The sequence below is a fragment of the Bos grunniens genome, chromosome 11, assembly GCF_055505025.1.
Source record: "Bos grunniens cultivar Pamir isolate PY7600 chromosome 11, Bosgru_T2T1.0, whole genome shotgun sequence".
NCBI classification, from domain to species: Eukaryota; Metazoa; Chordata; class Mammalia; order Artiodactyla; family Bovidae; genus Bos; species Bos grunniens.
Window position 1 is genome coordinate 7,733,412 of NC_141175.1, and position 62,435 is coordinate 7,795,846.

General features: G+C 55.1%; 2 protein-coding genes and 1 long non-coding RNA gene across 14 annotated transcripts; 1 reads left to right on the plus strand and 2 right to left on the minus strand.

Moving 5' to 3' along the window:
• Positions 1 to 1,057: 1,057 nt before the first annotated feature.
• NTMT1 (N-terminal Xaa-Pro-Lys N-methyltransferase 1) lies at positions 1,058 to 13,261 on the minus strand. 10 transcript variants are annotated; one of them, XM_086324566.1, is made up of 5 exons: positions 13,117 to 13,261; positions 3,481 to 3,645; positions 3,199 to 3,348; positions 2,172 to 2,424; positions 1,058 to 1,447 (listed from the first exon to the last, which is right to left on the minus strand). In XM_086324566.1, the coding sequence occupies exons 4-5, from the start codon at positions 2,320 to 2,322 to the stop codon at positions 1,191 to 1,193; spliced, it is 408 nt and encodes a 135-aa protein (XP_086180692.1). In that variant the 5' UTR covers positions 2,323 to 2,424; positions 3,199 to 3,348; positions 3,481 to 3,645; positions 13,117 to 13,261; the 3' UTR covers positions 1,058 to 1,190. The 10 variants fall into 10 exon arrangements, with proteins under 10 accessions (XP_086180692.1, XP_086180687.1, XP_086180691.1 ...); XM_086324561.1 differs by having other exon boundaries at positions 3,135 to 3,348; XM_086324565.1 differs by lacking the exon at positions 13,117 to 13,261 and adding an exon at positions 8,582 to 8,730.
• Positions 12,497 to 19,534, plus strand: C11H9orf50 (chromosome 11 C9orf50 homolog). Of its 3 annotated transcripts, none has more exons than XR_015136189.1 (7): positions 12,497 to 13,279; positions 13,530 to 13,623; positions 13,726 to 13,839; positions 16,649 to 16,809; positions 18,510 to 18,675; positions 18,829 to 18,949; positions 19,302 to 19,534. XR_015136189.1 is itself a non-coding variant. In XM_086324554.1 (7 exons), exons 1-7 carry the CDS (start codon positions 12,701 to 12,703, stop codon positions 19,404 to 19,406), a joined length of 1,317 nt encoding a protein of 438 aa, XP_086180680.1. In that variant the 5' UTR covers positions 12,497 to 12,700; the 3' UTR covers positions 19,407 to 19,534. The 3 variants fall into 3 exon arrangements, 2 of the variants coding, with proteins under 2 accessions (XP_086180680.1, XP_086180681.1); XM_086324554.1 differs by having other exon boundaries at positions 12,497 to 13,220; positions 18,829 to 18,985; XM_086324555.1 differs by having other exon boundaries at positions 12,497 to 13,220.
• A 4,908-nt stretch (positions 19,535 to 24,442) lies between these two features.
• On the minus strand, positions 24,443 to 26,324 carry LOC147362423 (uncharacterized). Its single transcript, XR_015136190.1, has 2 exons — positions 26,208 to 26,324; positions 24,443 to 25,099 (listed from the first exon to the last, which is right to left on the minus strand). It is a non-coding gene; the product is annotated as an uncharacterized LOC147362423 (long non-coding RNA).
• Between the last annotated feature and the right edge of the window lie 36,111 nt (positions 26,325 to 62,435).

Sequence of the window (62,435 nt, forward strand, 5' to 3'; positions counted from 1 at the left end):
AACGTGGACACGCCCCCATCCCCCACCAGCACCAGGAACGTGGACACGCCCCCATCCCCCACCAGGAACGTGGACACGCCCCCATCCCCCACCAGGAACGTGGACATACCCCATCCCCCACGAGCACCAGGAACGTGGACATGCCCCCATCTCACAACAGCACCAGGAACGTGGACATGCCCCTGGCCCCCACCAGCACCAGGAACGTGGACATGCCCCCGGCCCCCAAGAGCACCAGGAATGTGGACATGCCCCCATCCCTGAGCACCAGGAACGTGGACATACCCCAGCCCCTACGAGCACCAGGAACGTGGACATGCCCCAGCCCCCACGAGCACCAGGAACGTGGACATGCCCCAGCCCCCACGAGCACCAGGAACGTGGACATGCCCCATCCCCCACCAGCACCAGGAACGTGGACATGCCCCATCCCCCACCAGCACCAGGAACGTGGACATGCCCCATCCCTGAGCACCAGGAACGTGGACATGCCCCATTCCCACCAGCACCAGGAACGTGGACATACCCCATCCCTGAGCACCAGGACCGTGGACATGCCCCATCCCCCACCAGTACCAGGAACGTGGACATGCCCCTAGCCCCCAATAGCACCAGGAACATGGACATGCCCCCAGCCCCTACGAGCGCCAGGAACGTAGACATGCCCCATCCCCCACCAGCACCAGGAACGTGGACACCCCCCCATCTCCCAACAGCACCAGGAACATGGACGTGCCCCCATCCCCACAATTCAGCAGGTGCCGCATGGGCTCTGGCAGCCAGGAGGTCTGGAACTGCAGGCCCCACAGCCCCAGCTCCCCTCCTACCCCGAGGCACAGTCCTCAGCAACTTCATTAAGGGTCATTCTGTTCCTCCTGAGGCAGCCAGGCCTGTGACTGGAGGGCCAGCCAGTGTCCTGGAGGTGAGGGACTCTCGCTTCTGATAGGAGCACAGGGGCCCCGGGGTCGCCCAGTCCCCACCTCGCTGCAGCCTCAGCGCCCCATCCAGCAGCACCCCTCCAGACCGGGTCTCTTATGCCTTTTTGAAAAACAGCCTGTTTGGCAGTAGACGGCAGACAGGTATATTTAGTGACCCCGCTCAACACTCCCGAACCATCAACGTGGCGCTTCTGGGCCTTGCCCGGCCGCCAGTCCCCGGCCCCACACCGGGCCCTCGCTCCGCCGGCCCGCTCATCTCAGGGCAAGGCTGTAGACGTGGTAGATCTCGTCTGGGAGGTTCTCCTGCCGCTCCTGGGCCAGGAGGCTGAGGCCTGCGCTGCGGACGATCCTGTGCACCACGTCCAGGGCGCGGCACACGCTGCTGTCCACGTCGTCCAGGATGACGCCCTCCTGGGCCATGTTGTCCTTGATGACAATAATGCCATTGGGGCGCAGGCCCCGCTTGCAGCGCCGCAGGAACTCGGCCAGATGCTGATCGGTCAGGTGGCCTGGGGGAAGCAGAGGCTGTCACCGGGGAGAGGCAGGCCCCGCTGGGCCCCTGCCTGGCCTTCGGCACCACTACTACCTTCCTGAGTGCTGACCGTGCTGAACACACAGGGCGCGCTGGCTCTCAACAGCCCTGAGGGGGTTCACCAAACCCCACTTTGAGCGGAAATGGGCTCAGAAGCCACCTGCCCCACACCTGCCCTCCACCCTCCCCTCCTAACCTTTGCCAGCGGCGTGCACCCAGCCGAGTTCCTCACCTACATCACAACCCCAAACAGAACTCAGGGCTGGACCCCGTGGGTTCCTGGCAGGCCTGGGCCACCGAGCTTGCAGTGGGGAGGCCTGCTGCCAGGTGGGCAACCCGAGAAGAGCACCCCGATTGTGCCATCAGGCTAAGTGGGTGCAGGCCAGGACAGCAGGGCAGGGCTCGCTCCCCACAGACAGCACAGCGGGCGGCTGAGGCTTCCACTTCTCCTAAAAACCCCTTCCTTAGAAAAACTCATTTCCACATTCTTTGAATGCAATTAAAACTTGAAAATTAAATATTTTTTTCAGCAAAGAACTGCCCCCAAATGGGTCACAGCAGATACTGAGTTGAAACAAAATGTGGAAACAAATGAGCCTTTGAGGTGGAGCCCCGGGGAGGGAGGAGTTGAGGAGCCTCTGGCCCCCCACCCGCAGGAGCAGAGATGGGCAGGAAGGTGCAGAGAGGCGCGGCAGGCTCACCTATCACCCACTGGATCCAGATCACATCGTAGGACTGTGGCTCGGGGCTGAAGTCCTGCAGGCCGCAGCAGAAGAAGTTCCTCACTCTCTTGCCCTCCTCGCCCAGGTAGGTCTTAGCCTTGACCAGGAAGTCCTCTGTTACATCCACCATGTCCACCACTCCAAAGAGAGGCAAGAGCAGCCGCTTGGTGATCCTCCCAATGCCGGCTCCGCAGTCCAGGGCGTATGAGGTCCCCGTCTTGTTCGGGCCTTCCTGAAGCAGCAGAGAAGACAGACTGAAGAGAAGGGTTAGAAGCCAGAGGGACCCCTCTGCAAAGGGCCTTTCCTTGTGAGCCCCCAGAACTACTCAGATCAGCACAGGCTGGTGGCTGGCGTGGGTGGCGCCGGCGGTGGGCGTGAGCACAGCACAGCCGTTTTCTGGGTCACATGTTCCTGAGATGAAAGCCAACCTCCACTTAAAGGTGTTAACTTGACTAGATGCACTCATCTCCTCTCGCTCACAAGGGCCGTGGAGAGAAGCAGTGAAAGAAGGAAGAGGGCACTCGGTGAGCACACCTGGGAGGCTGGCACACGGGTGGAGCAGGGGGAAACAGCAGCCACGGTGTGTGCCGAGGGAGAGGCAGGGAGGCGGGCCTGGGGAGGCTCTGGCCCTAGCGCTGCCAGCCTGGCACAGAGGCGGTGGCAGGACAAGAAAGTGGGAGTCTGTGTTCAGCAGACCAGCCAACACCCACAGCCCAGATATTTGCAAACATGGCAAGAGAGCAAAGGTTTCCGCCTCTGGAAAAATGGAACAGTCTGCGAGAAAGCTGCTCTGTTCCGGCACCAGGAGGCCCCAGCATGACAGCCGGCTCCTGGCTGGGGACCTTGCGGCAAAGCCTATGAGCTGGCCCGCCCCACCCGCTCGTCAAGGCCTGGGTGGTGGACGTGGGCTCTCCTCCTGGAGAGCACACCAGACCTGCCTACCCTCAGAAACCTCTGCAGGAACTTCCGGGAGCTGTTGATGTCGATGCTGGAGATGTGGCCATACCCCCCGAGCATGCCGTCCACGGTGGCAGGGACCTCCTTCCAGTACGTCTTGGCCTTGGAGTAGAACTGCTTCTCGTCCTCGATCACCTCGCTCGTCATGCTGTCAGCAGCCGCGTCTCTGCCCAGGCACCAAACTCAGCACTGGTGGTTCCTGAGAAGGAAAGGGAAGTGGGTGAAGCAGCCAGGTTTCGGGCCCCAGTCTCCTGGCATGGCTGCTCCTGGTCACACGATCCTGTCTGATGCCGAGGAGTGGCTGCCCCCTCCAACCCCCGCCCGCTCCTACCCCTCGGAGGGCAGTGCCTCCTGACAAGAGCCGTATTCAAGTCATTTCACAAAGCTATCTTCATGTCAGAGCAGGAGACCCGGCGTCCTGGCTTCTCCATCTTTCCTTTCCCGACAGGACACCTGACCTGGCGGCTTCTGACCCCACGGTAGACAGGATCCCGATCTACAGTTAAAGAAGAGCAAAGCACGGAACTGAAGCCTCCTCTCTGGGACCCCGAGGACCCCGCCTCCCAGCTTCGGTCATGAGCACGTGGACAGGCTCGCCACGGGGTGCAGTGCTGCGAACAGGGAGAGAGGCAGGCGGACACACACCACCGTGCATGAGGGCCACAGAGGGGCACAGGGGCGGGCAGACGACGGGCGCCAGGAGACGTGACACAGCAGCCGACACCAGGGAGGAGGACACATTCGCACAGCGACTGGGAAGACGCGAGGGCGAGGGGCTCCTCCAAGGGGAAGCTCGGGGTCCTCTAGGTCACGGCTGCCAACTCAGCCTTCACCCCGAAGGGCAGCGAGCTGCAACTACTCCGGGTTAAGCAGGAAGTGGCCTGAGACGTGAGATTCCAGAAGGCGGTGCTGGCAGCTGAGTGGACTCCCGGGTGAGAGGACCAGCAGATGGCCAGGCCCCCAGAGCAGAACAGAGGCCCACAGCGCCCCACACCCGCCAGCTGGGCTGCGCCACACGGGGCAGGGAGGGTCACCTCTCCCCATGGACAACACTGGTCTACAGATGCTCTCCGTGCACAGGGCTGGTCCAGATATAGCCCGCTCCCCGAATGGAACCAGTGCAAACACAAGGCAGAAACGAGGCCTCTCACTGAGACAGAAAGTGCTATGGGAACTCGAGGGATGAAGAAGTCCCTTCCGAGTGGCAGGCGGGGCAGCAGCTGAGAGAAGGCAAGCCCTGAGCCGGGCCCTGAGAACAAGGAACACTCTGGATGGTGACAGGGGCAGAGCAGAGACGGCGTGGCGTGCATGCCACACAGAGGGCTGGCCCGGCTGGCTGCCATGTGTCACCAACGGGGAAGCGATCGGGTGAGTTTCTGAAGGGTGAGGGTGTGCGGGGACCCATCCTGGGGACGGAGCAGGGGCAGCGTGGGAAGGCGGGGCCAGGTCAGGGTCCCTACCCTAGGCCAGGAGGCCCGTGCACCTGCCAGGCCCTAGCCCCCCCGCGTGGGCAGCTCATTGTCACCTCAGCGTCGCAGCTTGAGTGCCATCTCCCCCCAGAGGCCTGCCCTGACCCGCCGAGGTGCCTTCCTCCCATGTCCTTACCCACGCCCCACGGCTGCTGCCTTCAGAGCGTGTGTTTCCTTCTGAAATGAGCTGTTGACTGACCATCTGGCCTGCGAGGGCACACGGGTCACTCGGTGCAGGGGTGGCAGCACCCCCCGACCCCGTCCTACAGGAAAGCTGTGCGCCTCTGAGCTCCGGGGGCTTCACTCTGCCCCCTTTACAGAACTCCACGGGGCTGAAGTTAAGCCCACCCCACCCAGCCGGTACAGTCCTGCAAAAGAGCTGAGAACCCCCTAAGACCAAGGAATGCCTCAAGGGAAGTAATGGGAAAGTGCCCTGCGGACAGCACGGGCCTTCAGGACGCAGCCTGGAGACTAGGAGGAGAGAAGGGAGACAAAACATGAGGCGTGCTGAAGATCTTTCACTCCCGTGTCTGTCGCCAGCCTCCAACCCAACACCTGTATTCTGATCTTGTCCCAGAAGGAACCTTCCAGAAGCAGCAGGCGTGCCCCGCGCAAACAACTCAGAGACACGGCTCCTCGATGCAGTTCCACTTCTGCCATGGCCAGCCCCTTCCAGAGACCCCACCAGCGAGTGCGGTCACCAGGGAGGGCCCGGCCTGGCAGGTGGGAGCTGCTGGGCAGGGGGCCACCTCCTCCACGGATCCAGGCTTTCTCACACGCTGGCCTTCCGAGGAACAGAGGAGGGCCGAGAGATCTACTAGCACAACCAGGTTGGCCAAAGTCCCACCCTCGGAGGCCCCTTCTGCTCCTGGAGGCCCCTGCTCCAGTCCTTCCACGGGCTCCTGAGTCAGCTCTCAGACAGATCCCCCGCTTCCTGGGCAGGCGCAGGGCCTGGGACCGCGGTGACTTTGGCTCCAGTTACTGTACCCACCCAAGAGCCCTCTGGGGTAACAGGCTAGGGGGGCCTGGGTTCCAAATACTGTCCACCCACCCCAATCATGGCAGTGTCCCACACCCGTGTCCCAACCCCTGAAGCTACTACCCTCCCGCCCAATCAGAACGAGGACGTCGCATGCTGCTTTTGAGAATGGGCTCTTGTCCCCCCAACCCTGAGGGACACGCACAGCGAAAGGATGCAGAGACCCCCCAGTCCCCAAGCACACTAGCTGCGGCAGTGGCTCCCTGGCAACTGACGGGGGGGCCGCCAGCTTGAACATCACCATGTAACTTGACTGGGTTTGGGGGTGGCTTACGTGGGTGGGGTCGGCAAGGCCAAGTGGGCTCCCCGGCCCTGGCAACAGGGGCCACGGCAACTCTGTCACAGCGTCCCACCGGGCCCTGACCGCCACCCAGGAAGAACCGCGCCAAAGCCAGCTCTTCCACACCACACAGCTTGCTCCCCCGAAGACAAACTGCAGGTGGTTCGACCCTGTCCCCCTCAGATACACTTCTGGTTCTGTGCTTGTCTCTCTCTCCCCACAGGACTGGGAACTGCCTGAGAAAGCAGTGGCGACATCCTGGAATGTATCATTGTATTTCTCTTGCATTCCACACAGCTCATAGGTATTCAACAAAATTCCCTGCCGATCAAATGAACAGAATAATTGTGGGCCAGACGCCCCCGGGGTGCTCTCTCTCCCTCTGCCTGTTGTTTGCCCTTCCTCCCAGCAGACAAGGCTCCTGGGCGCAGGGACAGTGCCTCACACACCATTAGCCTCAGACCTGATACAAGGGGGCAATTTACTAACTGGTTGCTCAAGAATCAAAGAAGGACCTTTGTGCGGCTACAGCCATTCTGTACTTTTCAGAAAATCCTACAAAGATGTAACCGTTCCAATCTGATAACACTGAAGCCCTTTACTGACAGTATAATTTTTTGCTTTACCAAAAGCCGTACAACATGATTCCTTTAAATGTCAAGGTCCCCTGAATAATCTCATTGACAAGAATTCCACTTACAGGCAGAGTCTGGGAATAAGCCAGGGAGGCACATCCAGCCTGGGAAATGGCAAGGGTGACTTTGACATTTATTCTAACAGCTTAGACTCATTAGTAAACATGACTTCTGGGGCCCTGTCTACACTGTACCTCCTGGCATCCAGACTGGGGTGGACAGGAGGTCCCTAGGAGTCAGTGGGGACAGCAGTGTTATTGATCAAACTCCAAGAAGTCCTCCTACACTCAGTCCAGATCATAGGAAGGAGCCACGTGGCTGCAGGGATGCGAAGGGGCCTGGACACAGTCTGGTTTCGTGAGTGCTCTAAATGAGCTCGGAGGAGAAAAGAGACCCTTTGCTCATTATGGAACTTCTGCTTCTCAGAGTGGAATGTGTCTGGGCATCCTTCATGGTCATCTCCCCACCCCAAGGTGTTTAGGGCGACCCTGGGCAGCCGCCCCAGCAACTACTCTTCTTCCAGGATCCATGACAGAGAATGGTGTCTGAACTGTCCTTGCCTGTAAGTGGAATTCTTGTAAATGAGATTATTCAGGGGACCTTGACATTTAAAGGAATCATGTCGTAACGGAGGGAACAAGGAAGAAGCAAGGAAGAGGGGAGGGGATTAAACTCTGATGGTGAATGAACCAGGTCCGAACACTGGCTCTCCTCTCACTGGCTGTGTAAGCTCAGATAAGACACAACCTCAGTTAAGTAGGTGTCTTTATCTATAAAACGGGAACAATATTGACTTTACAGGAGGGCTGTGATGATTAAATGTGGATATAAAAGTGAAAAGTGATCCAGACACTGCTGGGCACATATTAATCTTAAAAAAAAAAAAAAAAAAAACCCTCTGTCCAATGAGATGCTCATCAATTCTCTCTGCTAAATGTGAAGATCTAATGAGAAAATGTGCTGAAAGGCCCTATAAACCGTGGCGTGTTGGTCACACCTAAGGGATTATCACTGCTACTTCAGGGTGGTCAATCCAGTCACTCAAATGACTCTGCCAATGGCAGCAGAGGGGAGCGAGCCTCCAGCCACGCAGGCACAGAAACCCCCAAGGTTTTGGTGACTCCAGGGCTTCTGGTCGCCACCAAAGCATGCCACATGTATTTACTTCCAACCCTCCCATAGTCTCTGGTACACACAGAAAAACCATTCACTAAAATGGAGCAATGCACACACACAGGAAACCAGGAACAGAACAAGGACAGAATCCAGACTTCTGACCCCGCTCAAGGTCCCCTTTCTCCCAGGGGCTCAGGCCATCTCACTGAGCAGACTCTACATCCAGACCATGTGCAGTACAACCCGGCCCCACCGGCAGGGCCTCTGACACCAGTTGTTTCTAACCCTTGTCTTACAGACGCACCAGATCCAGAGAGAGGTCGCAGCTGACTGGGCAGCAGAGCCTGGGCCTTCAGATTTATGGCAGCCTCTCTGCCAACAGGCTGACCTTGGCTCCAAGGGCTCGGGGGGCCGGCGGGCTGTCCTTTGAAATAGCACCTCTGTTGAGCCGTCACTGGGGTCGGGTCCAAGGTGAAATATGAGAGCGGCGCCTGGGTAACGAGCACGATACCCTGTGCCCGACTGTGATCCGAGCGCTCTTCCTGAATCCTCACACCCACCCTCCTTTGAGGGTGCGCGCCTTACCCGTCTGGCAGAGGGGAAACTGAGGCTCAGACAGGGAAAGGAACTTGAGGCGGCGGGGTTCGGCGTGGGGGCAGTGCCCTGATCAGGCTTGCGGGGTCTCAGCCTTCCTCCACCCCGGGACCCCGGGGGCCCAGGGCCGGCCGGCGGACCTTCCGCGAGCGCGCACGTGGGGCCGAGCCCGCTCGCGCTCGGGTCACGTGAAGAGCCGGGGAGGCTTCAGGGGACCCAGGCGGTTGGGGTCCGGGGCCTCCCCTCTCCCGGCGGCCGCTGTCTCCGCCCCCCACCCCGCTCCGCCTCGCGCTACTCACCCCGGGTGGGGGCTCCCGGGACGCGGGAGAAGAGGACGGGGAAGCGGAAAAGAGGGGCGGCAGGGCCGAAGACCCCCCCACCTGCCCACGACCAGCTCCGTCCAACCTTGGCTGGAAGCGACACCTCGCGGCGCGCGCCGCTTTTGCCCACTTACGTCACTTCCGCGCTTCTGGGGGCGAGGCTGCGTCGGGCTCCGCCCCGCGCGCGGCTTGTCTCCGCCCCCCCGCCCCCTTGACCCCTTGGGCTTCTGCCCTAACTCGAGAACTTCACTGCCTTTAAAGAGCCAAAACGCAGAGCTTATCCCGCCTCCGGCTTTTGCACCAGCTCATTTGGAGGAGGCTTGAAAAAAGCGTTTTGTGGGTCTTCCACTGGGTTACAAAAAAAAGAGGCGGGGGAGAGAGCCTTATTCTTGCCTTGACTCTACCCATAACAATTAACATCCTTAAAATATACAGATCCAAAAAAAAAAACAAGTAAAGGAAAAAATACTCTTGACAGTGCCAAGGGGTTGCCACTCCAAATAAGCAGAACAAGGCCATGAAGTTTCCATTTCGAAAAGGTTGCCCTCTCCTAGGTTCCTCCCATACACAAATTCTGAATTGGTCCCTGGAGCAGTCGAGATGAACAAGTGAGTTTGCAGGTAGAAGACCTTGGGAACCTCTCCAAGCCTCAGTCTCTTCTTCCGCCAGATGCACAGAATAATTACTCATTTCTCAATGCTCGGAGGGTTACACCTGTGAGATATTGTGAGTTGAGACTTCAGCCCAGTGTTTGGAGCCGGCTGTCAGTAAATAGAAACTGATTCATAATATTCGTCAAGGTATTCATGTATAGCATAATATTCACAATATTTATCATAAATTCTTTTTTCCTAGACTGACACCCTGGCTTAGATTTACAGTGCCTCCTGGACACTGCACACAGGAGGAGCTTACAGTGTGTTTGCTGTAATGAAGTGAAAGCTATGGTGGGGCAGTGGGGTGCCCTGAAAAGCCCCACCTTTTTTTAAAAAATATTTATTTGGCTGAGCTGGATCTTAGTTGCAGCATGTGGGCTCTTAGTTGTTGCATTTGGGATCTAGTTCCCTGACAAGGGATTGAACCTGGGCCCCCTGCATTGGGAGTACAGAGTTTTAGCCACTGGACCACCAGCGAGGTCCCCCGACCTGCTATTGAGTCCCCAGATCTGTCCATATTATGTAGCATCCTCCCTTCAGTTCAGTTCAGTTCAGTCGCTCAGTCATGTCCGACTCCCTAGGGCACAGCAGTTTAGACTTGGTTCCCTGGCCTTGGACCCCTCTCCCAAGCTTCATTTTCCACACCTCTACGGCAGGAGGATAGCTCTTGGGCAGCCTCAATCAGGAAGTTTCTATAATCTTTGTGAGTGTGGCTCCGAGTCTAGATCTTTGCGGGGGGTTGCCTAAAAATCCACCTCTACCTTTTTTTTTTTTTTTTTTTCCTTTCCTGTCCATGGAAGACAAAGTCCCTTCCCTGCATCTGGACTCCAAGACTTTTCCAGGTCTGGCTGGGCCACTGAATTCCAAAGCCTCTTGCATCACTGAATTCCCAGGCCTTGCACGTAATAGATACTCAATAAATGTGTTCAGCATATATGGGCTGGAGGCTTTCTTAGAAATCATCTAGGTAGTCTGGTGTTCCTCATTCATTTTCTAAAAATTCACATACCCTTAAAATAAACAGAAAAAATTTCTCACCCTCCTCACTCAATATTCTAACTTCCTAAGGAAGGATGTTCTTCCATCCCTGGTTGAGGAGCCTCTGCAGAAATACATTACATTGGGATTTCCCTGGTGGCCCAGGGGTTAGGAATCTGCCTTGCAGTGCAGGGGACATGGGTTCAATCCCTGGTGGGGGAACTAAGATCCCACATGCTGAGGAGAAAAATGAGTCTGCATGCCCCAGCTGGAGGGTTCGTAGGTCACAACAAGTCACAACAAAATATCGTACATCTCAACGAGAGATCTCGCTTGAGGCAATGGAGAGCCCGCATGCTACAACCAAGGCCTAACACAGCCAAATAAATAACTAATTTCAAAAAAAAAGAAAAGAAATCCATTATATTGTCTGGGATGCCTCCTCCAGGCAGACATCTTGTAATGTGAATTCAAAGTCATCTTTTTCTCCATTTTCAAATTGTAAAATCCTATCAGGCCAGCGAAATCACTGCCCAAACTACCCTTGTTCCTCACTCTAGTTTTACAGTACAAGCTTCCTCCCTGCCCTCTCCCAACTGAGAGTCACAGATGGAGCCCAGCTGTCCATTTTATCATGGGCCCTGAGAAAGGAGAGACTTAACCAGCCTCACACAGCATGCAGAAGCAGAGCACAGGCTCAAAGCTGGTTCTCACAGCTTGCAGGCCCACCGCATTCTTACTGCCCAGACTTCCGAGTTCTAACTCCAGAGTCACCCCAGCCCAAACCTGACCCACCTGAGCCTCCCAGGCCCAGAGAGGGTAACTGAACCCCCCAGCCCTTCATCCCTGCCTTGGGCCTGGTTGCCTTGGCAGGGAGTCCCACACCCCTTTATGACTGCAGCCTTGACATCCTGAGCATGACAGCCCAGCCCTCTGCCCCACACCCAGCCTACTTGGCCCTGAGTGCCAGGCGGGTCACAATTACTCTGGAAAGGCATGGAGGCGGCAGGGAGGGGCCAGCAGAGGGACCAGGCCGGGAAGATGGGCTCTCCCAAAGACCAGCCCACCTGTTAGGGGCCTCTAAACTCAGGGGGCCGTCTCTGGCCCCACTCCCCAAAGCCCCACTAGGGTGAGTGTGACACTAGCAGCTGGTCAGTGCACGTGTGCGTGGGCGCACACTCAGTCACGTTTGACTCTTTGCGACCCCATGGACTGCAGCCTGCCAGGCTCCTCTGTCCATGGGATTCTCCTGGCAAGAATACTGGAGTGGGTTGCCATTTCCTCCTCCAGGGGATCTTCCCAATCCAGGGATTGAACCTGGGTCTCCTGCTTGGCAGGCAGATTCTTTACCATGGTGCCACCTGGGAAGCCGGTTCAGAGCTGACAGCAATCTGGGGAGTGGGGTGTGGTAGGGAGGAAGCAGGCTCAGATCCCAGTGTCAGAAGCTGGGGCGGGTGGTATGTGTGTGTTTGTGGCGGGGGTTGTTGGTGGGTGGGGGGTGGGTCTGGGGCTCTGTCTCCAAAGGGGAAGTTTGTTAAAAATAAGTGTCTTGACCTGCCCCCAGTGAATCGGAATCTGGGGCATCTGTATTTTCAAGAAGCTCCCACCCAAGGGACTCGGGCTCCAGCAGGAATGGGCAACTGCAGGGCAAGCCACCCCTGTAAGCTGGTTCCAGCTTTCCCGATTTCTACCTGAGAGCTAGTAACAGCAGAGCAAGTTGAACACTCCAGGTGTTAAGTGCTTTCCACATGGTGCGGTTTCATTCTCACAAAAGAGCAGGCCCTGGGTTATCCCCATTCTATAGATAAGGGCATTGAGAGCAATTAACTGGCTCCCGCAAGGGTACAGCTAATAAGTAAGGGCAGTGAAAGTCGCTCAGTACTGTCCGACTCCTTACGGATGCCATGGACTGTAGAGCCCGCCAGGCTCCTCTGTCCACGGACTTCTCCAGGCAGGAATACTGGAGTGGGTAGCCATTCCCTTCTCCAGGGGATCTTCCCAACCGAGGAATGGAACCGAGGTCTCCCCCATTGCAGGGGGATTCTTGACTGTCTGAGCCACCAGGGAAGCCCCAATAAGTAATGGAGCTGAGAGTAAATCCTAAATAATAATTTTAAAATAATAATAGCAGTTAGGCTTTGTTAAGCACGTACAACGTGCCTGGCATTATTCTAAGCCATTTACATCCGCTGGCTCATTTAAACGTCACAGCAACTTGAGAATGTGAGTGCTCTCACCGTCACCGTTTTTTCTGGTGAGGAAACAGGATCGGGGCACTCTAGCCTGAAGCCACTTTTACTGTCTGGCGGGCCAGTGGTGGAACCCCCCGAACCACACTGCCGCGCTCTGGGCGCTATGGCCTGGCGGGGGTGGCTGGTCTACGCCCTCCTGTCCACTTCCCACGGCACCCGCCCTCCGCCCCTCACTGGCGTGAGGATGCCCTGAGCTGAGCGCAGGGCCAGACATGCCCCGGCGTCGCCCCAGCTTCTGGGCCCAGCAGGTGGCGCCCGAGGGACTCCCCGGCGGTGGCGATCGCCGGCGCAGAGACCCGCTGCTGCCCAGGCTGCTGCGGCCCGAGCTCCGAGCAGCCTCGGACGCGGGGGTCTTCGGGGTCTCGAGGGCCTCTGAGAGCGGCGCCGAGCGGTGGCAGGCCCCCCAGTGTGAGTCCTTGCACTCCGATCCCGGGCTGGGCTTCAGGCGCTCCCGGTCCCGCCTGCCGGTCCTGCCCACCGTGGCCCAGCGGCCGGCGAGGAGCCGGACAGGGCTGAGGTCGCTGCTGCTGCCGCCCCTGCTCTTGGCCGGCGAGCCCCCCGAATCGGCGCCCGCATGCCCCGAGCTCGGACAGCGCAAGGACCCTCGCAGGGGCTCGGCCAAGGAGACCTCCGATTCCTTGGGCTCCCTCCTAGGAGAAGTTCTCCCGGGCCGGTTCCGGCAGTTCCTGCGACAGTTCAGGGCTGACTCTGCGGAACGGCTTCTCCCACCGAGTGAGGCCCCTGTGGCTCCCCCCCAGGGGGCGGGGCAAGGCGGGGCTGCGTCATTTCCGGTAGTGAGGGTGGTCGGAGTGGGGGTGGTTGGGTGGGGGGGTCACACCACCTGGCATAGAAGGATGCTTGTATTAGTGAAGTAGGGCTGGCAGAATCCTGACAACCACTGCTTCAGGGCGGCCCTGCCATTGTACAGATGAATAAACTGAGGCCCAAGGCCATGCAACCAGGAAGACTCTAATAAAGACTGTCCCCAAGCGAAGGCTCATAACTCTTTCTACTTCATCCTGCCCCCCACCCCCACCCCAGCACCCTCAGCATCTCAACATCAAAGGCATTCTGCGTCAGAGTTCAACGGAAGTCCTCCTCGGTGTTCCAGCTCCCACTTCCTCCCAGAGCTTGGGTAAGCGTCAGTGACCTCTTCGTGGGGACAGGGTTGTCATCAACGCTCTGACCATGGAGGACCCTGATCACTCATATGAGGTGTGGCCTGTTTGTTTTCAAGGGGCCAATCATCCTACCTCAAGAATAGCCTTAAGAAGATTTTGCTTCATCAGATACCTGCCCTGGGGCCCTTGAGTAGAGATTACCCGCAGTTCACCACGGTCAAGGCCAATCAGTGAGTTGTGGGAGGATGGGGGCAGGGGGGTGGGGAGAAAGAACATTTCTTTCCTTCCTCTGTCTTTCCAGAATTTATCCATCTGTCCACCTGTTTATCCATCTATATGTCCATCCATGAATCAAGTCTTCTCCCAACCTGTTTAAGGGTCATCCATCAACATCTATGAATCCATCCACCCATTCATTAATCAGGTCTTTTACACACATTCATAATTCACTGATGAATCCATTCATATAATCATTCTCCTATTCACCCATCCACCATTGCATACATCTGTGAACCAGGTCTTTCACAATCTATTCACGAATCTCTCCACCCATCCATCCACTCATGAATCAGGTCTCCTGTTGATTCATTAATCCATCTCTCCAGCCAGCCAGCCAGCCAGCTACTCACAAACTCCCACAATTCTATCCACCTATCCATGAAGTCAATGATTGATCATCTACCAATCCTTCCATCCACTTGTAAATCCAGGATACTATCCATCACTAATCTAATCATGAAGCCAGTCTATATACCCACCTGCATAATCATTCATCCACCCATGTATCCATACATCTACTTATCCTCCTAAGATCCAAACCTTATATTAAGACCTTTGTGGGAGTTCCCTGGCAGTCCAGTGGTTAGGACTCAATGCTTTCACTTCTGTGGCCTGGATTCTACCCCTGGTTGGGGAACTAAGGTCCTCCAAGCCAAGTGGTGTGCCAAATAAAAAAGACCTTTTCACTATTTCATCCATCAGTCCATCCACCCACCCACCCACCAACCCATTCTTTCACCCACCTGCCATTCATTCATCCATCTCTTCCTCTAACTTTGATTCACTTTTACTATATGTCAATGGAGAAAGTGAAGTCGCTCAGTCGTGTCTCTTTGCAACCCTGTGGACTGTAGCCCACCAGGTTCCTCCGTCCATGGGATTCTCCAGGCAAGAATACTGGAGTGGGTTGCCATTTCCTTCTCCAGGGGATTTTCCCAACCCAGGGATTGAAGCCAGGTCTCCTGCATTGCAGGCAGATGCTTTAACCTCTGAGCCACCAGGGAAGACCCAGGGAAGAAGCCACCAGGGAAGAAGTCAATGGAAAAGGAAATGGCAACCCACTCCAGTATTCTTGCCTGGAAAATTCCATGGACAGAGGAGCCTGGTGGGCTACAGGCCGTGGGGTCACAGAGAGCCGGCCATGACTGAGTGTCTGAGCACAGCACATATGTCAAATATTGGAGGGAATAAAATAAGGATGGAAGTAGGAAGAGCCCGGGCACTAGCACTTAGCTGGACCTGGATGCAGTAGCTCTAAGGGAGGGAGAAAATAATGCAGAAGTAGTTCCCCCTGCTTAACCGTGGATGAAAGGTGAAGAGCATCGTCCTTGAGTTTAAAGACCGGGACAGTACATACACCAGACACGCCATTCCTTCTCATCCTGGGCCCATGGCAGACATTGCTAATTGAGCACAGCACTTTCCCCCACTGAGCCTCAGAACCCTTCTTGACTCAGTGCTCTAGGAAGACACCGCCTATGAATACGCACCACCGTTGCGTAACTAGGTCCCAGTGCATGTAGCCGACTCTGTCTTGGTCATCTCCTGGCTCCCGGACTCTTTAAGGGACTCATGAAAAGTGTCCTCTCTGTGTCCACATGGACATAAAGATGTGGTCAGATAAATGGAGACAGGTATAGCCATAGGCATGTACTTAAGATCGAACATGGCATTTCTGAATAACAGAGCCATTGATGGATCAAGCACACCATCCTGCAGCCTTGCTCTGGTGGCTGAAATGAATAACAATAAATGTAATAATCACAGATCCCCTTTACTGAGCCCAGGCCCCTGGCCAGGCTCCAAACTAGATGCCTCACATTTTATCTGATACTCAACAAACTCTTAGCGCACTTCTAGGGGGGATGTTAGTGTAAAGAAGCTGCCTATCAATGCAGTTAGACAAAAAAGATGTGTTTGATCCCTGGGTCAGGAAGATCCCCTGGAGAAGGGCACAACAACCCACTCCAGTATTCTTGCCTGGAGAATCCCATGGACAGAGGAGCCTGGCGGACTATAGTTCATAGGGTCGCAAAAGAGTCTGACATGACTGAAGAGACTTAGCACATACTCATGCAAACTCTTATAAGGATGTTGTTATCCTGCCCACAACACATAGTACATAATTTAAAGGGGAAATCTGCTGGTGGTCTGCCCAGTGTCACAGGACTGGGATGGTTCATAGTTGAAATTGATGACTATGAGGAACAGTTCTCAGAGATGTTTACCCTTGGCCCTGCAGACCCTGGGGGTGTGGGGGGTGCTTTGCAGTCTCTTTCACGTCTTCCCGGCCCTGTACTGTGGGCATGATGATCCCATTTTACAGACAAAGAAACTGAGGCTCCAAGAGTTAGAATTGAAACCCAGGGACCGCCCAACTCCTGAGTTCATATCCTTCTTCTCTCTGCTAAATTGCTTGATATACAAGATTGCCTGCTCTTGAACCAGGATTCATAGCCCAGTCCCACCCCTAACCAGCTGTGCGATCTTGGGCAAATTGGGGGGAAAAAATCAAAAAACCTCTGTGCCTCAGTTTCCTCATCAGTAAAATGGGACTAATAATCGTGTTTCACAGGGTTGTGTGGGTTTGGTGGGCTGATGCCTGTTACGTGCTTGATCCATTGCTTTGGGGGGTAGGAAGTGCTCAGGAGGGACCTGCTCTGATGGTCAGGATCCCACAGAGAGCTCTGGTGGACGTGTGTGTTGCCGGGGTGGCATGCCGGGGAGGCTGGTGGCTGAGCCTCTCATCTCTCTCACCAGGCCCCAGGCTACACAGGCCCCCAAGCTCAAGGCTGTGCTCACCCACAACTCCTCTGGGGAAGGCTCAGGGCACCGCAGGCGATGTTGCCCTTTCCGAGTGCGATTCGCTGACGAGACGCTGAGGGACACAGCACTCCGTTACTGGGAACGCAGCTGTGCTGGTGAGCAGACAGGAGGGGGAGCTCCAGGACTCCAGAAAGTTCCAGCCTGAACCCTGGCCAGCAGAGGCTGGGCCCTGGTACTGCAAAGGCCAAGAGGCCACTGACCCTGCAGAGGAGGCCCCTAAACTGGCCTTTCCAGAAGCTCTTAGGGTGACCTTCAAGGACGGTGTAGAGGGTCTGAGGTTCAGCAGAGGTGGCTCAAGGCAGATGGTGCCAGGGAGCAGCTGGGCCCAGAGAGCAGGGTCTGCCCAGGCCTGGCCACCACGCAAGGATTGCTCACTGCCAAGGCTTCCCACACACTGTATCCCCTGCCCACCCTGGACCCGCACCCACAGCCCGCACACCCCGCACCTGGCCTCCAGGGGCTGGAGAAGGTGGGAATTGAAATGCCCAAAGCGTTTCCCAGATCCATGAAGGCAGACCTCAGGGGCCTGGCTGGGGAGGTGTCCAGAAAGTTCTAGAAGATCACACCTCTGTGAGAGGCTGGCACTGCCTGGTCCAGCAAGGAAGCTCGGAACCAACCATCAGTCCCAGTTTCCCCGGGGAGAAGTGTGCTCTCGGCTCTTTGGGTGATGGATGTGGTCATATCGGTGGTGGCAGTTTCCACTGTTTTCTGAAGTGGGTGTCACAAGAGGCAAGCAGGAAGAATACACATCCTCGCTCTAGTATGAACCCTTCCCAAGGCCCCCTTTCCCCATCTGCCCGGCCCTTTCTCTTCTCAGGATCCAGCAATCCAACAGCCTCATCTATTTATTAAGCATCAACTGTGTGCACTTTCAGAGAACAGCTGCTCTAAAGCCTTGCTGGGGATTTTTATTTTTCAGTTGCTTAGTAATGTCCGACTCTTTGTGACCCCATGGACTACAGCACACCAGGCTTCCCTGGTCTTCACCAACTCCCAGAGCTTGTTCAAATTTATGTCCATTGAGTCGATGATGCCATCCAACCACCTCATCCTCTGTCGCCCCCTTCTCCTCCTGCCCTCACTGGGGGTAAAGTCCTCAAAATCCAGGACCTTGGCCGATTCAGGAGGAGCCTGACCCAGCCCCCTCAGGATCACAGGAAGTTGGAGGTGGAAGCTGAAATTTTGCCCAGTTTTGTTTGATGGGGGAAGCCAAGGCTCCAAGAGCAGATGACAAGCAGCTGAGAAGTCAGAGTCCACCCCAGCCACTGCTGGGAATCCCAGGAAAAGGAGGGGACGGGGGCTGGAGAAAGTTTCTTGGGAATGGCAGCTGGCTGGCACGGGAGACACTTCCTGGGAAGTTGCTGGGCACAGGGGCTGTGGCCATCCCCTCGGGGCACCAGAGCGGGGATTTCAGGCTTCCTGACCAGCCAGAGGGGCAGCTGTTGGGCAGGAAAGACTCCAGCCCTGTAGGATTCTCAGAATCATTGCTTGGATTCCCTGGTGGGGCCACTGGGCTTCCCATAGTGGGAAAAGGGGAACCTGTTTGGGGCTGGAGCTGGAGTGGGTGTGTGGGGAGAGGGTGGGGGGCAGTGCCGAGCTTGGATAAGAAAGGCAGAAACAGTCATGCAGGATAGTTTTAAAACCAGAGCCTTCTCTGGAGGCAGCCAGAAGGCGCTGGGGAGCCTTGGGTTGCCATGGAGACAGGGCTCTGCCTGTCACAGGGAAGAGGGGGGAGGGTGGGGTACAGGTGGCCCCGCCCGGGGAAGAGATCTCACCCATGCCCTCTCTCCTTCAGCCCGGCAGGGCATCTTCGAGAACAGGACAGCCAAGCCCCGGTCAACAGCATCGGATCGGGTGTTCGGGAGTGTCGGGAGATGGCTGGAGAGCTTGCCCAAAGCCTTGTACCCGAGGGCCAAGGAGGAGACCGCGGCCAGCCCCTTCAGCTGGGACTTCCCTGGCCTGTGAGGCTTTGTGGAAGGGGGCGGGATTCACGCGCCTCCTCCCCCTGTAAACCACCCTGTCCAGCGGTGGTCTGGGCCCTAGAGGGTCCTGCCAGCCATGCATGGACCTGGGACTCGGGGTCCACGCAGCTCATGGGCGCCTGTCCCCCTCAGGTCCACCCTGGAGCCGAATGGCCACCTCCCTGAGGACACTTCCATGAGCAGCAGCCTGCCCTTCATCCCCAGGGCCACCGCCCAGAGGCAGCGGGGGGACCTCAAAGCCTTCCTGGAGCAGGTGGGCAAATCGTCCTGTTCCTGGAGCCAGAAGCTGGTGAGCACTTGCCGGTGGCCAGCCGCGTGGAGCGCCCTGCCTGGTGGGAGGGTGCCCAGTGGGGTGGCTTGGTCTCTGGGTAAAACCTCTGTATGTGCTTGCCTAAGGGCTGGGCTTTCAGGCTGGACCGCCTGGGGTCAGATTCCAGCTCCTACCCTGCTATAGGTGGAGGCTTTTTTATGTCAGTTTCTGCATCTGTACAGTGGGGCCCACCACGGTATCTGCCCCCTCGAGGTGCAGTGTAGAACTCCCTGGGCCCAGGAAACCCCATCTCCTGCCCAGAGGCCCCTGAAAGTGGCCCTCCTTCTTGCTCTAGGAGTCCTTCCTGCCCAGCTTGGTGCTGCACACGATCCTGAAAAGAGGCCGCCCTAAGGGGTACCAGCTCCTCCTGCCTTCAGCATCGCATCGCACCCAGAGGTGAATGGTCACTGGTGTCCAAGCCCAGCCATGGACATGGGTGAGGGGTGAAGAGAGGCCTTCCCTAACCCACAAATAAAAGCACATCCCAGGTGGCTGGTATCTGCTGCCGGGTCTCACCCTGCAAACCTCTCCAGGTGCCTGGTTGCTAGTCTTTGGGGGTCCTGGACCAGGGGGTATGGAAGGGGTAGGGTCACAGAAGATGAGGAAGTGAGGCATCTTTAGGGGTCAGGCTTGTTCCAAGCGAACCATTCTGGGAGGTGGGAGACCCTGCCATACACCTCAAACCTAGGACCAAGCCTCTGTCAACCTAGATCAGCCCACACCTGAACAACCGCCTGCTCTGAACCACCAGCCCCCCAGCATCCATCTTTGACTGGAACCAAAGGCTGCTTGTTGTTGGAAGAGGACCCTCTTCCAACAACACAAGAGACGACTCTACACATGAACATCACCAGATGGTCAACACCGAAATCAGACTGATTATATTCTTTGCAGTCGAAGATAGAGAAGCTCTATATAGTCAGCAAAAACAAGACGAAAAGCTGACTGTGGCTCAGATCGTGAACTCCTTATTGCAAAATTCAGACCTAAATTGAAGAAAGTAAGGAAAACCACTAGACCATTCAGATATAACCTAAATCAAATCCCTTACAATTATGCAGTGAAAGTGACAAGTAGATTCAAGGGATGAGATCGGATAGACAGATGATCTGAAGAACCGTGGATGGCGGTTTGTGACATTGCACAGGAGACTGTGATCAAAACCATGCCCAAGAAAAGGAAATGCAAAAAGGCAAAATGGTTGTCTGAGGCGACCTTACAAATAGCTGAGGAAAGAAGAGAAGCGAAAGACAAAGGAGAAATGGAAGGATATTCCCATCTGAATGCAGCGTTCCAAAGAACAGCAAGGAGAGGTAAGAAAGCCTTCCTAAGTGATCAATGCAAAGAAATAGAGGAAAACAATAGAATGGGAAAGACTAGAGATCTCTTCAAGAAAATTAGAGTACCAAGGCAACATTTCATGCAAAGATGGGCTCGATAAAGGACAGAAATGATATGGACCTAACTGAAGCAGAAGATATTAAGAAGAGGTAGCAAGAATACACAGAAGAACTATACAAAAAAGATCTTCACCACCCAGATGACCACAATGGTGTGATCACTCACCTAGAGCCAGATATCCTGGAATGCTAAGTCAAGTGGCCTTAGGAAGCATCACTATGAACAAGGCTAGTGGAAGTGATGGAATTTCAGTTGAGCTATTTCAAATCCTAAAGGATGAGGCTGTTAAATTGCTGCACTCAATATGCCAGCAAACTTGGAAAACTCAGCAGTGGCCACAGGACTGGAAAAGGTCAGGTTTCATTTCAATCCCAAAGAAAGGCAATGCCAAAGAATGCTCATACTACCGCACAATTGCACTCATCCCACATGCTAGAAAAGTAATGCTCAAAATTCTCCAAGATAGGCTTCAAAAGTACATTAACCAAGAACTTTTAGATGTTCAAGTTGGATTTAGAAAAGGCAGAGGAACCAGTGATCAAATTGCCAACATCCATTGAATCATAGAAAAAGCAAGAGAATTCCAGAAAAACGTGTTTCATCGACTACACTAAAGCCTTTGACTGTGTGAATCACAACAAACTGTGGAAAATTCTTAAAGAGATGGGAATACCAGACCTCCTTACCTGCCACCTGGGAAATCTGTATGCAGGTCAAGAAGCAATAGTTAAAACTGTTCAAAACTGGGAAGGGAGTATGTGAAAGCTGTATATTGTCACCCTGCTTATGTAACTTATATGCAGAGTTCAGTTCAGTTCAGTCGCTCAGTCGTGTCCGACTCTTTGCGACCCCATGAATCGCAGCACGCCAGGCCTCCCTGTCCATCACCAACTCCCGGAGTTCACTCAGACTCACGTCCATCGAGTCAGTGATGCCATCCAGCCATCTCATCCTCTGTCATCCCCTTCTCCTCCTGCCCCCAATCCCTCCCAGCATCAGAGTCTTTTCCAATGAGTCAACTCTTCCCATGAGGTGGCCAAAGTACTGGAGTTTCAGCTTTAGCATCATTCCTTCCAAAGAAATCCCAGGGCTGATCTCCTTCAGAATGGACTGCTTGGATCTCCTTGCAGTCCAAGGGACTCTCAAGAGTCTTCTCCAACACCACAGTTCAAAAGCATCAATTCTTCGGCACTCAGCTTTCTTCACAGTCCAACTCTCACATCCATACATGACCACTGGAAAAACCATAGCCTTGACTAGACGGACCTTTGTTGGCAAAGTAATGTCTCTGCTTTTCAATATGCTATCTAGATTGGTCATAACTTTTCTTCCAAGGAGTAAGCGTCTTTTAATTTCATGGCTGCAGTCACCATCTGCCGTGATTTTGGAGCCCCCCAAAATAAAGTCTGACACTGTTTCCACTGTTTCCCCATCTATTTCCCATGAAGTGATGGGACCAGATGCCATGATCTTAGTTTTCTGAATGTTGAGTTTTAAGCCAACTTTTTCACTCTCCTCTTTCACCTTCATCAAGAGGCTTTTTAGTTCCTCTTCACTTTCTGCCATAAGGGTGGTGTCATCTGCATATCTGAGGTGATTGATATTTCTCCCGGCAATCTTGATTCCAGCTTGTGCTTCTTCCAGCCCAGCGTTTCTCATGATGTACTCTGCATATAAGTTAAATAAGCAGGGTGACAATATACAGCCTTGACGTACTCCTTTTCCTATTTGGAACCAGTCTGTTGTTCCATGTCCAGTTCTAACTGTTGCTTCCTGACCTGCATACAAATTTCTCAAGAGGCAGGTCAGGTGGGCTGGTGTTCCCATCTCTTGAAGAATTGTCCACAGTTTATTGTGATCCACACAGTCAAAGGCTTTGGCATAGTCAATAAAGCAGAAATAGATGTTTTTCTGGAACTCTCTTGCTTTTCTGATGATCCAGCGGATGTTGGCAATTTGGTCTCTGGTTCCTCTGCCTTTTCTAAAACCAGCTTGAACATCTGGAAGTTCACGGTTCACATATTGTTGAAGCCTGGCTTGGAGAATTTTGAGCATTACTTTACTAGCATGTGAGATGAGTGCAATTGTGCGGTAGTTTGAGCATTCTTTGGCATTGCCTTTCTTTGGGATTGGAATGAAAACTGACCTTTTCCAGTCCTGTGGCCACTGCTGAGTTTTCCAAATGTGCTGGCATATTGAGTGCAGCACTTTCACAGCATCATCTTTCAGGATTTGAAATAGCTCAACTGGAATTCCATCACCTCCACTAGCTTTGTTCATAGTGATGCTTTCTAAGGCCCACTTGACTTCACATTCCAGGATGTCTGGCTGGATCACACTAGGTCAGTGATCACACCATCGTGATTATCTGGGTCATGAAGATCTTTTTTGTACAGTTCTTCTGTATATTTTTGCCACCTCTTCTTAATATCTTCTGCTTCTGTTAGGTCCATACCATTTCTGTCCTTTATCCAGCCCATCTTTGCATGAAATGTTCCCTTGGTATCTCTAATTTTCTTAAATGCCAGGCTGGATGAAGCACAAGCTGGAATCAAAGATTGCCGGGAGAAATATCAATAACAGATATATATGCAGATGACACTACCCTTATGGCAGAAAGTGAAGTGAACTTGCTCAGTTGTGTCTGACTCTTTGCGACCCCATGGACTGTAGTCCACCAGGCTCCTCAGTCCATGGAATTTTCCAGGCCAGAATACTGGAGTGGGTTGCCATTTCCTTCTCCAGCTTCGGGATAAGGGGCTTGCTAAGCGTTGCTGACAGAAAGTGAAGAGGAACTAAAGAGCCTCTTGATGAAAGTGAAGGAGGAGAGTGAAAAAATTGCCTTAAAACTCAACATTCAAAAAAACTAACATCACGGCATCCAGTCCTATCATTTCATGACAAATAGATGGGAAAATAATGGAAACAGGAGAGATTTTATTTTCTTGGGTTTCAAAATCACTGCAGATGGTGACTGCAGCCATGAAGTTAAAAGACGCTTGCTCCTTGGAAGAAAAGCTATGACAAACCTAGACGCATATTAAAAAGCAGAGACATTACTTTACTGACAAAGGTCTGTATAGTCAAAGCTGTGGTTTTTCCAGTAGTCAGTTGGATCATAAAGAAAGCTGAGTGCCAAAGAATAAACTGTGGTGTTGGAGAAGACTCTTGAGAGTCCCTTGGACTGCAAGGAGATAAAACCAGTCAATCTTAAAGGAAATCAGTCTTGAATATTCATTAGAAGGACTGATGCTGAAGCTCCAATACTTTGGCCACCTGAGGCGAAGAACTGACTCATTGGAAAAGACCCTGATGCTGGGAAAGATTGAAGGCTGGAGAAGGGAACCACAGAGGATGAGATGGTTGGATGAAATGGTTCATCAACCACTTGATGGACGTGAGTTTGAGCAAGCTCGGAGAGGCGGTGATGAACAGGGAAGCCCAGTGGTCTGCAGTCCGTGGGGTCGCCGAGTTGGAGAGGACTGAGAGGCTGAACGGAGGGGCTGCTTGTGGGACTCCCTGGTAGGGTAAGGGCGTCCAGACTGTGGAGGAAGGGAGCGTTCCCCAGGCCAGGTTTTCACCATCTGGTCCCTGGAGGGCAAGCATCTGGGTGGGCAGGGGCCAGATGTTTCTCTCCTAGTTGGGGCGGGGGGTGGTCCCGGGAGTGGGGGAGTGTTTGGAGTCACGTCAGGAGGTGGTGAAAGACAAGGGGGCAGGAACCGCCTGGAGCCCTCCTGACGCTGCGCTGACCCAGCAGCTCCACCTCCTTCTGCCTATGTGCCGGGCTTGGCCCTGCCACACACCTGCGTGCCTGCCACTGGGCAGAGTTCAGCCCCCTCCCCTTCCTGAAGCCGCTGTGGCTCCAATCCCTCACCAAGGCCAGCGTCGAGGTCTCTTTCGCCACCTCCTGGCCACGGAGGAAAGAGCCACGGAACCCACACTCAGCGGGTGCACTGCTGAGGGGGAAGGGATGGGATTTGGGCTGGACGGGCTGCAGGGTTCGTGGGACCAGGACAGGTTGTGGATGGAGGAGGGTGCTGTTTTCTTTCTTTTTTAATTTTTTTTTTAAATTGAAGGATAATTGCTTTACAGAATTTTGCTGTTTTTCTGTCAAACCTCAACATGAATCAGCCATAGGTATACATATATCCCCTCCCTTTTGAACCTCCCTCCCACCTCCCTCCCCATCCTACCCTTCTAGGTTGACACAGAGCCCCTGTTTGAGTTTCCAGAGCCAGACAGCAAACTCCCCCTTGGCTGTCTATTTTACATATGGTAATAGAAGTTGAGGGCGCTGTTTTGAACGACGGCTTTGCCTCCACAAAGGGGTCAGTTCAGTTCAGTTCAGTCGCTCAGTCATGTCTGACTCTTTGCAACCCCATGGACTGCAGCACGCCAGGCCTCCCTGTCCACCACCAACTCCCGGAGTTTACTTAGACTCATGTCCATTGAGTCGGTGATGCCATCCAACCATCTCATCCTCTGTTGTCCCCTTCTCCTCCTGCCTTCAATCTTTCCCAGCATCAGGGTCTTTGCCAATGAGTCAGTTCTTCGCATCAGGTGGCCAAAGTATTGGAGTTTCAGCTTCAGCATCAGTCCTTCCAAGGAACATCCAGGACTGATTTCCTTTAGAATGGACTGGCTGGATCTTCTTGCAGACCAAGGGACTCTCAAGTCACGGATCTACAAACCCTGTAGGGGATGGGACCGGAGGGGGATTGCAATCCTTGGAACGACTTAATTTCTCCCATCCCCACTCTCTGACTTGCACGCCCTCCCACTCCACCAGCAGTAGTTCTGTTTCCTGGAGAGCCTGCGAGTCCAAAAGGAGGCTTGCTTCTAGTACACCTCCTCCTCTTGGCCTTTGCGCAGGCCAAGCTCACCGGCTCCGAGCCTCAGTGTGTACCCCCCGCAGAGTCGCCGCGGACCACCGCCCCACCCCAAGGAGGCCACCGGCTGCAGCGCCGCGCCGCGCCCACGCGGGGGCAGTGTTGGCCTGGCTTTGGCGCCGCCCGGCGCGGCCTAAACTTCGCAAGCTCTCGCTCCAGGGTCGGAAACTTTTCCCCTCGCGCGGCGCTGGCGCCTGGCGTCCTGCCCCCTGCGCTAGCTCTCCGCGCCGGACCGCGGACGGGGACCCCGGGGGACGCTCCCAACCCCCTCCCCCAACCGACTCTTTCTCGGTTTTTGTCGTTAAAGCAAAAAATCTGCTTAAGCTTGCAACAGCGGGATCAGCCGGGAGCACTAGAGATGGAGTCCAGCGTGCAGAGCACGGGGGCGGGAGTCGGGGTGTCGGGGCCCCCGAGAGCGGGCGGCGGGGACCCAGCGGGCGGCCACGCGGGGTCCCGCAGCCCGGCTTGTAGGGGACCCCTCCGCTCCTCGCCCTCATCCCACCACGCCCTGCCTCGCATCCCTTCCGCTCGCATCGTCCCCCTCCCCCGGGGCCCCCACCCCAGCCCTCCATTTCTTCCTTCCCTCTCCGCGTTCTCGTCCTCTCTCCTGTCTCCCTCCTCGACAGACACGGATTCTGTGTCAAGAGGACCTTGAGTGGCCCCGAGCCTCCCCTCTCGCCACTCCCAGCAGAAACGCAGGGACACACGGGGACAGCCGCGGACAGGCGCCTGCGCGCGCGCGTGCGCGTGCACACATGCACATAAGCACACGCATCTCACACACACAGACACATCATACACACAGGCACCACATCCCAAGACCCACACCACACAGTTAGAAACCCCACATAACAGAGAACACCCACATACCCTCCCATGGTCGGGGATCTGCCCGCGACCGCACCCCCCACCTTCTGGGTGCACTTGTTGCCCGGGAGGCCGCAGATGCAGCCCCCACCGCAGTCCTCTGCAGACCTTTCCAGCATGCCCCTGCCCCTCTGCACACAGAGCTTGGACATGGCGCGACTAAGAAGGGGGACGGAGGGAGGGACTTGCTTCAGGGAGGGGAGCGACCCCTCCCCAGGGTCCCCAGCGGGGTCCTTCTCGCTGGTACATTTCCACTCAGGGCTGGCACGTGGCCAGTCCCTCCTGGGCTCCAGGGAGCCGCATGGCTGGAAGGCCCTGGGAAGCAGCTGTGGCTGGAGCTGGCCGCCCCTCCAGCTCTTGCTCCCCACTACCGCAGACCCCCTGAATCTCCGGAGGGTGGGGCGAGGCAGGTGGACCACCCTCCGCCCCATGCACTGGTCTCTTCCAGTTCCTGTCTGCCCTCCTCAGTCTGAGCCATAGTAGCACCCACCCCCTTCCACCCCCTGCCCTGGACCGCCTGCCTGGGCTGTGGGCAGACCTGTGCCAAACCAGGGCTGGCAGCTGGAGCTGCGGCTAGTTTGGAGGGTGGTGGGGAGGGAGGAAACGTTCCCAACGCAGCGCAGAAGGAAGTGATGGGAGAAGCAGGAAAAGCGCCCCTCCCTTCTCCCGGGGTCCCCCCTCACTGGGCCTCTCCACCCCCTGGAGGGCATCTCCTTAGCTCCTTAGCAAATAAGGAAACTGAGGGCCAGGGAAGTTACCGGGTCTTGTCCAGGCCGTGCCTACCACTGGAATTGGAGCCAGGTCCGGTGTGCCCCAGACCAGACCCCCCTCCCCCCACCCCCACCCTCCCCCACACCCTTCCCCCACCCCCACCCTAGACTGTCTCTCACAACCATTCCTTGTTGGGAAACCAAAACCCAGAGAGGCTCATCGCTTTCTCAAGGTCACTTTGTTTTTAAGTGTTGTAGTCAGGATTCAAATTCAGCAGGAAGAGAGGCCAACATGGGATCCTGGGCCTTCTTCTCCCAGGGGCAAGCAGGGTGGTCTGGAGCCCCTTCCTGCCCCAGGGTCTGTCCTCCAGCTCTGGGGCCCCGGGGAGGCATGGAGAACCCGGGGAAGCCCAGGGCGGGAGAGATGTATTGGAAGGTGGCGTTTGGGGAGGCTGTGGAGACTGGCTAGTGATAGGGCTGGAGCAAAGGGTCCTGAGAGCCGGAGTCTCAAGAATTCCCTGGAAGGCGGGGCTGGGCCCACGGGGAGGGGGGACGGGAGTGCTGACTCCAGGCAGGGTCAGAGAGGCGCCGCTGGGAGGCTGGGTGTCAGTGTGGAGCCACGGAGATGCAGAACCCGAGACAGCCGGGGCCCCAGGGATATGAGCTGTCCCAGGGGCTCTTTCCCTTTCATCTGCAGGCAGTTCGTTGAGCGCCTACTGTGTGCCACACTCATGTTGGGCCCCGAGCACACAGTGGGCACCACATGTGCAGCCCTGCTGTCCGGAGGCTACAGTCTGCTGGGGACATGGACTCAAGTGGACGATTGCAGGACAGAGTGACAGATGCGGGGAGGCCCGGGGCTTTGGGGGCACAGGAGGAACCTAACCCACTGTTTAGGGCACCGGGAGGACACCTGGGCCTTGTGACGACAGGGAGGTAGAGGAGTGGTCAGACCCAGACGGAGGACTGGGGGAGGGGCAGGGAGGCAACTGCTGTGGGCCCTGCATCAAGGCTGGTGGGGCTCTTCTTAGCACAGGCTAGCGGGGGCCAGGGCGGGGCAAGGGGCCCAGGAGGGCTGTTGATGAGGCAGGGGGAAAGCCAGATTTCCCCAGCCGAGATAGACACACCCTCCCCGCCCCCCCACCCCGGCAATGTGCCAGTCGCTGCCCACTGCTCATTCCAACTGCTTTTGTCTCTGCCATTTATCCTAGCCCACCATGTCCTCCCATCCCCTGGTATTCCTGTCTTTTGGGGTCCTGTTGTCATTCCCTCCCAAATATGCCCCAACTGACAGATGGTCTGCAGCTTCCAGGGGCTCCTGCCGAAGGCCATCGAACCCTTCCACGGAGACAATGCATGACACCACCTCCAAGCCGCCCCCCAAGCCTCAACCTTCCCCTGTAAACAGCCTCAGGAAAAGGGGTGATGCTGATAATGGTCACTGTGCCATTTGGGCTCATCAGAGCCAGCTTTGGATGCTGGGTGGGGTCCGAGCCAGAAGCAGAGACTGGACGCATCAGATGGGGTTCTGGAACCCTCTTCAATAGTGGAACTGGGACCCAAAGAGCCAGGGGCAGCTCATCTGCCGTCTCCCATCATGAGGCCTTGGGGACCCTTAATGACTCGCCCACCAGGGTTTCCTGGGCTTATTGCCTGCACCTGGCAGTCCTGGGGACTGCGGTGATGCCCGCGAGTTCCCAGGGAGCCCCCATCTGGCTCTGGGCTGGCTTCCAGTTCCCCCAGCTGCAGGGCCCGGCAAACCTTGAAGAACCCTCTTCCAGGAACCTGCTGGCCCAGGCAGCTCGGAGCCCCTGGAGCATGTTCTCCAGGGGACAGTGCCTCCCACAGCCATTCCACAGTGTTAACCAGGGTGACCAGGAATCCACGTGAGTGAAACAGACCTGGGCCCTGCCCTCATGGAGCTCAGAGGCCACTGGGGACCCCAGAGGCATAGTGACAAAGCTACTGAGCAGGTCCTTGTACAGACATTGATCCAAAGACTGCCATGCTTCGAGCTTCCTGATCCGTGAAGGAGGGTGCCGCTCTCTGAAGTAGGCAGGCCCTTAGCTCCGTATCTGTGTATGTTCGTTGCTCAGTCGTGTCCCACTCTTTGCAACCCCATGGACTGCAGCCCACCAGGCTCCTCTGTCCATGGGATTCTCCAGGCAAGAATACTGGAGTGGGTTGCCATTCTCTTCTCCAGAGGATCTTCCTGACCCAGGGGATCGAACGTGGGTCTCCTGCATTGCAGGTGGATTCTTTACCGTCTGAGCCACAGGGAAGCACCCATAGCTCCATATTAAAGATGAAAACACCAGGGTACAGAGAGGTTAGGCCACTTTCCCAGTCACGCAGCTGCGTCCAGATAAGAGGTCCGTGAGAAGTGCTGTGATGAGGGATATACAGGAGGGTGTGCAGGGAAGCCCGGGGCAGCCACCGCCTCGAAGTAGAGGTTTCCCTTCCAGAAAAACTGGCCCCAGCTTTCTTCTGGCCCAAAGGGGAAGGCCCAGGAGGGCAGGGCTGCAGCCAGTGTAAACAGGCTGCCCTATTGATGGTAAACTCTGCCCACACCTCAGTTCTGTTCTTTGTCCTGAATTCACTCACAGAACACATTTATTGAGCATCTACTGTGTGCAGGCTCTGGAAACAAGACAGAGGCACTTCGGCCTCAGGGAGTTCACACCTTAGGCAGCAGACACAGACGGGGGCTGGGCTCGCGGGCGAGTGACTCCTGCACTCACTCAGGACCCTTTCCTGAAAGGGCCCTCGGCTGGGTTTAACGCCAACATCTGGAGATGCGTAATCAATTTTGAGCAAGGAGCCCTAGGTTTTCATGTTGCCCTGAGCCCTTGCAAACTGTGAACTAGTCCTGGACACAGACATTAAGGAGGGCTGGCCGGAGGGTCCACAAGCTTTCTTGGAAGAGGCAGTCATAGATTGGCCTTGGTGTGGGCTTTGTCCTGACCCCAAATCCCATCCTGGGCCCCCAGATCACTCAAGGCAGCTCCCTGGGGACTGGGTCAGTCAGCATAAGGCAGGGGGTCAGGACCAGCAAAGCTCCCAAGGGACTTTAAAAACACCCCTGCGTATCTGTATCGACTCAGTGATAATGCATGCCCAGCATCGGTAGGCATAAGCTGGAGCGGAAGAGAAGAAAGCCCCGCCTAGCCATCCCCCACCCAGCCCTGGTCCCTCCCACTGGGTAACACTGTTTCCTGGACACCCTCCAGAGTTATTTGCACCGTACAAGGAAGTGCGTACATTCGTGTATTTTTGTATTGTCACACTGATTTTTTTTTTTGGTGTGGTGTCGATTTTATTAATATATACGTTCTGTATTGCACACACTTTCTGCTGTTAGTGTTCCCACTTGACAGTCTAACTAGGAACTCAGAGAAAGCTCTTTCAAGGTCATTGAATTGGAGAGATGGAGAAACTGGGACCCAGAGTGTCACGGCAAGCGTGGGGTGTTCTGGTGGCCCAGGCACTGCTCCTGGCCATGGCACCGTGATGCCCACGGTCCCTCCACGTGCTCATATTCGCCCAGGCGTCACTGACAGCCAGCCCCTCTCCTGTCCTAATTTCAAGGACTGCCATGGAGGGAGCCAAAGCTCTATTCTGTGAAGGAGTTGCTGCGATGATCCGAATTTCTACATGGGGCTCAGAGAGGTGCGGCCACCATCTTGGGGTCACACAGCTGAACAAAGGCTGAGACCTGCAAAGCGGCAGTGCCTCCCATGAGCAGGATCACGTTTCCCCAGGTGGCGGGGCGCTGCCCCTTGCCATATACTCACAACCTCCCCTATGCCAGATGGGAAGGCCTCGACTTCAGCAGGTGAGAATTGGGCAAAGGACCCTGCCAGTCTGACAAAGCCGCCAGGAGGGAGCTGGCGGGAGTCCCAGGGAGGCCTGGAGGGCGGGGCTGGGCCAGGTGGCCTGCTGGGGTGGGTGGGGCAGGTGTGGGTGTCTGCCCCCCAGGCCCCAGCTGCATGGAGGCTCCTGGCACGCACCCTTGGCGGCCTGTCGCCCGAGAGAGCTGGCATCAGCTGGTTGAATGTGCCTGGGGCTGCGATTCAGCATTTGGGTTCGAAGCCTTATTTTTATTGTGTTTTGTTTATTCGAAGCTCGCCTTTGAAATCTGTTTTCATGCCTCCCATCCCAGAGAAGGGAACCTGTTTGGGGACAACGCGCAGCAGTTTTCTCAGCCTTTAAAATAATTCCTCCTGAGTTGAGGGCTCGGTGTCCCTGGGCACATAAGGCCCCCGAAGCATGTGCACCATTGGTGGGTCTGCAGGACAGCTGGACACCCACCTGCCCGGCCAAGCCGCCCCAGGCAACAGGCAGCCCCACAAGTTGGGGGCCCTCCAAGCACTAGGGTGTCGTTGACGCTGGCGAAAGGAGGCGCCACTTTGTGGGGGTGCTCATGAGACCTTCTGATGAAAGCTAAGGACGTTATCTGTCCAAAAAAATGTACCCACACACAAAGCTCTGTACTCACTTCTGGGAGCTTCCAGGATCTTCTTTGGCCCATCTGCAGACCCCTTCCTCCAGTTTAGAGCCTGTTCCTAGAGGAATCTCACCCTCAGCCTTTTTGGAATAATAGGGAACAACAATCAGTAGTAGCTAAAATTCAGCAGTTACCGTTTCGGGGGTTGTACCGCGGGGTTCCGCTGATGAACTCACATATGCCCCAGGATTGAAGGTCATTCACCAAAGATCTGACAGCTAGTAAAGGGCTCAGCCTGGATCTAAGCCTCACCAGTCCAACCAGTCTGTCCTCTCAGCCTAACATATACACGTGCACAAGCGTGCACACACGAATGCACGGTGCCTGGCCCCTCAGGACACCTGTGGATTACGCGAGCCCGAGTGGAGAGCCCCAGGTCGCACCCGGGCCTGGGGATCTGACCAGGGTTGGTAGCTGGGGGCCAGTCCTTGTGAAGATCAGAGGAGATCCACCCAGAGATTTCTTTGGCTCGAGGCCAGCGTTGGGGGGCTCCACCATCCAGGGAGCTGATAGTATTGTGAGGGAAGGGGCCAAAGTGGGAGTCCCCCAGTGCAGACACCCCTGAGGGCTGCCATCCCAGCACAGACAGGCGCCTCCCTTCCCTATCCTCTTCTCTCCTTCCCTTCCATCCTCCCTGCATCCCTTCTCTCTGCTCTTCTCCTTCCCTCCCGCTTCTCCTCCCACCCACCCCCCCACCTCCACAAACAAGGCAAGACCGTGTACCGCTCTGCTCTGGACACAGCCCATTTCTGAGAAGCCGGACCCCGTCTGCAGGAGCCACGCAGTTTGCAAGCTGGCTGAGCCCAAAGACCGGGTCAGGCCGCCCACTCCCCATCCCCGGCCTCTAGCTGCCCCGCCCTCCTCGCCCCCAGGGCAGGCAGGACAGGCCTGGGGTCTCCGTGGGCCTTCCAGGCTGGGATTTCCAGCGACTGTGGAGTTAAGACCCTAATACTATTTCCCAACAGCTTGTGGTGGTTTAATAGAATTGAGGGTAAATCTAACTTGCAAATTTTCCCTTTTGATCTCCCTTCTTTTTTCTCTTAGTAGCTCAACAGAACTGGGTTTAGAACAGGGCTGCAGACAGCTCCCTTCTCAATCCTGCTCCCAGCCAGCATTCTCCTGAGGAGGTCTGAAGTCCTGGGGTGCCACGGAGGTGGCTATCAGCCTCCTATCCCCGACCCCACATGGCACTGACCTGGCCCAGGCAGGCTTCTCCAAGCCCCAACCAAGGTCCTGCCCTTCAGCCTCCCCGCTGGCTTCTCCCCTCCTCTGCAGCAAGCAGGCTTTCTTCATGCCCTCAGGGCCTTTGCACTTGCTTTCTCCTCTGCCTGAAACGCTATTCCCACTAGCTTCACTGACTCCTATGTAACATCAGGTCTCAGCGTGGAAGTCTCCTCCTCAGGGAAGCCCTCCTGGATCAGCCTGAAACCACGGTAACATTGCTGGGACACAGAGGACCACTCTCAGCAGACCCCGAGCTCTAGGAGCCCAGGGACTGAACATGTTCCTGCCCAGACCCTGCCCCTCAGGAGCCCCCCAAGGGGCTCCCCGCTGTGTCCTGCACCTCAGTCTCCCTGCCTATAAGATGAGGGGGTGGGTCACACTCTTGCACTTGCCGTGTGATGATTCTCTGCGGCTCCCTGTGGGTTTCTGGCAAGGATCACACTCATTTCACGGTATTTGACTTCCTTGATTATCTGATTTTCCAGGGAGGAATTTTAAATCTCCGGGCTGGGGTGGCATCTGCCTGATCCCCGGGCACCCATCCCATCCCACCAGCCCGAGTACACCTGACATCCTGGGGAGGCCCACGCAAACTGCCCTCTTGGCAGACGAGGTCCCGCACTGAGAAACCCTGCCAGGCTCTGTGACCGTGTCGTTTGGCCCGTGGGGTCAGGGAAGGCGGTGGTGACAGCCCCACGCCCTGGGGCCAATGCTATCAAGTCAGGCACCGTGGCTCAGGAGCCAGACAGGCTGGGTTCAAATTGTGACTCAGTCAGTTTTTGTGAGACTAAGGCCCACCTTTCACTTCTCTATGCCTCAGTCTCTCACTATATAACGGGCATAAAAACAGAACTTCCCAGCTGGGGTTCTTGGATTGACCAAGATGGTTCCCTGCCTGGGCTCTGGGATTAAAGGGCTCTTCTCTTCTCATCCCAGAGGCAGCAGCTAAGCTTCAAGTCTCTGGAGAAAAACAAACAGGACTTCCCTGGTGAGCCAGCAGTTGAGAGTCCACCGGCCAGACCTGGAGACACAGGTTCGGTCCCAGGTTGGGGAAGATCCCACATGCCGTTGGCGGCTAGGCCCTCCTGCCATGGCTGCTGCTGCTAAGTTGCTTCAGTCGTGTCTGACTCTGTGCGATCCCATAGACGGCAGCCCATCAGGCTCCACCGTCCCTGGGATTTTCCAGGCAAGAACACTGGAGTGGGTTGCCATTTCCTTCTCCAGTGCATGAAAGTGAAAAAGGGAAAAGTGAAAGTGAAGTCGCTCAGTCCTGTCCAACTCTTAGCGACCCCATGGACTGCAGCCTACCAGGCTCCTCCGTCCCTAGCTACTGAGCCCCAACTCTGGAACCCAAGTTCTGCAGTAAGAGAAGCCACGGCCTTGAGAAGCCCATGAACCAAGCTGGAGAAGGGGCCCCAGCCTGCCGCAACCCGAGCAAGCCGGAACAGCGACGACCCAGTGCAGCCAGACAACAACATAAAGTCTCCGCTACTTAGCTGGCTGTGTGAGCTCCTAGTGCCAAGGTTTTCCCATCTGTAAATTGGGGGTGCTAGATACAGCCGTCTCTTAGGATGGCTGCCCGCCAAGGTGAGCCCCAGCTTCCTGCTCTGGATCTCAGTAAACCAAACACTAGGGAATCTTCCCAGAATCTTACGAGTGCCAGGGCTTCCTGGGCAGGGAGGAGGGCTGCTGCGGAAGCCGAGGCACAGAGGAGGGCAGCGACAGGCCCGAGGTCACACAGTCCGGCCAGGATGGAGGCTCTATGTCCGCCGGGCCCCAAGGCGCAGCCTCCCGGGCACCCCGCCCCCCCGCAGCCCCCGCCTTCCCCGGGCGTCAGGCCCTGTAGGGACACGCCCCGCAGGGGCTGCAGGGCCTCCCGGTGGTCTGCGCCTGCCCGAGCCGGGGGATGAAAGGGGAATCCGCCCAAACCTGCCTCCCTCCCGGCTCGCCCGCCCCTCCCGCAACCGGATCAGGCCCGGGCGGCAGGCTTTGATGTCGGCGGAGGAGCTGCGGCCCCTCTGCCGGGCGGCTTGGAGCCTCAGGGAGGCCGACTTGAAAGGGCAGCCGCGGGTGCAGCCTTCCTGGGATCGCCCGGCGGAGTGGAGGAGGCGGGGGAGGGGGTGCGGAGGGGCCAAGCCCCTCCCAGGGGAGCGAGGAAGCGGCTTGTCGTCGGCATTCAAGGCCCTGCAGGCGGGTGCCCAGGCTGCGCCACCGGTTGCGACGGCCCCACTCAGCGCCCCCGGGCCGGACCGTGACTCTGGCTCCCAGGTGTCGCCGGATCTCAGGCCCTAGCAGATGCTGTTCCTCCTGCCTCAAACGCCCTTCCCAGCTTTTCCTCCCAGGCCTCACTGTCAGGCCTAGGGTTGGCGCTCTATCTCTTCTTCTGGACCTTCCCAGAACCGCTCCGCCCTCCTGCCTGGTGCCTTCCTCCTGGTCCGCTGCCACCGCAGGTGGGGCAAGGGGCATCCCCCACCCAGGGCAGCACACGCTCTGATAACCCCCCACCCTAGGCCTCTGGCTGTGAGCTTCAGGACCAGCATCCTTTCATTCCCCACGCCCCCCACTCCCCACCACCACATTGCCCCCTGCCCGGGTCCCCCCACCTGCTTGATCAGCCATAGGAACGTGCTTGGGAAACAGGGAGAAGGACTCTTTCAATAACAGCAGCCATAATAATAAGCTTAGGGGCAGCCAGTCTGGTGCAAGGGTGGAGGGTTGGGGCGCCCAGAGGATTCCAGTCTCCTCGAGCACACCTCAGGTTCCTGATACACCTTGTCTTCCCATTTCGAAGCTGGTTGGCCTTTCTCCCCAGTTCCAGGCCGGGCCTTGCCCTCATTCACTACACAGGAGCTCAGCCATATCCGACTCTTTGAGACCCCATGGAAGCAGCATGCCAGGCCTCCCTGTCCTTCACCGTCTCCCCCAGTTTACTCAAACCCATGTTATTGAGTTGGTAAATGCCATCCAACCATCTCATCCTCTGTCACCCACTTCTCCTCCTGCCCTCAGTATTTCCCAGCTTCAGGGTCTTTTCAAATGAGCCGGCACTTCCCATCGGGTGGCCAAAGTATTGGAGCTTCAGCTTCAGCACGGGTCCTTCCAGTGACTATTCAGGGTTGATTTCCTTTAGGATGGACTGGTTCGATCTCCTTGCTGTCCAAGGCACTCTCAACCACTGACAGCGACCAAAAGCTCCAGCCTGCTGACTCCCTGCCCAGAGTCCCATGATGTTCTGCAGCTGCCTCCCAGACCCGAGGCCTCTGCCCACGCAGAGGACTCCCTCAGCCTCTCCCAGCCTCCCAGAGAGACAGGCTGGGGATAGAGTTTTAGTTCCAAGTTGCAGATGGGGACATGGAGGCCCACCGAGGGGTCTGGGTCCCAGAGCTGGGGGGATGGAGCTGACAGTGCTAGGCCTCAGGGAAGAGAGGGAGCCCCTTGCTCAGGCTAGATTCAAACGTAGGACTCCGAGGCCGTCAGGCACCATCCTTTTTTTTTTTTTTTTTGTAGGGGGGTGGATTCTCACATACTAACACAGGAACAAATTGGCCACAAGCCTCAAGACAGGCTTCAGTGTTAGTCTCAGGAGCTGACGCTTAGATGCACGCACGGCACCATGGAACTGGCTGTATGTGCACACAGATCCCAGGGCGGCTCGAAAGGGCCCTCCAGGGCTTCCCCAGGAGGGGGAGAAGGAGGGTTGGTTAGGGGGGCTGTAGGCGTGGATGTGCGGCCTGGGTGGGCCACAGCAGATGTGAGCTTCAGCCTCCACTCTCCTCCAGCTCCAGCTTTCTGCCTCCCCAGGGGATGGGGTCTTCTGCCTGCAGCTCCCTCCCACCCCTCCAGCTGCTCCCACCCCAATCCCGGGGTCCTCTTGCTGCTGGGTTAGGCCGACAGAGGGAAGAAGGGAGAGAGAATGGAATAGCTCACCCCAGGGGCAGGAGACCTGACTCCTGCCTGGGCCAAGGCTCTCAGCCAGTTTTCTCACCTTTACTGGAGGTTTGGACTAATTCTCCTACTTCCTTACCTTAATAAATGTCTGCTGAGCGCTTACTCTGTGCCAACCCTGTGCTGAGTGCTGTGGATGCCTCTGTGGACAGGAAAGAGTCATCATTTAGTTGGTGGTGGGGAGCAGACATGAACAGATAGACCCATAAAGACAGGCTATGATGGTGGAACTACAGACAGTTTCGAGAAAGGGTTCTAAGACAGATATCAGGGAAGGCTTCCTGGAGGAAGTGGCATGGATGAATTGAAAACAAAGGCCGGGGCAGTGGAGAGTGAGTGGTGGGAAGGGCAGAGGGTGAAGTAGGTGGCCTGGATTGTGTGAGTGGCAGAGAGAGGAAGGACTCACTAGAGGAGGGAAGGGCAGAGGGTGGGGGCACCAAGGAGTCTGGGCAGGGCCCTGGTTGAGTGGGGCCTTGCCACACCTGGGAACCCAGAGGATCCAGCCCAAAAAAGGACTGGAGATCCCTCAGTGTGGGTTCCCCACTTGGGCAGGCTCAGGACCTGAGCTATGGCCTCCGGGACGGAACCTGGCCTGAGGCAGGGGGACTCGGCAAGGCCAGCTCTTGGGCAGGACGGCGGTGTTGCCCCTGGGAAAAGAAGAAGGGGCAGAGACAGTTGTGATGGAGGGTTCCAGAAAACCAAGGGGGAGGGAGGAAGGCGACAAGACGGCAACCTCCGGCCTCCTTCAAAAACTGAGACTGAATCCGTGTGAAAAGAAGATCTTCCTAGAGCAGTGCATTAGCTGGGATGCCCCGACCCAAACTTCTGGGTCCTGGGATTGGTGGGGCGGGGGGAAATCCTGATCCTGGGGAAGCAGGCAGGAGAGCCTGAGGGGGTGGGGGCGGTGGTAGGCTTTTGCCTGGCCCTGCAGGAACCCAGGGATGTTGTCTCACCAGCATTTTCCAGCATCTCCCTTGGGTGGTGGCTGCTTCCCCACAGAGTATCTCTGCCAAGGAGCTCTTCCTGGGGACATTTTCCTACTCAGTCCATCTGGGTTTGGTGCAGAGAGAGGAGGCCCTGGAAAGGTCCAGCCTCAGCCTTGAGGTTCCATCCCTCAAGGAGAGAGGCCCAGAGAACCAGACAGACTCGTTCTTCCCCCACCCAACCCCACCTGGACACCAGCCACCCACCCACTGGGTCCCTGCCGATTCTCCTGCCCCACCCCCCACCCCTCCTGCAGAATTCCTGGCTGTACTCCTGGCCCTGCTTCTTCAAGAATTCAAGGTCTCCATCCTTTTCCCTTGGGGCAGGGGAGAAGGGGCAGGGGCAGGTGGTGACTTTTTCTGTGCCATGGGCCACCACGGCATTGGGTGACACCGCCACACCCTGTCTTGTTTGTAAGTGTAGAACAAAATACATAAGATTACACTGGAAGCCAATTAATTTGAAATGCAGATATCAAGATATTTTTTAAAACCACATTTGTGATGAAACAATAAATATGCTACTTTATTAACCATTAACAAGATCTAGCAGCAGATCTAAAATGCAGAAGGGACGAATGAGATTTTGAGAAATCTGCATCAACTTTGATGCGGTCTGAAGATATTAAGGATTCCTACTGGAAACAAAGCCGCAGGTACTGCTGAATACAGGGCATGTTGGGTAAGTTCCTCACTGAAGGAAATGCTAAATTGTATAGTTAAAGGGCAGTGGAAATGAAGACGTAATTTTTTTTTCCCACCCAAGTTCATGATAGTCACCCTGAATTCTAAACATGCTGCACCCCAGCTTAAGGTTTCTTATTGTGCTCCAGTTGAAGGAGGCAGGAGGAGAAGGGGATGACAGAGGATGAGATGGTTGGATGGCATCACCAACTGGATGGACATGAGTTTGAGCAAGCTCCGGGAGTTGGTGATGGACAGGGAAGCCTGGCATACTGCAGTCCATAGGGTCGCAAAGAGTCAGATAGGACTGATTGACTGATCTGAACTGAACTCTGCTCCAATAATTGGGGTATGGACAGTATACCACCAATACCACCCTCCCACCAAGTAGGGAGGGGCCAAGTAGCTAAGGGGAGGAGTCCTAGACGCCAGGGAGAATCACTCGACCCCAGTAACCAATGAAATGTGGAAACAGGGGGAGAGGGAGGAGCCAGCTTACTTCCTGGTTTCTCCAGCCTCGGATCCAGGGTACTAGGGTTCCTGATAGAAGAGGGTGGTCAGAAAGAGGAGAGAGTGAGCAGCTCAGCTGGAAGTGGATCCAGCGGGAAAGAGAGAGTGTGTGTTGTCAGCTCTTGCTTGGTTATGCTGTGGTAACAAACAGCCTCCATTTCTCCAGGGTCTCATAACCACAACGCTTTTCTTGCTCACCTGCAGCTCCGCTGTGTATCACCTTCTCCAGGATCCAGGTGGAGACATTGCTGTTTTCACAGTAAACCAGGGCCCCTCGAAGGCCCATGTCTGGCTGGTTTGCAAGTTTGAGCTGCTCTTTTTTTTTTTTTTTTTTTGCCACACTGCAAGATATGCAGGATCTTAGTTCTCCCACCAGGGATGGAACTTGCTCCCCCTGCAGTGGGAGCATGCAGTCTTAACCACTGGACCATCAGGGAAGTACCTGAACTATTCTTAATACTCAGTATTCACTCAAGCAGTTGCCCTGAATCCTTACACAACCCAGGAGGAGGGCTCCAAGATGAGCCACCCCTGGGGCTCGGAGAGGGAGCAAGACTCCCCATGGGTGGCCCAGCAGGGATATAGCAGAGTAAGGACTCCTTGCTCCAAGTTCCCTGGAATGTTCTTGGTTCCAGGTCTTGAAGCCCCTCCCCGCTCTTTGCCTCCTGGAACCTGGTGAGGCCTAGCTAATTGGCTGCTGGCACTGTTCCCCAAAGCAGGAGATATCAGTCAGGCCCAGGGGAATTCGTACAGGACTTGTGGGTCCTCACCAACTCAGACTGCAACTCCTCCTTAGCCAGCTGTCTCTGGCAAGGGAGAGGTGGGGCTCTGGTTTGAAGCCAGAGAGCCTGAGACCTCAGGAGCATCTTGACTCCTTCCCAAGAAGCCTGGATGGGGCTCCCTGTCTTCTAGGCAGCGGTGAGAAGCCTCATACCTATCCTGGGCCCTGTGTGGGGGCTGGGGGAGGAAGGATGTGGGAGAAGCCCTGCTGAGCACCCCCAAAGGTTTATAGTTAGACTGGGAGAGGTGGGCCCGTTGTCATCATAAGCGAGGCAAGAAGGCAGAATCAGGAAGATATTGGAAGGTGCTGTGCTGCTGGCTTTTAAAATTTTTATTTTATTAATTTGGCCGTACTGGGTCTTGGTTGCAGCACGTGGGTGCAGAAGACTGCCGCAGCAGTCTTCTATGCGGCATGTGAGGTCTTTAGTTGTGGCACTCAGGATCTAGTTCCCCGACCAGAGATCAAACCCAAGCCCCCTGCACTGGGAGCTGGGCATCTTAGTCACTGGACCATCAGGGAGTCCCTGTGCTGCTGGCTTTGAAGGAGAAGGATGAGACCACAAGCCAACAAATGTGGGCTGCCTCTAGAAGCTGAAAAAAGCAAGGAAACAGATTCTTCCTAGACCCACAAAAGGAACAGGTTTCTGACCCCAGACTGAAAGAGAATGAATGTGTGTTAAGCCACTTGCCCCTTTCCGGGTGGCACTATAAAAGAACCTGCCTGCCAAGCAGGAAATGTAAGAAATGCAGGTTCGATCCCTGACTTGGGAAGATTCCCTGGAGGAGGGCAACTCACTCCAGTATTCTTGCCTGGAGAATCCCATGGACAGAAGAGCCTGGCGGGCTACAGTCCATGGGGTTCACAAAGCGTCGGACACGACTGAAGCGACTTAGCCCACACACTAAATCTGTGGTTATTTGTGGTGGTAGCTACAGGAAGCCCAAACTGTGGGGTTGCACCAGCTCTTCTCCCAGGTCTTAGCAAGCCCTGCTGTTCCAGACAGACAAGAAGTAATACGCGTGACCGTGCTTTACAAAGAGGCAGGGGTGGGAGCTTCATGAGGTCACGGGGTCATCTAGAGTTTCTCCAGGAAAGGAAACCAGCCCTTTGACTGGGGGTGGGGTGGGGTGGGGTAGGGGGCTGCAAGGTGAGCAGGAGAAACAGGAGAGCGCCTTTTCAGAGCAGAACAGTGGGGCCCACTGGGCTGCTCCCTGCAGCTGCCCGTTTTATCATGAGTCCTCCGAGCCCACGAGTCACGAGCTGGAAAGGGGTGCCCAGATGCTGCTTCTCCGCCCCGCTGAGTCATCACATGGTCTCTGGGCAGGTCCCCCCCACCTCTCCAAGCCTCAGTTTCCTCTTCTGTAAAATGCAGAGAATCAGTGGGACTTAGCTGTAGTGCCCACCTGGATGTCATGTGTGTGTGTGAAGAGCTCAGCACCGGGTCAGGCACACAGGTATAACCCTGCATGTGTCCAGGTGGGCAGGCGTGCATGTCCAGGTGCGTATGTACAGGTATGCCTGTGCTGGGACCTGTGTGCAGTTATATATGCAGCCTGGATGAGCATTCTGAAATTCAACTTGGACTTGTCTCTCCCCTTTTCATAGTCCCCCTACTGCCCCAGGGAGAAGGTCACATCTTCACCGTGGCCTCCAGGACCCAGCACCGTCTGGCACCTGCGGCCTCTCTGCCTCCCCAAGTCCCCAGCTTGCACGCGGAGATCCAGCCCTGCCTGCCTCCTCTCTGCTCCTTAAGTGGGTCATGTTCCCGTGGGCGTCCAGGCCTTCGCACATGCTGTTCTGTGTGAAGTATTCCTCCGTTTGGAATACTTCTCTCTTTTTCCTCCTCACTGACTAGCTCCTACTCAGTCTGGGTTTTGAGATGACCTCCTCCAGGTAGCCTTCCCTGACTGCTAACCCCACTGGGATGATTACCCCACTTTGACCTCACGGGCACCTCCTTCCTATGTGCTCCCCTGGCCTCAGCACTAACCACCGGGTTGGATAATTGCTTGTGAGCATCCTTTCTCCTTCTGAGGGCCTGTTCTGAGGGCAGAAAGCTAGAACGCCTTGCTCTCCCCTGTCACCGGCACTCCGCATGTGGTCTAGCCCAGAGCAGGTGCTCAGAGCTTTGTTGAATGAATGAATGAGTGGGTGAATGCACAGGTCTGGGTGCCTGAGCGAGGAGGCTGCTATCACTTCCCTGTGCACACGCGTGCTTGCTCGCTGCTGGAGGGGTGTGCAGCGTGTGTGTTCCTGCAGGGAGTGATGGTGGTGGGGTCACGACCGTGCCCTGGCGTGGGGGCTGGAGCAGGGGGAGGCCAGAGCGTGCTCCCCTTCCCTCCCTTGTCCCCTCTCCCCTGTGCAGACCTGGACTCAGGGCGGTGGCTTAGCCGTGGGAGCGGGAGGACAGAGCAGAGAGGTAAGAGGAAGGCAGACCCCTGCAGCCTTCAGCACAGAAGGCATTCCGCTCCTTCCTTCCTCCCCGACCTCCCCGTGACCTCCCTCCCCCAGCCTGGGCACTCCACTGAATGGGGGGAGGGCAGAGACCTCCTAGTGTCCCCAGGGGACACCAAGCCAGGCAGTACTTCTCCAGGCGGGCCCCCACCCCACCCCCATACCACCCCCGCCAGCTCTGGCCCAGGTCCTGGGGAGGACCTGGTCAAGCCAGGAGAAGGGCAACCTGGGGTGGGGTGTGTGGGGGCGAGGGCTGGCTGGGCCTCTTAGCCCAGACTGCCTGCTTGCCGGGTCCCTCCCTCATGCCTGGGTGAGGCAGATCATGCCACCTCTCTGACCCTTGACCCTGTCATCTGCACAATGGCACCTCAGTCCTCCCTGGCAGTGCTGTAGCAATTAACGAGATCTTGTTTACAGAAGGCTTGACACGGTGTCTGGTGCTGGAGGATGCTGAGCGTGTATAATTTTGTCATCATTGACATCACCCCCGTCCCCCCCATTTCCTCGCCCCCGGCCGTGGTCATCCTGCGCTGAGAACCATGCAGGTCTGGCCCCAGCACACCCCTGGCCCAGTGGGACAGGTCTGTCTGGCTCATATTTATGTCCCCTACCTCTGGCACCAAGTAGGCACTCCAAAAATATGTTAAATGAATAAACCAGCAGACTCAGTTGGGGTAAAGCACTTACTGTCTCCGGGCCTCAGTTTCCTTAAGTGTAAAACTGCATGTCCACGAACTAAGACTCTTCCAGGTTCCTCCTGGAACCTTGTCGCTGCTGTGCTGAGTTTTGAGTCTTTTTTTAAAATATTCATACTAGCTCACACATCCCCAGGCCCTCTCACCTGGACACACTGCCAGCCTCTTGCTTTTCTGCCTGTTTCTGTGCCTTGACCCCATTCTCCATCCTGTGCAGCTGTGCAGAGGTCTTGAAACACAAAGATTGATGGCAGGAAGAGAAGGGGACAACAGAGGATGAGATGGTTGGATGGTGTCGCCGACTCGACGGACGTGAGTTTGAGCAAGCTCCGGGAGTTGGTGATGGACAGGGAAGCCTGGCGTGCTGCAGTCCATGGAGTTGCAAAGAGTCAGAATTGAACCGTGATAGACTAGAGTGTGACGTGGCTCACAGGGCCCCACATGGCCCAGCCCTGAGAACCCTTCCAGCCTCGTCGAAAGCTCCTCCAGCCCCGCTACACAGGCCTTCTCTCTGCCCTCCTCTACTGGCCCTCCCTGTGCAGACCCTTTGAGCACAACATGCTGTTCCCTCTCTCTTTAACTGGTGACTTGCACTCAATCTTCAGGTCTCCTCTCCAGGGCCCCACCCTCTGGGAAGCCCTCCTTAACCTCTCCTGAGACTGGGTCAAATTACCCCATTATTTCTTTTAAAATATTTATTTGTTGACCAACCCAGACAGCATATTAAAAAGCAGAGACATTACTTTGCCAACAAAGGTCCGTCCAGTCAAGGATATGGTTTTTCCAATTGTCATGTATGGATATGAGAGTTGGACTATAAAGAAAGCTGAGCGTCAAAGAATTGATGCTTTTGAACTATGGTGTTGGGGAAGACTCATGAGAGCCTCTTGGACGGCAAGGAGATCCAACCAGTCCACCCTAAAGGAAATCAGTCCTGAATATTCGTTGGAAGGACTGATGCTTATGCTGAAAGCTCCAATCCTTTGGCCACCTGATGGGAAGAACTGACTCATTGGAAAAGACCCTGATGCTGGGAAAGATTGAAGGCGGGAAGAGAAGGGGTCAACAGAGGATGAGATGGTTGGATGGCATCACCGACACAATGGACATGAGTTTGAGTAAGCTCTGGGAGTTGGTGATGGACAGGGAAGCCTGGCGTCCTGAGGTACATGGGGTCACAAAGAGTCGGACATGACTGAGTGACTGAACTGAACTGATTTATTTCATTTTTGGCTTTGCTGGGTCTTCCTTGCTTTGCGTGGCTTTCTGTAGTTGCGATGAGCAGGGGCTACTCTGCTGCGGTGCACCGCCTTCTTATTGCAGTGGTTTCTCTTGTTGCGGAGCACGGGCTAGTTGCAGCTCGAGGCTCTAGAGCTCGGGCTCAGTAGCTGTGGAGCAGGGCTTAGTTGCTCCGAGACATGTGGGATCTTCCCAGCCCAGGGATCGAACACACGCGCCCTGCATCGGCAGGCAGATTCTTTACCACTGAGCCGCCAGCGCAGGCCCCACTCCATTACTGACTGCGTCTCTCTCCCAGCGTCTGTTGTGATCAGAAAGGTCCCCTGTTTGTGGGATCACTGTGTGTGTGTGTCCCCCACTGGGACCATGTGTTCCTGGAGGTCAGGCCTGGCCTGGCTCCTTCTTACGTTGCTACAAAACAGTGACAAGCCTGGCACATAGGAGTTGCCCGATAAAGGGTAGCCACTGCTGGCATCCTCCCCTCCACAGCAGGAGCCTTTGAGGGGCTCTGCAGAGCGCCCGTACCCAAAGATCGGGCAACCACGTGGGAATAGTGTGGGCTGGGTGGAGGTCCATGCTTGACCTTGGGGGAGGGGAGCACCCACTGGGGGGTGATCAGGACAGTGGCTGGGACGGGGATGGCCTCTGGATGCCCACACCCAGTCCCTGCCTTCTGCCTCACATCATAGCCTGCTCTCAGGGAAGGGCCTGCGTTTGCCACATTTTGGACTTCATCCCATTCTCTGAGTTTGGCCTCTGCTGGAGAGACCCGGGTCCTGAGGCCCAGGATGAACCCCAGTGCCACCACTCATTGCTGTGCATCCTTAGGCAGCGCCCTCCCCCTATCTGGGCCTCTAGTTCCTCATATGGGAGATGGAGGCAATACTAGTCCCTGCTGCAGAGGGCAAGAGTTAGGGAGGTGCTCTGTGCCCAGCGCCCCTGCTGGGACAGGAGGCACTCACTAGGGAACTGGGAAACGGGGAGCAACAGGGGCGTGGTCTTCAGGGGGTGCCCCCGAAACTGCTGTGTGGCTGGTCTGCAGCAGGCATTGGGGAGGGTAATAGAAAGAGCCTCAGAGTGGCTGCTGAAAGACGGTGAGCGCTGAGTGCACACGTGTGTGTGTGTGTGTGTGTGTGTGTGTGTACAGCTGCTGGAGGAGAGACTTCAGAGGAGAGGAGGGAGGGAGTGAGCTGGCAGAGCTGAGCGCTGCAGCAGCAGTGGAACCAGAGGCCCAGAGGCGGGAGCTGAAAGAAGCCTCCCAAGGCCACTGCAGTCAAAGCTGGAGAAGGAGGGGTGGGCCTGGCTGGAAGGAGGGGCTTCCCAGACCTGGGAGGGGAGGCTGGGGACCCTGGGCTGGGGGTCTGAGGACTCACAGGGTTCTTAGCATCCCTGGTGTGCAGAGCTTGCACTCTGCCGCTCAGAGGCCCCTGTCTGCATTCGAGCTCTGCTTCTCACTAGCTCTGTGATCCAGGGCGAGCCCTTTGCCGCTGGAAGCCTCCGTTTCTATGGCTGCAAAATGGGAATGATGATAGACTATCCCTGAGTATTTCCTGGGGCTACCATAACAAAGTGCCCCAGGCTGGGCGGCTTAAACCACAGAAATTAGTTTTCTCCTGTTTCTGGAGACTGGAAACCAAAGCAAGGTATCAACGGAGTTGGTTTCCTCTGAGGCCTCTCTCCTTGGCTTGTAGACAGCCGCCTTCTTGCTGTCCTCATGTGGCCCTTGCTCAGTGCGTGCCTGTGTCTTAATCTCCTCTTCTTAGAAGGACACCAGACATTGGATCAGGGCCCACCCCAGTGACCTCATTTTAACTTAAGTACCTCTTTAAAGACCCCGTGTTCAAACACAGTCACATCTAAGGTACTGCGGCTTAGGACTTCAACCTACAAATTTTGGGGAGGGGCTTAATCCAGCCCATAATACCGGGCTGGGCTCGGTATTTGGTCTGGGCTCCCTGCACACAGGCTAAAATAAAGGCTGAGGTATGAGTAGTTTGTCAGGGGCAAGACTGAGGGTGGGAGATGGGAGGGTGAAATAAAAGAGAAAAGAGAACTAACACAAACCCACATTCTCGAGTTCCCCGAGCTCCCCGTTAAGGCCACCTGGGTGCCCAGGCCCCGGGGTGGTCTGAGGTTCCTTATGAGACGCACCTTGGAGGAGGCATCCCAGAGCTCCTGCTCCCTGGGATCAAGGGTTGCCCCGAAGGTGTTACAGCTGATCTCCTCCGACTGCTGAGGGGGTTCGGGTGGGTGGAGGGATATCCCAGACAGGCAATCCTATTCCCACAGCTTGTTTCTGGCCCGGGTGTCCTACTTCTTGGGAACACAGCACCACCGACTGGCTGTGGGCTCTGGGCACGTGGTCTGCTTGCCCCTCGCTCCAGGGTCAGAAAGTGGCTACCATGCTTGTGCCCTTCTCTTGCCATAAAGTCGGGCCCTTGGTCCAAGCCCCAGGGAGGATGGGACCCCATGTCTCCAGATGAAGAATTGCGTAAGGCCTAGGATGTGACCAGCTATGGTGTTCTGAGAGGTGTGACAGATGACGGAGCACACATCTCCCTAAATAGGGAGGCTTGGTCTCTGCCTGGGCCAGCTCAGGGAATAGTGTGGAGGCCGAAGTGACCCTGCATGGCCTTCCAGGGCAACAGCCACCACTGGGTGTGGGCAAAGGGGCAGTGCTAGGCTGACCCACGGAGACCTTTCTGGAATAACTGGCAGCCATAACCACCCACTGAGGGGCAGGACAAAGTGACTGTGATCTCCTAAAGCCTGATTTCTCCCCAGGATTCCTAAATCCTTCCTGATAGACCATCATTCCTCCTAGGCTCAGCTTCCCAGCTGGCTCAGTGGTAAAGAACACGCCTCCAAATGCTGGAGACGGGGGTTCAATCCCTGGCCAGGAAGATCCCCTGGAGAAGGAATCCAACCACTCCAGTATTCTGGCTCAGGAAGTCCCCTGGACAGAGGAGCCTGGAGGGCTGCAGTCCACGGAGTCGTAAGAGTCGGACACGACTGAGTGACTAAACAACAACCTCCCAGGCTCAGGACAGGGGGACCGGGCTCTGGGTCAAACACAGCCTTCTGGATGCGCAACCCCGGGTGAGTCCTGTCTTCATCCCCTCATCGGGCCTCAGGAGGACTGAGGGGCTGAACGAGATGCTGGGGGCCTGGCCCTCAACGGGATTGTTAGTCCAGCCAGGGCACAGAGCGGCCACCCGGTGGGCCTGAGTCCCACCTTGATTGCCAGTCCAGTGTTCCTTCCACCACTCCTCAAGAGAAAGCATGGGGGTCGTGGGAAGAGCGAGAGGATGGGAAATGCCCCGCACATAGTAGGTGCTTACTAAGTACGTGTTGAATGACTGAATGACTGGATGCAAGGATGGATGGACAAACGGATAGACAGGTAGGTAGATGCGGCCTAGCTCTGTTTTTTCCAAATCCCAACCACCCAGTCCAGCCCTTCCCTCCTCTTGCTAACCTCATTTGGTTGCTAGCAGTCTCCTGCTTTCATTTCTGCCGAGTCATTGCTCTCAACCCCGTGATGGGGCTGGGCGTGCCAGGAATCCAGAGAGAAGGAAACAGAACCTCAGAACTTCACCACTAGCTCCATTTTCGAGATGAGGAAACCGAGGCAGGGGGAGGGTCCTGAGGGTCCTGAGGTTTGGCTCAGCCCCAGCACGGCCCACCTCCCCAGCAGCCAAAGGCCCCCACCCTTGCCTGGCTCACCCACCACCATGGGATGGCTTTAGGCCTTCTCTGGCAGATTTGGGTAACTGGTTGGAAGGGGGGGGGTAGGGGAGTGGGGGGAGTTTGGTCAGCAGATTGGGTTCCCTGAGTCATTCCCAGTCCTCCCAAAGATGTCCTAACTCAACCCACGTTGCTCCAAAGACGCGCCCAGCCCCCCTCTGGGGCCTATGGGCTGCCCGCAGCGACCTCCCCTGGGTGAGTCTCTCCTCTCTTCTTCTCGGGCCCTTCTTACCCTTCTGCAGGGTCTGGAGCCAAGACCCAGGGACTCGCCTCCGACCCAGCACAAGTACTATGGCCTTAAGCAGGCCTCTGGCCCTCTCTAAGCCTCCATGGCCCCAGCTGGGGCGGCTGGCTATCTAAATCCCTTCTGACCTTGACCCTCCAGGCCTCCTGGCAACTGGAGCTCTGCTCTCCCGTCTCCTGCCCACCCTCCTCAGAATGCCAGGTCTGCAGCTTTCCCTGACCTTGAGCAGACAGCAGGCTGGGAGCCCGCAGCTCAGAGCTTTGCAAAAGGGCCTCCGGTGATGAGAAGCCTTCCAGCTTTTCTGGTCCTGGGAGGCTGCACTGTCCTTGCTGGCCCCCTCCCCACACCCTATGCGGCGCCCCGAGTTTACTCTTCTCCTTGGCTTTTCTCATCTTCTCGCTAGTTACTTCACTTGCCTGTGCGTGCTAAGTCGCTTCAGTTGTGTCCGTATGTGCGACCCTATGGACTGTAACCCCCAGCGGCCTCTGTCCACGGGATGCTTCAGGCAAGGATACAGGTGTTGTTTGTTGTTCATCCCCTCGTCAGAAGGTCGTTTTTGCCTCTTGTCACTGCTGGGGGTCCCCCAGCCCAGAACTGGCGCGTGGCACATAGATACACAGATATGGTGCTCAGCAGATACTTGATGAATGAAGATTCTGCTCTCTAATGACAGCGGCTATTTATGGAGGGTGTAATACTTGCACACTGCCTCTGATTAGCAAGCCCTGCATGCCCAGGAATGTGCCAGCACCTTTGGGAAGATGGGGAAACTGAGGCTCAGGGAGGAAGAGCCCAGAGGGAAGAGCTAAGGTCACACAGCGGAACCGGTGGAGGCTGGATTTGAACCCACAGGTCCAGCGCATGGGCCTGTGCTCTTGGTCCTCCCTCCCAGCGGGATGGGGGTGGCGGGAGCGGTTGCAGTTGCCACCCCGGACCAAAGGGGAAGCCGAGGTCAGTGCCGGGGCGGGGGCGGGGGGGGGTGTCAGTCCGGCCCCCAGGCCTCCGGCCACGCCCCTTACTTATGGACCGGGAAGACCCAAGTACTCTACCTGCCTCGGGTTCCCTGGAAGCCTCCCTCCCAAACCCGAGTCAGTCTGGGAACCGGCCCGCGCCACCCCCCAACCCCCGCCCCGCCCGAGGCGGAGCTTCGCCGGCGCCCACCGGGATCCGGGGAGGGAGAGAGAAATGAGTTTTCCTGCCGCCCGGTGGCGGTGTCAATTGATCGGGCGCGGGCGGGGGCCGCGCGCCGGGCTGGGGGCCTCGCTCGCAGCTGCCGGCGCACAATTATCGGGAAAAAACTGGGGCGGCCGCTGCGGTGAAATTAGTTATCGATCCCTCGGCGGGGCCGCGGGGCCGCGCTCGGCGCTGACTGCTGCAGACCCGGGCCGGGCCCGCCGGGCGCGTGCAGCAAGGAGGGGGCAGGGATGGTGGGGATGGGGGGGGGGCCTCCCCCGCCCCGCCCCTCCCCTCCCTCTCCGTCTCCCCGCGGCGCTCCTCCACCTCCTCCTCCCCGCACCCTCCTCCCGGCCTCTCTGCCTCTCTCCTCTCCCATTCATCCCGCCGCCGTGGTATCGACCCAAAGTCGACCCCGAGCTGACGGGCGTCCCCTGCCCCCAGCACTGGCCGCCCCGCCTCGTGGGCTTGGCACCCCGCGCCCCGTCTGAGTGCTGAGAACACCCCCAGGGTGGGCCCTGCCCCCCGCCCCGGAGAGCCCCGGCGAGCTGGCGGGGAGGAAAGCATGTTCCCGGTAAGCCAGGGTTTGGAGCCCTGTTGCCTGGGAAAGTGTTTGATCCGAGCCTCAGTTTCCTCCCCTATAAACTGGGTAGTTCCTACATCTTGCTTGTTGAGAGGGTAAAATTGGAGGCTTCAAGGAGGAGTGCCTGCGCTGGTCGCCTGGAAGGAAGCATGTTGGGGTGTTGATTTCACGTTTATACCGCCAATTCTTTTCAGCGACTCTAGATGTGTCACGTCCTCATGTCCCCATTTTATAGATGAGTAAACTGTGCTCTGAGGGGGGAAGTGCCTTGTCCACCCCATAAAACCAGCAAGTGGCCCCATGACACTAGAACCCAGCTAACAGAGGGGAGATTGGAGAGGGGGGCTTCTCAGTGGGTGCTGACATATAAAAGGGGAAGGAGGGGTGGTAAGAGAGGACGTGGGGGTCAAGTCAGTTCCCCTAGGACCAGGTGGCTCAGGGCAGCTCAGGGCTCTGCAGCCTCCGGGGAGTGGGGGAGGGAAAGGGGGAAAGGGGAGGGGGAGAGGGCCTCTCTCTTTCTGAAGACTAGGCTTTGTACTGTGACTTTGGGCATCCCCTTGACCCTGTCCCAGGCCTTCTACAAAAAGGGGTTTGGACCTCATGTCCCACCAGGGAGAGATTGGCAGGGTCTGGTCATGGAGAACTTGGGAGTGTCCCAGCGAAGGGCATTGAGGAGGGGGATGGCAGGGTCAAGTTTGCCCCTGGAAGCCTGGTGTGCAGAAATCCTGCAGTGGAGTCCTGACTCTGTTCTTGGTCTCTCTGCGCCTCAGTTTTCTCCCGGTAAAATGATCTCCACCAATGTAAGGGCAGTGGCTTTGGACTGGTGCAGCCCTGGGTTCGAGTCTTCCTTTAAAGCTACAGTACCTTAGGTGCTGGGGCTTCCCAGGTGGCACTAGTGGTAAAGAACCCGCCTGCCAATGCAGGAGATGTAAGAGACTTGGGTTCAATCCCTGGGTTGGGAAGATCCCCTGGAGGAGGGCATGGCAACCCACTCCAAGATTCTTGCCTGGAGAATCCAGGCAAGAGGAGCTTAGTCCACAGGGTCACAAAGAGTCAGACGTGGCTGAAGCGACTTAGCACACGTGAGTCCATGCGCATTGGGTGCTATCAACAAGCGGTTCAATCAAAGGGGCAGAATAGCCTAGCAGCCTGGGGGCTTTGTGCTCCCCCTCCTAAGATTTCCTGGCTTCCCAAACGGGGCTCCAGAGATGCTGCTTGTTTTCTGTTTTGTTTGTTTTGGCCCTGCCACAGGGTGTATGGAATCCTTTTAATAGTTCCCTGACCAAGGAATGAACCCGCGCCCCCTGCAGTGGAAGTGAGGAGTCTTAACCACCGTTGGGAGGTCCCCAGAGGTGGTGCTGAAGGGGATGTGGCCCCTCTGCAGGCCACAGTAGCCCTGGCCTGATGCTGGAGGAGAGGCAAAGCCAGAGCGCTGGAGGCTAACAGGCTGATTCTGCCTCTTCTGCCTGTGGGTTGCAGGGACCTCAGCAGAGGAGTCCTGAGATGAGGAAACCAGTGCCCCCTTGCTGTCATTGAGGGCAAACAGAAACTTTTGGGGAGCGGGGACCAGGGACTGCAGGACGGCCTAGGGGGCCTGCGGCTGCCTTATGTTCTATAAAAACTGACCCTCATTAAAAAAAGGGTGGGGGGGCTTCCCAGCTAGCTCAGCTGGTAAAGTAGCCGCCTGCAGTGCAGGATACCCTGGTTCAATCCCTGGGTGGGGAAGATCCCCTGGAGAAGGAAATGGCAACGCAGTCCAGTATCCTCGCCTGGAGAATCCCCATGGACAGAGGAGCCTGGTGAGCTACAGGCCATGGGATCGCAGAGAAACATCGACAACAATGAAGACTGACCCTTATCCACTCTGTGGAGCAAGATATATTCTATTTCTTGATTTGGATGCTGGTTAGTTATACAGGTGGGTTCACTTAGTGAAAATACTTACAGCTGAACACCTAGCGTGTAACTGTTCAGTTCAGTTCAGTCCCTTGGTCGTGTCTGACTATTTGCCACCCCATGGACTGCAGCATGCCAGGCCTCCCTGTCCATCACCAACTCCCGGAGTCTATGCAAACTCAAGTCCATTGAGTCGGTGATACCATCCAACCATCTCATCCTCTGTCGTCCCCTTCTCCTCCGGCCTTCGATCTTTCCCAGCATCAGGGTCTTTTCCAAATGAGTCAGTTCTTCACATCAGGTGGCCAAAGTATTGGAGTTTCATCTTCAGCATCAGTCCTTCCAATGAATATTCAGGACTGATTTCCTTTAGGATGGACTGGTTGGATCTCCTTGCAGAGGAGAGACTCCCAAGAGTCTCCTCCAACACCACAGCTCAAAAGCATCTTCGGCGCTCAGCTTTCATGTGCATTCATCCATGACCACTGGAAAAACCATAGCTTTGACTAGACGAACGTTTGTCGGCAAAGTAATGTCTCTGCTTTTTAATATGCTATCTAGGATTGCTCATAGCTTTTCTTCCAAGGAGCAAGCGTCTTTTAATTTCATGGCTGCAGTCACCATCTGCAGTGATTTTGGAGCCCAAGAAAATAAAGTCTCTCACTGTTTGCATTGTTTCTCCATCTGTTTGCCATGAAGTGATGGGACTGGATGTCATGATCTTGGTTTTCTGAGTGCTGAGTTTTAAGCCAGCTTTTTCACTCTCCCATTTCACCCTCATCAAGAGGCTCTTCAGTTCCTCTTCACTTTCTGCCATAAGGGTGGTGTCATCTGCATATCTGAGGTGATTGATATTTCTCCCAGCAATCTTGACTCCAGCTTGTGCTTCCTCCAGCCCAGCGTTTCACATAATGTACTCTGTGTGTGTGCATGTTTTGTCGCTCAGTCGTGTGCAACTCTTTGTGACCCCATGGACTGTGACCCACCAGGCTCCTCTGTCCACGGGATTCTCCAGCCAAGAATACTAGAGTGGGTTGCCATTTCCTTCTCCAGCGGATCTTCCCCACCCAAAGATGAACCCAGGTCTCCTGCACTGCAGGCGGATGCTTTGCCATCTGAGCTACTAGGGAAGGCCCTAGTATATACTCTGCCTGTAAGTTAAATACAGTGACGATATACAGCCTTGACATACTCCTTTCTCAATTTGGAACCAATCTGTTGTTCCGTGTCCAGTTCTAACTGTTGCTTCTTGACCTGCGTACAGGTTTCTTAGGAGGCAGGTAAGGTGGTCTGGTATTCCCATGTCTTGAAGAATTTTCCACAGTTTGTTGTGATCCACACAGTCAAAGGCTTTAGGATAGTCAATGAAGCAAAAGTAGATGTTTTTCTGGAATTCTCGTGCTTATTTTCTATGATCCAGTTGATGTTGGAAATTTGATTTCTGGTTCCTCTGCCTTTTCCAAATCTAGCTTGAACAGCTGGAAGGTCTTGGTTCACATACTGTTGAAGCCTAGCTTGGAGAAATTTGAGCTCTAGCATGTTAGATGAGTGCAGTTGTGTGCAGTCTGAACATTCGTGGGCTTCCCTGGTTGCTCAGCTGGTGAAGAATCCGCCTGCAATGCAGGAGACCTGGGTTTGATCCCTGGGTTGGGAAGATCCCTTGGAGAAGGGAATTGCTACCCACTCCAGTATTCTGGTCTGGAAAATTCCATGGATTGTACAGTCCATGGGGTGACAAAGAGTCACACACAACTGATCGACTTTCAAATAAATAAAATTTATTGAACATTCTTTTTTTTTTTTGCTTTGCTTTTCTTTGAGATTGGAATGAAAACTGAATGTTTCCAGTCCTGTGGCCACTGCTGAGTTTTCCAAATTTGCTGGCATATTGAGTGTAGCAATTTAACAGCATCATCTTTTAGGATTTGAAATAGCTCAACTGGAATGCCATCACCTCCACTAGCTTTGTTCATAGTGATGCTTCTTAAGCTCCACTTGACTTCCCACTCCTGGATATCTGGCTTTAGGTGAGTGATTACACCATCGTGATTATCTGGGTCATTAAGATCTTTTTTGTATAGTTCTTCTGTGTATTCCTACCACCTCTTCTTAATATCTTTTGCTTCTGTTAGGTCCATACTGTTTCTGTGTTTTATTGTGCCCATTTTGCATGAAATGTTCCCTTGATATCTCCAATTTTCTCTAAGAGATCTCTAGTCATTCCCATTCTATTGTTTTCCTCTATTTCTTTGCACTGATCACTTAGGAAGGCTTTCTTATCTCTTCTTGCTATCTTTGGATCTCTGCATTCAGATGGGCATATCTTTCCTTTTCTCCTTTGTCTTTTGCTTCTCTTCTTTTCTCAGCTACTTGTTAAGGCCACCTCAGACAACCATTTTGCCTTTTTGCATTTCTTCTTCTTGGGGACTTTTTTTTTTAAGTCTTTATTGAATTTGTTACAATGTTGCTTCTGTTTTATATTTTGGTTTTTCGGCCTGCAGGCATGTGGGATCTTAGCTAACATTCCAGGTTCCTGTGCAGTATTGTTCTTTACAGCATCAGACTCTAATTTACTTCTATCACCAGTTACATCCACAACTGGGCATTGTTTTTGCTTTGGCTCAGCCTCTTCTTTCCATCTGGAGCTATTTCTCCACTCTTGTCCAGTAGCATATTGGACACCTACCGACCTGGGGAGTTCATCTTACAGTGTCCTATCTTTTTACCTGTTCACACTGTTCTGAACACCCAGAGTGTAACTGAGGCCCAGCGAAAGTCAGTGCCCTGGCTAGGTCCCCAGGCACTAAGACAGAACCAGATTTGGAAACAAGACCTGCCTCCCTGGCTGCAAGGCCCTGCGTTTTCTGTGACACTCCTCTCCCTCCCGCCCCATCTGACATTCCACCTGCCGTCAGTATGCAGGAGGGTGAACAGAGGCATGCGAATGGGGAGGGAGGGGAGGAAGAAGTCAAGGGGTAACTGTCCTGAACACCCCCTCCCCAGCCACCAGGCCCATCCCAGCCTCATTCACTCACAGGGGACCCCTGGCCACTTCCCAGACTGTCACCCTCTTGCCTCTGAGCTTTTCCCGATGTTGCAGGCCTGCAAACCCTCTGGGCACCGGGCCCTGAGCTGGGCTTCAGGGATGCAACTGTGAACCAGGGCCACAGTCCCTGCCCGTGGGCGCTTTCAGTGTAGCGTGAATGTGTGGAGCACCTTTACTTAGGCTTTTATAAGCATGCAGGTACAGATGGGGACGAGCTTCCCATGGCTCAGTGGTAGAGAATCTGCCTGCCAATGCAGGAGACGGGGGTTCGATCCCTGGGGTGGGAAGATGCCTTGGAGAAGGAAATGGCAACCCACTCTGGTATTCCTGCTGGGAGAATTCAATGGACAGAGGTGCCTCCAGGACAGAGGTGCCTGGAGGGCTACAGTCCATGGGGTCTCAAAGAGTCGGACACAACTTAGCGACTAAACAACAACAACATACGAGGACATGTGTTCATCTTTGAATTTGGAGTTCTCCATAAGATGGCACATACATAAGATGCATGGATATGAGAGCTGGACTATAAAGAAAGCTGGGCACCGAAGAATTGATGCTTCTGAACTGTGGTGTTGGAGAAGACTCTTGAGAGTCCCTTGGACAGCAAGGAGATCCAACCAGTCCATCCTAAAGGAGATCAGTCCTGAGTGTTCATTGCAAGGATTGATGTTGAAGCTGAAACTCCAATACTTTGGCCACCTGATGCGAAGAGCTGACTCATTGGAAAAGACCCTGATGCTGGGAAAGACTGAAGGCAGGAGGAGTAGGGAACAACAGAGGATGAGATGATTGGATGGCATCACCAACTCAATGGACATGGGTTTGGGTGGACTCCAGGAGTTGGTGATGGACAGGGACGCCTGGCGTGCTGCGGTTCATGGGGTCGCAAAGAGTCAGACACGACTGAGCGACTGAACTGAACTGAACTGAACTGATAAGTTGGCACTGAAAAATCCAGCTGAACTTTTTGGCCAGCCCACTCTGTGTGTATTTGTGCATTGTGACATGGGCATGGCTGGGCATGTGTACACGTACTGCTCAGTCTGCACGTTCACATACGTATAAGCGTGGGTAGCACCGCATAGGCATGAATAACTGTGTACATATGTGCGTGTGCTCATTTATGTAAATGTGCGTCTTTATGCGTGTTGCACGTGTCTGTGTACATCTGTTTGTACCTGGTTTTCGGTGCACATTTGTGTGGCAGGTTGAACATCTCTGTGAATGCTTAGAAGCACATAGGATGGGAATCTCTGTGGACGCACGGAGCTGCAGAGATGTGCAGAAAGGGGCTGTGTGTCTGGACACTGGCTATGTATTTGCATTCTGAGTGTGTAACGTGTGCATGCTGGCATGCGTGGGTATGCAGGTGTATGCAGAGCAGGTACACACCTTTGTGGTTTCAGGCCTTGCTTGTGTTTGTGTGTGCCCGTGCGAGTCCTCCACGTGTGTGTGCGTCGGTGTAGGGAGCTCCTCCCTAGTGCACGCGCATTTTCGAGGCTGTGTGTGTTCATGCCTGTGTCTGTGTTTGCTTCCATGCCCGTTCTGAGCACGCACATGGCACGCTGGGTGTGTGTCACCCCACGTCCATTAGGGAGCACAGCACACTGCTGTGGGGAGGAGGGCATTTCCCATCTTTCAGCAGAGCTCGAGAAAAGACAGACCCAGGCAGGGCTTGGCTGCTTCCTACCTGGTACAAGATGCTGAAGAGGGAGGTAGAAACTGGCCAGGACTGCCAGCTGCCTGCTGCACCCAGCCGGGGTCCAGGGAAACGGCCCCCTCCCCACACCTCCTCCGGGCCGCTAGGGATGGCAGGGGCAGGAGACAGCAGGTGGTCTTGCCGAGCAGGCTGAGGCCTCCCCCGGGCCCCTTGCCAAGGGAGGCTTTCCTGAGCCTTTGAGCTTAGAGAGGTCGGCCACCGCCTGCCACCTCCCTGTTGGGGCCTCTCACACCTGTGCCCCCGCCTGTCTGCTGAGAGCATTGCATGGTAGGCTCCAGTGGCAGGCCGTGGAGCCTGGCTCCTCTCGACTTTTTCTGCATTCCCATCTCCCTGGCTTTGAGGCCCAGGTCGGGACTGGGCCAAGGCTCTCCTCTTAAGCAGCTGGAGCCTCTGGTGAAGGCAAGATGCACAAGAACATCCTGCTTTTTTTAAAAAAGTAAAAAAAAATTTTTTTAATTGAAGGATAATTGCTTTACAGAATGTTGTTGTTTTCTGTCAAACCTCAACATGAATCAGCCATAGGTATACATATATCCCCTCCCTTTTGAACCTCTCTCTCATCTCCCGCCCCATCCCAGCCCTCTAGGTTGATACAGAGCCCCTGTTTGAGTTTCCTGAGCCAGACAGCAAATTCCTGCTGGCTATCTATTTTGCATATGATAATACAAGTTTCCATGTTACTCTTTCCATATATCTTACCCTCTCCTCCCCTCTCCCCATGTCCATTAAGTCTATTCTCTATGTCTGTTTCTCCATTGCTGCCCTATAGATAAATTCTTCAGTACCATTTTTCTAGATTCTGTATATATGCGTTAGAGTACGATATTTGTCTTTCTTTCTGACATACTTCACTCTGTATAATAGGTCCTAGGTTCATCCACTTCATTAGAACTGAATCAAAGGCGTTCCTTTTTATGGCTGAGTAATATTAAAAAAATATTTATTTGGCTGTGCCGGGTCTTAGTTGCAGCACGCAAGATCTTCCATCTTCACTGAGGCATGTGGGATCTTCAGTTGTGGCACGTGGGATCTAGTTCCCTGACCAGGATCGAACCTGGGCCTCCTGCACTGGGAGTGTGGAGTCTTTGCCACTGGATCTCCAGGGAAGCCCCAGTGCATCCTTCCTTCAGCTGCCGGCCTGGGCGGTAGTGATGGAGCCCGGTGTGCAGACAATGAGCTTGCTCATGCTTTTTCTGTCCATGGGAACCTCTGTGGTCCCTAACGTAGGTCTGTGATGGTCTTCCGTCCACCACAGCTTGCTTCTTCCCCATCCCCATCCGGCTCCCTCATCCCTTTGGGGTTCCTGTACCCTGGTCCCTGGGGTCCCTCCTCACCTGGCACAATGCTTCAGTCTCAGAAGACTTGGGGGCCTCCCACAACCCTCCTTTCCTTGGTCAGTCTCCCTCCAACACCACCAGGACCCCCTGGCTAACACATTGGGCTCCCTCTTTCTCCATCCTGTTGCTTCTTGGGAATTTGGCTTGGCTCCTGCACCGTGGTCCACCCTGACCTGGTCATCACTCGCACGGCTGTACTTCTGGGGTCTAAAATTCAGACACCCCTGCCTCATCCCCACCTCCCACCTATCTAGCCCTCACTCTTCTGAGAGTATTTATGCTTGCCACCTTCTTCAGACCCCTCTGGTCCCAACCCTCCTCAGGACAGCTACCTCTTTCTGTGCAATGTCCTGAGATGCTCCCATTGCAGGGCCAAGCCAGCCTCACCAGACTTCACCTCTAAGTGACCACATTGCCACTTTAGATCTCCAAGACCATGGCCTTCTGGACATCTATCTCCGGTCCATTGTCTTCTGAACACTAGACCCACTGTGCTTGCTGCCCTTGACATCTCCTCTGTGTCCTTAAAGCCCACCCAGGCCCTTCCCACCCCAATCCTGCCCTCCCCTCTTCCAGGCTTCCCCCTCAGAGAATGGTACCCCAGCCATGTCTTCTGGGCCAGAAGGCGGGACATTACCCTTGTCTGCTTCTTCTCCTCTACCTTCCACATCCCGTAAGTCACCAAGCACCTGTGCTCAGGGTTCATTGAACTTCTTGGATACTAGTTTCATTAAATTTGGAAGTTTTTCATCCATGAGCTCTTCCAATATTTTCTGTTCCTTTTCCCCCTTTCCTCTGGGACTCCAATTATCCATATATTAGGCTGCTTGGAATTATTCTACAGCTGACTGGTGTTCTTCCCATTTTTAAAAACACTTTTTCTCCATGTTTCATTTTGGATAGTTTTTATTGCTATGCCTTCATGTTCACGAACATTTCTTCTGCCTTGTCTAATCTGCCACAAATCCCACTCGGTGTATTTTTTAACCTCAGACATTGCAATTTTCAACTCTTAAAAGTTAATTTGGGTCTTTTGTCTATCTTCACATCTCTGCTGCTGCTGCTAAGTCGCTTCAGTCCTGTCCAACTTTGTGCGACCCCATAGATGGCAGCCCACCAAGCTCCCCCGTCCCTGGGATTCTCCAGGCAAGAACACTGGAGTGGGTTGCCATTTCCTTCTCCAATGCATGAAAGTGAAAAGTGAAATTGAAGTCACTCAGTCATGTCCGACTCCTAGTGACGCCATGGACTGCAGCCTACCAGGCTCCTCCGTCCATGGGATTTTCCAGGCAAGAGTACTGGAGAGGGGTGCCATTGCCTTCTCCGATCTTCATGTCTCTAGCATTTTGAAAATGTGGAATAGAGTTATAAAAGCTGTTTTAGAATCCTTCTCTGCTAATTCTAACATCTGTGTCAGTTCTGGGTCAGTTGCCATTGATTGATTATTCTTTTCTTTATGGCTTATGTTTTCCGGCTTCCTTGTATGCCTGGTAATTTTTAGTGGATGCCAGACATTGTGATTTGGGGATATTTTTGTATTCTTATAAATCTTCTTGAACTTTCTTCTGGGAAGCAGTTAAATTACTTGGGAACCAACTGATGTTTTGGGGTCTTGCTTGAAGATTTATTAGGTGGGTTTTTAGCAATACTGTCTAGGACTAACTCTTCCCCACCTCTGAGACAAGACCTTCCTAAGTGCTCTCCCCACTTCCCTGTGAATTACGACTTTTCCAGTCTGGCTGGTGGGAACAGGCAGTATTCCCAGCCCTGTGTGAGCATCAGACACAGCTCCCTCTAATCCTTTCATATGGTTCTTTCTTGAAAACCACTGTTTTTTTTCCTTCTGTCTGAATTTTTTGGTTGTTTCAGGTGGGATAGGAAATCTGGTCTCCATTACTCCATCTTGGCCAGAAGCAGAAGTCAGTTGTCCTTGTTTTTCAGCTGCTCATGTCATGTCCGACTCTTTGAGACCCCGTGGACTGCAGCACGCCAGGCTTCCCTGTCCTTCACTATCTCCCAGAGTTTGGTCAAACTCATGACCATTGAGTTGGTGAAGCCATCCAAACTCTCATCAGAAGTCAGTTACCAAATCTTAATGATTCTACTTCCTAGTAACTCTCAAATCTCTTTCCTTCTCTCCCAACCCCTGCCATGGATTCAGACCTCACTGGCTCTTGCCTGGCATAACACCCACAGCCTCCTGGGCTTTCTCTCTCTGTCTTATCATTTCATGTGGCAGCAGCCAGAGCCATCTTTCCAGACCGCATTCTGACCATCCCTCTCACTAGTTCAAACCCTTTGACTCCTCATCGTCTTGGAGTTAATTTCAAACTCCTGCTTGTGGCTCCCTGGGTCTTGATACAGCCAAACTGAACTGCGTGTAACTCTCTCAAGGGATCGTTCTTGTTCTGTGGGGCCTTTGCTGTTGCTCCTGTCTCCCCTCTTCCCTTCTCCTCCTCCTCCACCTTCTCTGGGAGGCTCTCTCACCCCTCCCTTTTGCAAACCTTCACAAATAGCTCTGGATCATAGCTGCCTGGGATGTCTGTGTCCCCAAGGTTGGGCCTCCCTGAGGGCAAGACCCTGGCCCCTCATGCCCAGCCCCGCCTAACTTATCCACTGAAAGAATGAATAACAAGAAGAGAAGAACATAAAGGACCACAGGGAGGGCTGCCAAGAAGGGGAGGGAGACCAGGACTGTGGCTCGAGAGTCTGTGTCCTGCTCCTAGCCCTCCCCGACTGGCCCACTTGCTGTGTGATTGCAGGCCCTCGCTGCACATGATGACATGATCTCTGAGGTCTCCTCTGGCTCGGTTGCAGCACTTGCCTGTTTCCACAGCATCACAGCATGATTTTCGGTCATTCTGAACCCATCCCCCTTGTTTGACTGATGCGGAAACCGAGGCCCAGTGCTAGGGGAGAGCTGGACCCTCAGGTTACTGAAAAGTTGTTGCTGAGCCGTGAAAGATGCCAGGATTCTTGGCCTCCGGAGGCAAGAAATTCAATCCGGGGCCAGTGATGAGGCTTGGTCGCTCAGAGCTTTTGTGTAATAAAGTTTTATTAAAGTATCAAAGAGATAGACAAACCTCCTGACCTAGACATCAGAAGGGGGCAGAAAGAGTGCCCCCTTGCTAGTTTTTAGCAAGCCGTTTTATGTCTGTTAGAAAGCTGTTAATCAGATAAGAGAGACACCTCAAGGCTGAGGGAGTTTCACCAGGCCCCTCTCCCACAATATTTATTTTTGAGATAGGATGGAACGAGGTGTATCATCCCCCAGCCATAAAATAATTGATATGAATAATGGTTTGTTGAGCTATTATCAGCCCAAGGTTTGAGAAAAGAAAACAAGTTAGTCTCGGGTGGAACCATTTTGAGGAAAGGCAAATTCCAAAGCAAATACATAGTTTCATTAACATAGCTTAAGACAAATATTTCCATAAGAAAAACGCATCGGTTAGCTCAAGGTTTGAGAGAAGGTAAGTTCAGGTGGACCCAGGTGTCGTCATGGCAACACAGAATTTTAAGAGAAACCTCCTTTTAATTTTGTATAGAGAAGGAGAAAAATCTGACACTTGAAGTTGGTTTACTTCTGCCACTTAAGGAAGAGAGAAAGCATGTCTGACCCTTGCAGCCTATTTCCTCCGTTTGGAGACCCCTGGCTCTCCTGCCTGTCACCCTCTCATCACTGGCACATGAGTGGCAGAGTCCAGCTTGAGGCCCACATGCCAACTCAGTTCTGCAATTCTGGGCTTTGGTAAGGAATGTGGAGAAAAAGGAGTCCCCACTCCCCATGTCCTAGATGGCAGCCTCGTGGGCAGGCTGGGGCACTCCGGGACTGGGACCAGGGCTTCTCCGTGTCTGGTGTTTCCCCAGGATTCAGAACCCACCGGTAGAGCACCGGAGGAAGAGGGTCACTCCAAAGCGGTCACACATCCGACTGCGGTGGGAACTTAGCGGGAGGAGGCTCAAGGTCAGCCTGAGGTCAGCCCTTGTCCAGTTTAATTATTCATTAACCAGGCAAGTCTAGGCACTGAGTTAATGACCAACATTACCTGGGGAGGGGGTAAATTCTTCCCCTGAGTGTGGGCATGACCTGCAAGGGCAGGGAAGCCTGTAAATGAGCAATTGGTGGAAAAGCTCTTCCCTTTTCATTCATTTTCACCCCTTCATTGGTTCACTCACTCACTCACGAATCCACTTCTCTCTCTGTGCCTGCCAGTGAGCAGAATCTTAGAAATCCAGCTGGTGCGGGAGAGGCAGAGCTGCAGAGACAAGGGCAGTCCAGAGTGGTCAGTGCTGCGGCAGGGACAGTGCAGGGGTCTGGGGAGTGCAGAGGAGACCCCCACCCCCAGGCCAGCTGGGTGCAGTTGGTGAGGCTGCTTGGAGAGGGTGAGGCCCCGGAGGAGACGGGCAGGCCCCATGCAGCCAGACGACACCTGCTGGTCTGTGGGATGTGGGGGCCTTGTAGGGTTCTCAGCCCCACCTACCCAGCTCAGCTTCTGTAACATCTCTGAGGACAGGGATTAAGCCATCAAGCCCACTTCTGTCTTGGCTTTCCCTTCACCAAGAGATACAACAGGGGACCTCCTCCAGTGGTCTGGCCATCCCCGGCGCCTGGCTCCCGGCAATGCACCTGGACAAGATGAATGAGGAAGGGTCCAGGGAGGCCAGGGTGCAGGCTGAGGAGGGCGCAGGGCATCCTCCTTGGGGTTCCATGGGTGCACAGCTGAGGTGAAGATCCTGTCCGAGGGGAGGTTTCCAGGATGGAGAAGCTCCAGAGGCCATCTGGGCCTGGGC

Excerpts from the sequence above, each read along its gene's own strand:
- C11H9orf50 (XM_086324554.1), top strand. The coding sequence starts at position 12,701 with ATGCCCCGGCGTCGCCCCAGCTTCTGGGCCCAGCAGGTGGCGCCCGAG. Across the intron at positions 16,810-18,509 it reads CTGGGAACGCAGCTGTGCTG|CCCGGCAGGGCATCTTCGAG; the intron begins GTGAGCAGACAG and ends TCTCTCCTTCAG. Across the intron at positions 18,986-19,301 it reads GTTCCTGGAGCCAGAAGCTG|GAGTCCTTCCTGCCCAGCTT; the intron begins GTGAGCACTTGC and ends TTCTTGCTCTAG.
- NTMT1 (XM_086324561.1), bottom strand. The coding sequence starts at position 3,296 with ATGACGAGCGAGGTGATCGAGGACGAGAAGCAGTTCTACTCCAAGGCC. Across the intron at positions 2,425-3,134 it reads TCCTGCAGAGGTTTCTGAGG|GAAGGCCCGAACAAGACGGG; the intron begins GTAGGCAGGTCT and ends CTGCTGCTTCAG. Across the intron at positions 1,448-2,171 it reads CTGGATCCAGTGGGTGATAG|GCCACCTGACCGATCAGCAT; the intron begins GTGAGCCTGCCG and ends TGCTTCCCCCAG.